The sequence below is a fragment of the Centroberyx affinis genome, unplaced genomic scaffold (assembly GCF_046629955.1).
Source record: "Centroberyx affinis isolate AG114_WGS23_722 - 3 ecotype Tasmania unplaced genomic scaffold, CSIRO-AGI_Caff_v1 ptg002373l_1, whole genome shotgun sequence".
NCBI lineage: Eukaryota > Metazoa > Chordata > Actinopteri > Beryciformes > Berycidae > Centroberyx > Centroberyx affinis.
The window spans coordinates 170,072-231,019 of NW_027280630.1; the positions used below are offsets into that span (position 1 = coordinate 170,072).

At 42.2% G+C, this 60,948-nt stretch overlaps 5 protein-coding genes across 7 annotated transcripts in view; 3 read left to right on the forward strand and 2 right to left on the reverse strand.

Moving 5' to 3' along the window:
• Window positions 1–13,706, forward strand: part of agbl4 (AGBL carboxypeptidase 4) — a gene marked incomplete at its 5' end in the record, with an annotated part of 154,662 nt that extends 140,956 nt beyond the window's left edge. The window contains 4 exons of the mRNA XM_071533506.1: window positions 641–793; window positions 5,248–5,410; window positions 13,318–13,411; window positions 13,598–13,706. Of these exons, the coding sequence (XP_071389607.1) occupies window positions 641–793; window positions 5,248–5,410; window positions 13,318–13,411; window positions 13,598–13,706 (519 nt within the window). The remainder of the gene's footprint in view (window positions 1–640; window positions 794–5,247; window positions 5,411–13,317; window positions 13,412–13,597) is intronic.
• A 944-nt stretch (window positions 13,707–14,650) lies between these two features.
• spata6 (spermatogenesis associated 6) lies at window positions 14,651–30,315 on the forward strand. The gene is made up of 12 exons (XM_071533507.1): window positions 14,651–14,771; window positions 15,223–15,360; window positions 16,399–16,447; window positions 16,576–16,617; window positions 16,754–16,878; window positions 17,830–17,910; window positions 20,493–20,532; window positions 20,593–20,957; window positions 22,742–22,853; window positions 23,588–23,628; window positions 24,881–25,026; window positions 28,377–30,315. Exons 1-12 carry the CDS (start codon window positions 14,664–14,666, stop codon window positions 28,513–28,515), a joined length of 1,386 nt encoding a protein of 461 aa, XP_071389608.1. The 5' UTR covers window positions 14,651–14,663; the 3' UTR covers window positions 28,516–30,315.
• Window positions 30,316–37,154: 6,839 nt separating this feature from the next.
• On the reverse strand, window positions 37,155–44,657 carry dnttip2 (deoxynucleotidyltransferase, terminal, interacting protein 2). Its single transcript, XM_071533517.1, has 7 exons — window positions 44,547–44,657; window positions 41,180–43,587; window positions 40,626–40,764; window positions 40,294–40,389; window positions 39,943–40,107; window positions 39,597–39,706; window positions 37,155–39,281 (listed from the first exon to the last, which is right to left on the reverse strand). Exons 1-7 carry the CDS (start codon window positions 44,619–44,621, stop codon window positions 39,185–39,187), a joined length of 3,090 nt encoding a protein of 1,029 aa, XP_071389618.1. The 5' UTR covers window positions 44,622–44,657; the 3' UTR covers window positions 37,155–39,184.
• A 917-nt stretch (window positions 44,658–45,574) lies between these two features.
• Window positions 45,575–52,199, reverse strand: gclm (glutamate-cysteine ligase, modifier subunit). Of its 3 annotated transcripts, none has more exons than XM_071533531.1 (7): window positions 51,865–52,199; window positions 49,947–50,009; window positions 48,417–48,501; window positions 47,933–47,989; window positions 47,541–47,743; window positions 47,224–47,338; window positions 45,575–47,029 (listed from the first exon to the last, which is right to left on the reverse strand). In XM_071533531.1, exons 1-7 carry the CDS (start codon window positions 52,000–52,002, stop codon window positions 46,860–46,862), a joined length of 831 nt encoding a protein of 276 aa, XP_071389632.1. In that variant the 5' UTR covers window positions 52,003–52,199; the 3' UTR covers window positions 45,575–46,859. The 3 variants fall into 3 exon arrangements, with proteins under 3 accessions (XP_071389632.1, XP_071389631.1, XP_071389633.1); XM_071533530.1 differs by having other exon boundaries at window positions 49,944–50,009; XM_071533532.1 differs by lacking the exon at window positions 49,947–50,009.
• Window positions 52,200–53,425: 1,226 nt separating this feature from the next.
• On the forward strand, window positions 53,426–56,789 carry ccl25b (chemokine (C-C motif) ligand 25b). The gene is made up of 5 exons (XM_071533504.1): window positions 53,426–53,481; window positions 53,912–54,013; window positions 55,435–55,552; window positions 55,894–56,008; window positions 56,188–56,789. The coding sequence occupies exons 2-4, from the start codon at window positions 53,950–53,952 to the stop codon at window positions 56,006–56,008; spliced, it is 297 nt and encodes a 98-aa protein (XP_071389605.1). The 5' UTR covers window positions 53,426–53,481; window positions 53,912–53,949; the 3' UTR covers window positions 56,188–56,789.
• Window positions 56,790–60,948: the final 4,159 nt, after the last annotated feature.

The window sequence follows — 60,948 nt, forward strand, 5'->3', positions numbered from 1 at the left end:
TTCACCTAAAATAGTTTCAAAGAATTAAACATTAGCTGTATTGAGTAGATATTGCATTTTGAAAAATGTCCTCACATGTATAGTAAGACAAAGCTCTGTGTGTGTGTGTGTGTGTGTGTGTGTGTGTGTGTGTAGACAGAGCGAGATAAGAGCATCAGGCAAGAGAAACAGGTCTTATCAAGCCCATGTTACACGGTGTATACTGGAGAGAGAAGACATTACACACTCAATATAAAGTCAGTATTAACTTGATGAAGTACTATAGGGTATGTAATAAAATCTGTGACATCCACATCCATGTGTGTCCTTCCATACAGGACCTGACAGTCTGACTGAAGTTGGTGTGTGGGATTGTGGGTGGCTGCTTTCAGGTTGTGAGCCTGTTGTGAGTCGGCGGCGTCTAGAGAGTTGGTATTCGTCCCATGGGTGAAAGCCTCTCCCCAGCTCGGCCTCCTGGGAGCTGGAGCCAAGAGAGAGGCCTTCCCTTATTCCCAGAGGAGCAGCTCCATGTGCGGACGATTGTTCACACACACAGAGAAATATCCTACTTCCCCACTAACCTGCTGTATTTCATCTTCTCTCTGTGTCTCTGTGTCTCTTTCTCTCTCCCTCCCTCTCTCCCCCTCTTTCCCTCCATCAGAGGGTGAGTTTGGAGTTCTACATCGATGTCCATGCCCACTCCACCATGCTGAACGGCTTCATGTACGGCAATGTGTTCGAGGAGGAGGAGCGGGTCCAGAGACAGGCTGTCTTCCCCAGACTGCTGTGCCAAAACGCACCAGACTTCTCCTTTGTAAGTCACATGAACACACACACACACACACACACACACACACGCGCACACAAGTAGAGAGGCAGGCTTGTGAGCAGAATGTTGCCCGCTTGAATCCCCAGGCGGGCTAGGAAAAAAAAATGGAAAATGAGAAGCTGGAAAGTGAATGAGAAATAGTCCTTTCCCTCAGCAGCTCCTGCCGAGGTGCCCTTCAGCGAGCCACTTAAAGGACAATTCCAGCGTGATTTGAGTTTTTGCTCATTTTTTACATTTTCCATCCCTTTAATGTTAATTGTGACAGTTTTTACATGCATGCGCCATGATTAAAGATATTTTTGAATTCGTTTTAAATCAGCCATACCTCTCAGGCTCATTCACTCCAAATGGAAGAGAAAACAACTGGTGACTTCGGTCGATAGAGGTAATCCATCACTGTGCCAAGAGGCCACCAATCACATTTTGCAAGGTTGCATGAGATGCATCAGATAATATTAGGCTGTAAACTTTTACATTTTGAAATAAATTCTGTTAATATGAATGCATGCATTCAGGAATCCAGTCTCTGCTCGTAAACAAGAACAGACAAAGATACCGCTTCCGGGTCACTACATGTCCAATTTCTGCGTTTTCATGGCCACAATAAATTTTAATCCAACAGCTAATATTCTCTGTGGTTACGTTAGGGCCCGCCTTCTGTCAGTCACAACCCATTCAAGCCAACAGACAAACCAAAGGAAGACGCTCCACAGGCCATAGTCTGTAAAATTAATTAAATAGAAAATATAGCTAGATTCTGCACAATTACGGCTTAAAATTAGCACCCTCTTTATACTGGGAGTACGTAGTATTTAGACAGCATTTAAAATATTCAAAATTCAAAATATTTACGTTGAAAAACAATTAAGACGAGGGAGAAATAGAAAATATATCATAAAAGCACTGAAAATCAGTCTACAGTGATGTAAAACAGTAAAGAAATGCAGGAAATTAGCAAGAAATCCAATAACACTGCAATTTTCCTTTAACTGCCAACTGCTGCGCTGCTCAGAGGCAAACAGTGGAAGACTGCGGTTGTACTGGGAAGCTTCCAGTTGTGAATGTGTGTAACTGTGTGAACGCTGAAGCAGCGTGTTGCTGGAAAAGAGCAGGCGTGCCCAGTCGACTTTCCCAGAATAAATAGAAAAAAATAGCTAAACACACAGAGTACATGCATGCATTCATTAGCATATATACACTAAATATGCTCAGCTTAAACACATATTCACATAAATGACACATGTACCACACACACACACACACACACACACACACACACACAAGAGGGGCAGGGGGGAGCCAGAAGAAAGGAGGTTGTTCCAGCTGTTCACAAAGATTCTGACCAGAATATATAATGAGAGGAGAGAAGAGGGGAGGAGAGGAAATGAGGAGAGTAGGAAAGAGGAGAGGAAAAGAACAGAGTAGGAAAGAGGAGAGAAGAAAACAGCAGAAGAGAGTAAAAGAATGAAGAGTAGAAAAGAGGAGAGGGTAAGATAAGGTGAAACTTTAATAACAATAATAATAATAAAAAATAACCTTTATTTGTATAGCACTTTTCAAAAATTGCTTTACACAGAAATAAAACAATAAAAAAACAATACACACAATAAGCAATGCATAAGTTGAAGTAGTTTAAAAAAAGCAAAAGAACATAGCAGAAGAGAGTCACGTAAACATACGCAAGCAACTTAATTAATTTAAACACTAGAACATGTTAGGTAGAAATTAATGAATAAAAGTATGAAAAGGTGCAGTATGGATTACAGCTTTAAGTGTGCAAAATAGCAATAGTAACAGCAGAAGTACTATACAGTACCAAACAATATGAAATATGTGTGGTATGAAATAAGTTATAAAAATATCAATATGCAATTTATAACAAATGATAGGAAAAATGAGAATATGAATAAAGAGAATATGTGAAATTACAGCATATATACACACATATGATGTGACGAAATGTATTCACATTAACAAGTGTACAGAGGGTCAGAAAAAAGTGTCCAGAGAAATGTATCGATTCATATGAATGTGCATACATACTGTATGTACAGAAGAGAAATAATGCAAGCAAATGCTGTAGAGGTTAATACAGAGCATAGGGGTGCGAATAGTCAACCAGGATATTCTGTATGAACAGTGCAGACGCTCTGCTTCAGCACCCTCTCATTCGGCTGAAGCTGGACCATTTGGACAGGAAGCATTATATAGTCTGAAGGGGAGAGGGATGAGAAGAAAAAAAGTTGAAGAGAGGAGAGGAGTGTAAAGGAATGGAGGAGAGCAGGAGCACTTGGGGAGAAACATCTGGGGGTCCCGATCATCTGATGTGCTGCACCCCCACCCAGCCACAAACATGCACCTTTTTTATACATTATCCAACCTAGCCATTCCCTCCCAGCCTTCTGTCACTTCCGTTGACCTTCATCTCTCGGTGACGGTGACATTTCATAGCAGAGCCACTTACACACATCATAAAGAATAACCTTTATTGCCCATTGACACTCAACGCTAACCTGGATACAGAGACAAGGCAGGCAGGCGGACATCCAGCCACACATGTATGGAAATGTCACTGATTGTCAATGTCTATAGGTTATGCGTTATGCTGGATGGGTAAAATGCTATTGTAAGAGAGTTTGCGTGTTGTGTGTGTGTGTGTGTGTGTGTGTGTGTTGCTTGTGTGACAGCTGGCCCAGGGGTCAGCTCCCTCACTGTGCTTTTGTCCCTCTGCCCATTCAGCACAACCTAAAGCCCAGTACAGCAGCAGCGCAGCACAACACAATCACGCCCAACTCCCACCGGTGGCCGCCAAGTCTGCATTTCAGCAAGGCAACTCTCACTGCAGCAGAGTGGAGTGACATTGAATGGAAACTTTTCCACACTCTTCCCAAGACATCATCATATTTTTGTAGTATAGCTGACATGCTGAAACCAAAAATAGACAGGAAGGTTTTTTTTTTTCCAGCTGTAGCCATTTACAACCAATCTTTGTAATGACATTGTATCAAGTTAATCCATTCGAAAATAAGCTACCCTTCAGAATTTTTCCTGGCTTCTGTAGAGGCTTACCACCGCAAGCTACTGAGAAACAAATCTCTGGAAGTCCATGCATTTTCAATGATTTGGTCTGTAGCAGTCAGAACGCAGAGTTAGGTGAGTTCATCATGGGCTGGGCTTTGCGGAGGGGGATGAAGACTCTCTGAGATAATACTACAACCTTTTGGGGCAAAATTCAGGCTTTTGGAATTCATTATCAAGGCCGGAAGTCACATGAAAAGAAAAGATGTATATGTTATCTTGAATGACAACCAAGAGATCGCATTTTCTTTAAGGTGATCAGAAAAGGCGCTTCACTGGGCTCCTTTAATAAGCAGAGGAAACCATGAACAGCCTGAACAAGTATATAAATATATATATAATTTAGTAATAGCATATATTGTAGAAACACTATTTTGCAGTTATGCTCAAGCACTGTACTATACTAACAAGGAACTATGTTGTGTTTTTAGACAAACAAATCAAAAGTTGTGTTTCCATTCATATTATGATACTTTAATGATCCCCTAGCCCCGATTATGACCCGAATATGACCTGTATACCTTCACTTACAGAGGTCATGGACACCTTGACACCTAGAATTTCTTACAATAAGTTTACTCTTCAGACTTTAGCAGTAGGTGGACAAGGTTTCCTGATAGACATTTTCCAGCATAAGATGCTTTCTGAAATCCTTAAACCCTTTCATGATAGCTGGGTTGCCAGCTGACATATAGTAAATAATCTTGCCTTTGCATGACTTGTTTCTGTTTGCATATCACCGTGCTTCAAAGATGGCAGCGTGCTCTTCTTCTACACCACATTGTTGTACTTCACGCTCGAGTGCGGGCCCATTACTGCCACCTTTGACGTCTGGGGAAAAAACACTTGCTCTCGTCAGCGCCCAGGTGATGAAGTCCGAACAGACGCGCGGACACGACAGTCACTTTGTCACTCCACCAAAGGAGGCAGTAACGGGGCCACTGTGGCATAGAAGGAGATCACGCTGCCATTTTTGAAGTACAATTATATGCAATCTGGAACAAGTCATACAGACCATATGCCACCCAGGTTTAAGGATTGTAGAAAGCATTTTATGTTGGAACATTTTGGTGGGGAACCTTGCCCAGCTACTGCTAAAGTTTGAAAAATAAACTTGTAAGACTTTCTATTGCAGTATCCCTGATACATATAAGCGAATGTATATTCAGGTCATATTTGGGAATGATCCCCATAGGGAAATCCTCTTTTCTCTTGCTCCCCTCCACAGACTCTTCAACAGGCTGGATGCTTGCCGACAGAAGGGCTTGAACCCAAGTCCTCTGGCTGAAGTGGCGTCTCTTTGACCACCAGTCTACCCTGATGCCTCACATGTGGTTGTTTTTCTGTGTACTCCTCTATAGTCCAACACGTCCTTCAACCGGGACGTGGTGAAGGCCGGCACCGGCAGACGCTTCCTTGGCGGTCTCCTTGACGACACGTCCTACTGCTACACCCTGGAGGTGTCCTTCTACAGCTACATGACGGCTGGCAGCACCGCTCCTGTGCCCTACACTGAGGAGACATGTATCCTTCAACACCTGTGTGACCTGTGTGTGTGTGTGTGTGTGTGTGCGTGCGTGTGTGTGTGTGTGCGTGTGTGTGTGTGTGTGTGCGTGTGTGTGTCCAGGCAACAGATAAGGTTCAGTAATGAGTGTGGAGAACAGCAATAATGTTCCATTGTGTACCCAGTGTCTATCTGAGTCTCTCATTTTCTCCTGTCTCTTTTTTATTTCACACACATAGACACACACACACACACACACACACGTGCACACACACACACACATTCACACACACACGCACACACATGCTGTTCCTACAATAACTACCTCTCATTGAAGCTCCAGCCAAGTCACTGGCCTATCGATCTCCTAATCATTGGAGGAGTCATTATTTTAGCATTTGTGTGTGCGCGTGTGTGTGTGTGTGTGTGTGTGTGTGTGTTTCTGTGTGTGTGTGGAGATGTCTCAGGTCATGCATAGCCACTAGAGAGCCATGTTGCTCTTTTGTCGCTCCTTGTTCTGACAGATGCGCAGTGACAGAATAGGGATGTGATAGCTGCATCCATTGATTCCATTTACAAAGGAGAGAGGAGAAAGGGGCGTGTTGGCGCGTGCAGCTCTGTGTGCACACATGTGAGGCTTTTATTGCCATAAACAATGGAACAATGGAACAAAACGATTCTGTTGACTGCACACATGCACACATGCCCACACACACACACACACACGCACACACACGCACACAGTCCACACAGGAACTCAAGGTCACAGGTGCCTTAACAGAGCCAGATGGGGAGAAGTTTTCCTGCAGCTGACCTTCTCAGGGCTGAAGAGCTCCTGAGAGCTGGCCGATGCCGCTCTGATCCTACCGATAGAGTGAGTGAGGAGAGGGAGGAAGAGAGATTTCGAGAGACAGATAAGAACCCTACATATGAAAAGTACGTACTCCTGTGCACATATTCCTCAGGTTGAGGGGAGGGTGGTCACAGACGCAGCCCTAGTGCCCTCTAGTGCCGAGAGCCGGCACCGTCTGCCTTCCACAGATGTGGCTCGATGCATACTCACATTTAAAGTTAGTGACATTCAGTCCAAACCTACACATTGAGCACTGAAGGGAAATCTTCATGGTCATGTTTTAGAATACAGTGTTGATGGAAGTGATACAGACACAAACAAATGTGTATATGTATCTGCTGTGTATTCTGTGAACAATGAGACCTTTTGTCAGGAAAACACACATGCCAGGATAAAATTATTCCCTCTTTTTATTTTTCACTGTTAGACAAAATAAAAAAAGGACATAAACAAATTGATGTATATATTAGAGTGTGGTGTATGCTGTGCGTGTGTGTGTGTGAAAGGCAGAGAAGACAATCATAACCCATGTTGTCTTCTCTCCTCCACCCTCTCATCACTTCATTTATTCTCATAGAGACATGTCAAGTCTTCGCTTCTATACATCACAAGAGTTGTGCGGTGCAAATGTAAATGCAGGCATATGCATGCACACGGCATGCCCACCACATCTGCAAACAAATAGATAGCCTTACATTGAGGAGACAGCTGTCTGGCCGCTATGCTAAACAAACGACACATAACACATTCCGCCCAGTGTTTACGTTTGAGTTTGTGGCAGAGGGTTGAGAGGCGAGATAAGATTGGAGAAGTCAGGTTTCTCTCTTCTTCTGCGCTTTATGTGTGTGTGTGTGTGTGTGTGTGTGTGTGTGTGTCCGTATGACCAAGGGTTTGAGTCACAGTGTGTCTGTGTGCAGGGGAGACGTTTCTTCTGAAGGTGAAATCGGTACAGAACTCTGCTCTGGTGGGAGGACTTGCTTGACCTTCTTTTTGTTTTTGTGGAAAGTGTATGTGTGTGTGTGTATGTGTGTGTGTATATATGGGGGGGAGTGGGGGGAAGGGGGTGGGGTCCACAGGGTGGGCAGGCAGCATGGGGCTCCAGTGTAGAGTGGAGATTGGGGTCAGGCAGGTTGAAGGAACCGACCATGTCGCTTTTTACGCCCCAGTAGTCGGCTCGATGGAGCGTGCAAATCATCAACAGAGACCTTTAGCATCTCAACACCCCCACCTTTCCCACCTGACGCACACACACACACACCTACACACACACACATACACACACACAGCACCCTAAACTAATACATGACAAATAAATAATAACCTGGGCCCCTGAACCCCCCCCCCCCACACACACACACACACACACACACACAAACCTCCCCTACCCTCTCCTCTCTCCTGACTCTCCACTGCTGTGACTTCTAGCCACCAAAATTGAAATCTTAACCTTTCTCACAGCCTAGTCTTTTGTCACAGTGTGGAGGTGCTCAGAAAAGGGTGTAATGCAGTGTATGTGTGTGTGTGTGTGTGTGTGTGTGTTTTCTCTCCTGTCCCTTCCTTTCCATTCCTGTTCTACTGTCTCCTCTCCTCTCCTCTCCTCTCCTCTTCTCTCCTCTGCTTTCCTCTCCTCTCCTCTATTATGTCCTTTCCCCCTCTTTCATCTCATCACCCAGAACATAAAGGCTCATTATATCATCTAGTCAAGCTGAGAATCCTCTTCTCTGAAACAGCTGGAACAACCTCTATCCTGTCTGTGTCTTCTCTCTGTCCTCTAATCATTTAACACCTATGTGTGTGTGTGTGTGTGTGTGTGCGTGTGTGTGTGTGCATGTGTGTGTGTGTGTGTGTGTGTGTGTGTGTGTGTGTGTGTGCGCGTGTGTGCGTGCGTGTGTGTGTGTGTGTGTGTGTGTTCTGCACTTTTGTGTGCACATTCCCACTCCCACTTCTCTCAGACTGTGTGCTTACATATATAAAGTTTGCTGCAACAAAGTAAATTCAAGTCTCCATGACATCTCACCTCCAAGTTATTAAACATTCTGGGCTGCTATTTTTCTCCAGGTTGTTCTATTTTCATAGTCCAACTGCATCTTTTTGATGGGCCTTCCGGTCCAGATTGTGAAGTTAAAGCGCCATTATGGGTGAGAGGCTGAGAGTGGACTGGATCAAGGTTGAGAGAATCTGGGACCTTGTTCAAAACTCAGCTTGACGCTTTCCACTGCGTGTGTACGTGTTTGAGTTGATGTACGGGCAGTGTGTGTGTGTGTGTGTGTGTGTGTGTGTGTGTGTGTGTGCACACGTTTGTGTGTTGGGGAGACAGAGTAAGAGAGAGCACTCACTGTGACTTTGAAGACTTTTCACCCTACTCAAAAACTTCTTTGAAAGCCACTCAGTCTCTAACTTTTCCCTGTAGTCTTTGATTGGACGATCTCGCTCCGGTTTCCCTGCGTTTGCATGAAGGGTGGCCGTTCCCTTTTTCTTCTGTCACAAAAGTCTTACTCCAACAGAAGGCCAATCCCATTTTCTTCCCCATTTGATCCCTGCTTTCCTTCCGAGGTGGAGACTGCCAGAGACAGGCCTCTGAAGCCCGGGTCTCCCCATCAAAAGCTTTCACTCACATGGATCCATATCTAGTGTCAAGTCCAACACTATTGGATCAGCCAGCAGGCTCGTGTGATGTCAGCTAGTTGAGAGATGCATCGATACAGCATGGACTGATGCCTGATGCAACTGACTTTGACTTTAGTCATAAAAGACTTCTATGCGTACACACACACACACACACACACACACACACACACACACACACAGAGAGACACTCAAATACACACTTGCGGACATTTTCTCTTCATCTGTGTGATATGTGTCTGACAAGGCAGTGACACCCAGACACACCACGCCGTAACAGCGGGACTCCGTCAGGGGCGTGTGTGAGTACCAGAGCTGCCAATGGAACATAGTACGCATCACTGATCCTGACACCCAATGGACAGCCTGTGACAAGTATGCAAATGATTTAGCCTGGAGGCAAATATGCTCCACTACCACACATCATACACATCAAATCACACAGACATGCACAAATGGATAGGTGCGCACATGTGCACACACACACACACACAGACATACACACACACGCAAACACACAGTTGATTGCACAAATACTACAGCTACGCTCAGACAAACAGGTGTGCTCACATGAGTACTCACACAACGATGCACGAATACACATGCGTGCCTACAGGTGTGTTGTACTGGTAGTTATAATATCATATAATTAATATACGGTGATTATACTGTATGTCCATTAATATTTATGGAGAAGCTGAGAAACACTGACAAATACCCACTTGAATAATCCAATGCAAACCACATATCATTTGTGGTGTAAATCTTAACATCTATGTCATATTTTTTGTAACCTGTCTTGACTGTATTCATGCCACCTTTTATGTTTGGCTGTCTCTGCTGTCAACAGATTGTAAAATTATAAGAATGAATACCTTAAGGATTGATGACATTGTAATGATAATGGGAATTAAGAGAGACTGGTAGCTGTATCCCACAGTTACCCAGATGGGCTGTGTGTATTTATTCCTGTAGAGTCCGGTGTTGTGTGCCAGTACAACTGCTGCTCGAGTGCAGAATCATTCAGCCGGTCTGGTTTGGTACCAGCCATTAGAACAAGTTGTGTCCTTTTGTTTCATGGTGCTTGTCTTTCTTGAGCTTTTATTGTATATAGGCTACACAAAGTAAGGCCTCTCTTTAATGGCAAACTAGTACAATGTCTTGTAATGGAACAGAACTGTTTTCATCAGTTGTATCTATATTCTTTCTTTTCAGAGTAGCATAGCTCAGCATGGAGTCTGGTATTCCTGCTGAGTATATAGAGAGGTCACCCAGTTAGATAGAGCTAGCCTCTGCTGCCTCCTACATCTACTTTTTTTTTCTACAGAAGTTCCAGAGCTTGCCTCCTTGACAGTTCCTCCTGTCAGTGAATTGAATCAGCCTGTTTGTCCCTTTGGGCAAAAGGACGTGAGGTCTTTGAGTTTGGTGGCTCTCTATTGGGGACAAAAATGTCCCTTTCTGTATTGCTGTTGTTGACCAGCCTCTTAATTAGCATTGCTAATTAGCCCTCTACGTGTCACCGCAGTGACAGGGCCTGTCAGCGGGCCATATTGATGGCTCCGATGTCCCCTCGCTTGTCTCCTCGTTAACTCCCATCCGATCTGGACAACATTCTCCCCGTGTCTTGTCCGTTTTATCATTGGGGGCCTTGTTGTCTGTCTGTTCGTCACCTTGTCTGTCTGTCTGCCAGAACTGGGCACAAGGGACATGACGGTGAAAGCCGCTAAATGCCGTGTCGACAGTAAACAGCTGTGGTAAACAAATCATGATGTCCATTCCCCTGTTGTCTCGTTTGTCCCATCTCTCATCAGCCCCTATGCTGGCGTGCCCTTGAGCCGCGACAAAGACCTGCTATTGATTAGACAAGACCAGCGTGTGTACCGAGATGGTAACGAGCGCACCTCACACACCTCAGTGACGGGCAGACAGGCTGCTGACAGGCTGCAGCTAGCTCAGACAGTTCCCACGACCTCTCTGGAGCTGGATAATGATAAGTCAATGATAATGATAATGTTTTGAGATGCAGTGAAGTTGGTGGGACAGTGTAAAACATATTATCAGACTCTCAAAGTACCGGGCAATCTGGTGATTCAGAGCAGGCTGCCTATCCTCTCCCGGCAAGAGAGATGTGCACTGAAGCAGCTGATGTTTTTCAGCATCTTGCCACCGCCACCCACCACCGTAATCCAAGCTACGGCCCTCTGACTGTTCCCTGGCTCACACACACATCAGCCTTGTTCCAGGCCCTATGGTTTCCCCTGGCACCGGGCCAGAAAGCGCCGGGCAGGGCATCCTCTGTGTCTCCGACCGTTCGTCCCACGGATGAAGTTCTCCTTCAGAAGCCGCCCGTCCATCACAAAACTTCCTGTAATAGACGGTGAGTCGTGACAAGCCAAGCTGAGAGGCCATCTGCGCACGGTGGGGTCCGGGAGCTATTTCTGTCACCGAGCGTGCCTGGCCAAAGAGCTCAGGGCTGGCACCGTGCTCTGTTGATCAAAGAGAAAGAGGAAAACACCAAAAAACTTTTCCTGAGGTCAGAACGAAGATGCCAAGGGTAGGAGCGGGAGTGTGTGTGTGAGTTTGTGCATGTTTGTGAGTCAGTCAGTGTGGGCTAGCTCTTTAATAAAACTACTAGTAATACTGTATATCCTTCATTTAACCTAATGCAATTGTTAGGACTAACATTACGCGTGAATAGAAGCATAAAGACAACATACAGACCCACATAGCCTTATAGTTTGTTCATCTGTGGCTTCATCTTGGCCTAATCAATATTATCAGCAAACAGTCTAATGAAGCAGACTGTGCGGCCCATACACAAACACACACACGCACACACACACACACACACACTCAGAGCAACTCCGGCCCGATGCAGGAGTTGCAGACAAACAGCCAGATGGGGTGTAAACATAGACTCTGGAGTCGTGTGGAGAGAGTTGCCATCAGCCTGCTGGGTGAAGAATGAAGACCCAGAGAGACACTTGAACACACACGCAAAAACACACTCTCACAGGCCAAGGTGACAGACTGGCAACAGAGGGGCTTGCTCACATATTCACCGGCCTAACTTACAGGCAATACCCCTGTGTGTGTGTGTGTGTGTGTGTGTGTGTGTGTGTGTGTGTGTGTGTTGTTGTTGTTGTTGGGGTCGTGACAAACTACAGAGGCCGAAGTCTACACCCAGACAGCCCATTCCAACCAAGGATGGATGGTTTAAAAGTTAACGGCTTTGGACAATAGCTTTTCACCTTTATAGCAACCAGGATTTATGTGGCGCAGGTCATTTTTTGATCATCGGAAGAAATTGGAAAAAAATAAAAAACGACTGAATCACCGTCTTGTTTTCGTTTTTTTTCTCCCTCTGTAGGCCAGTTGTTTCAATCACAGCTCTGTGACAGACAGACAGTCCAGCGGGTGACAGGCTGTATCTGAGTATCAACAAGGTAATGACAGGGGAAAGTGACAGATTATGTCTCTGTGTTGCTCCATCATTGGCTTTAGCCTGGTGAAGAATGGCGCTAGCTTCTCTAAACATCAATGCCCCGGAACAAGGAAACCACTATGTTTTTTTGTGATGGAATAGGGATGGATGGATGTTTAGGTGGGAGGATAGATGGATGGCAGATGGATACAGATGGGTGTTTGTCATTCGACTCGTGCCTCAGCGACTGGATGAATTTCACTTCTACTTAGTGACATTGTTCCTCTTTATCTGTATTTGCTAAATCCTCACTCACGGTGATTGGGAACATTGTTGGTATTCTGTGGTTCTCCACTTCTTGATTATCTGAACCAGATTGTCATCATTACTTGCCCTGGTGGCCTAATGATCGCAGGCATAGCAACAGCACTCATAGAGGCTCAACTCTTGTATGAAAGTGGTGGAGTTATTGATATTGCCCCTAATGTAGTGAGGGGGGATTGGGCGAGGGGATGATGTGTGCATTCACCTGTGAATTTAAATAAGGCCTCAGCAGTAAGTAATTGCTACTGTGTGATTCATGCCAGCATCATGCATTTGGCTGACGAGACTGAAACGCAGTTGATTTAGCCTCACTTAGTGCAGAACACAGTGCGTTGTACCTTGAGGATTTACACTGCCCATTTCTCCAGCCGCTGGTTCCCAGTTATTTACTGCACCTCGCCGGGTGTGTCGGCAATGACAGGGCGGATATCTTAAGGCCTTTTTGTATCAGTTCATTTCATACGTGTCCGGCATCCAGGTGGAGATTTAGAGGTTTGTATGTGTCATGCGAATATACATCACAGATATTGAAAATTCTAAATCTCTTAACTGTCTCTGAAGTGTAAACGCTCATTCTAGCTCTCAGACAAGTGTTGGATGCTTTAGTTTGCTTTGCTATATTTTTTTGACTCAGTCCAGGAGACGTTATCGTCCTGTAGCTCATCCAGACAAGACAATGAGCTTTAACTGCCCGTCCTCAGACATGAAGCTGGGCAGGAACGTGGCTCGAACCTTCCTGGATTACTACAAACTCAACAACCTCATCAAGGACAACAGACCAACTCACATTCAAAGGTAAAGAGTCAAGGAATCATTGACAAATGACGCTATGAATAAATATTACATTATATTAAGCCCAAGTGTGATATCTTTTCAGTTTGATAAAGAATGTAATTTTCTTTCTTTTCTCTTGTCGTTTGCAGGAGATTGTGTTACTGTTTGATCCTCTAAATAATAATGTTTGTGTGTTTCTGTCACCAGTTCTGAGGTGTCGTCCCAGACAGGCAGCGGTAACGCAAAGGGCAACGGGGCCGACAGAGAGACGGCGGACAGGGAGAGGGAGAAGAAGAGCCACGGCGTCAGACACTAGACATACAGGACAGACAGACAGACAGAAACATGTATAAAATGCAGAGCGCCGTAACAGGAGGATCCTTCACACTTCATTGCCTTTAGAAGCCCCACATCTCCCCGGCTATAAAGACTTATTTTCACATTTCACAGACTTATAACAGAGGAATGACTGGTACTCACAGGACTATAATCCGACCAAGTTGGTCCAATGTTATTGTTTGGTGGCAATAAAATGTATAAAATTGAATGTCAAGGGCAGGCAGAGTCACTAACCATCTAAGCTCCGTTTGAGGCCTTCGTTCAATGGCTCTTTTTTTGTTTTACCGAGATGTGCTTCTTCAGTCCTACAGTAGCCTGCATACTGCCTTGTACTTAGATGGAGATTGACTTGTTTATATAGTTGTAAATAAATGCATGCGTCTCGGCTGTTATTAACTTATTTCATGACTCTGTTGGTATTATTCTATCTGTTGGTATTATGCTATTATTTGCTATTAATATTAACATTATATTGAACCTGTCTCTCTTATAGCAATAATTGAGATTGAAGCTTAAATATGGCTTATATAAAAGAAACTTGTATAAAGAACATTTTGATACAGTGTGTCCAGGTGTTATCACTGTTAGTTTACATTTGTAGCTCCATTTATTTTATTTATTGAGAGAATACGCTGTTTGAATGAATATGTGAATGTTGTAACTGAGAATGGCTTTGTGGATTTCAGGGCAGTTTGACACAACGTGGGATGAAATAAAGTGCTGAATCGTCTATCAATGTTCTGCTTTATTCTGAAGTGTGTGTGTGTGTGTGTGTGTGTGTGTGTGTGTGCGTGCGTGCGTGCGAGAGAGGGAGGAGAGTGCGGGGCGAGCAGCAGGGGGCTTCCGCGTTTTGATTGGCTACTTCCTGGTCACATGACTCGACATCCGCTCTGTCTGATTGTCTTCCTGTTTGCTATGACAACGAAGTTTGAAGATGGGAGGAATGGCTCCTGTGGAGAAGAAGAAGAAGAAGAAGACGCTTTCCTGCTCTAGAGTGCCTCAGAAATCTCTGAAATGTACCGTACACTTGGACATACAGGCTGTAAGTGCGTCATTACGCTGCTGTTTACTCTGATACAGAAAATTGAGAAATTAATCTGTTGGTTCGCTAGCAAGCTTGCATCTTCCTCCCCAAAACTTTAGCTAACTTTACCCGTATAGCAAACCTTTCCTAACTTAACCGTTATCCCTAATTATGTGGTTTTTTTTATTGGTTTCTAGTAATATATCTACACCAGTGCATGCAGAAATCCTACATTCAATGTTGGATAGCTAACTACTTACCAGAAATGCGTTTTGCTAAACATCCTGGAATAAGCATATATTGAGCTTTCTGCACTAATTCAGCGAGAGTATTTACGCGTACCCTTATAAAATGATGAAATACAGAAAGAGAAGAGAAAATGTAGCCCGAAAATCCCAAAGAGCTTATAAAATATTCCACCTACAAACAACAAAAACAAAGAAACAATCACACTAGTGTCTGTGTGCAGATCACCTGTCCAGGAGTGCTGCTGGCCCAGCAGCAGGACGTCTACCTCTCTGTGTGCATCATGGGTCAGTACAGGAAGACTCGCTGCGTGCCTCCTGCCTTCCCCCTGCTCTTCCACCACAAAATGGTCTTTGCCAAGGTGAGAATAACAACCGTGTATCACAGAATTATGTGCCGCCTCCCTGACCGTCACCCTGTGGTCCTTTTGTTCACATTTAACAAGCAAGATGGTGGGAGAGTAAAGAGCATATTTTTTTGCCCACTAGATGCATATCACACTTTGTCTTAACAAGGAGTTGCCTTCCCCTCACACCCCAGTCCTCAAGTTGCCTCCTGCCAACACCTATTCTTCCTACTAAGAGATTAATATTCAAGAAGTCCCCATCCCTGTGTCTCTTTTCTCTTTATTTCTGTCTATTGGAACACCTATGCATAAGTTTATGCCTTATATACCGGCATACTTGTTCACACATTTATACGCAGGAGCTGCCCTGTATAACCACAGTCTTCTACTATTGCCACTGAGAAACTCCATGAGAGCAACTGGGTGTTTGTGCCACTCAAGCGTACTTTATCAGTAGTAGCTGTAGCTGGATGGGTCAATACGATTCGTAATGCGATATGGGGTTCACGATTTGACGCAACTATTATATGATGTAATAAATAAAAGTTAAATTACAACAAAGTATGACTGTGCAGAATTACATTTATTTCTGAGCCATAAATCTTTCTAGCAATGGCATTGACTTGCTAGCATATAAACAACAATTTAAAAATGCCATTAGAAAGTGCAAATAATATAATTTCAGTGGAGAGCTTGTGAAATTGTGATGGGCAAGCAGTCTCATTTGTGATTACTACAGCAGAATAAAATATAGATAATATTGCAAATCATTTTTCTGCCCCGCAATACGTATTGTCATATTTTTGTAATGCGATATATTGAATTTTCATATATAGTCCCATCCTTAATCGCTGTGGAGGGAGGGGAGAATTCTACTAATTCCATCGGTCCAAGTCCGAGGGTTCAAACCAGCAACCTTCCTGGTAGAAAGGGACTTCCTTTCCCTGAGTAATGTAACACACACAGAGAATGGAGGAATCAGAAACCAGCCTGTGTGTCTCATCTTGTTATACGCATTGATTTGCTTTGTCTGTACTCTGTCTGCTTTACCAGACTTTCCCAGGCGTGGTTGACCCTGCTGACGTGGCTGACCTGCTAGATGGTAAATGGCCTCCTGGGATTTGCTTCCTCATCACTTAGCCCTGAATCATTTGCTATGTAAGCTTATAGGCTATTAGTTGTGATACTGATCATTAGCTCACAGTGTATTTGTGCTTTCGCCCCTCTTAGCTGACACCACATCTTTTGAGCTGATTCAGCTGGTGCCTCCAGGTATGCTTTCTGATGATGCCATATGGGCATGTTCTGCTCCTACTTTATCCAGTCTAACCATTGCAAAAATAGGATCTCAACTTTGTTTGTGTGTGTCTGTGTGTGTCTCCCTGGGCATGTCTGTTTGCGGTTTCAGAGGGTGAGATCCTAGCCACGGTGGAGGAGAGCACCAGAGATTTCCTGTACCCCGGACCCAGACTGAGCTCCCGAGACGGAGCTCCAGAGAGAGAGATACTGATGAAGAGGTCCTCCTCCTTCCCTGTAGGCTCCTACTGTTCTTTTCTTTACTTGTTTTCCATTTCTTCTTCTCTCCTCCTCCTCCTCCTCCCAGTTCCAGGTGTTACAAACTTCATTCATGCCAGCAGGGGTGGCTGGGCTGCTGACTGAGCAAATGCAAAAAAGCACATTCTTGTATTAGCTGAAGGGGAGTGTTTCTGTCAGATGACGAGTTTCACTGATTTCTTCAATTATCTAACCCGCTCTACCGGGAGAGCTGTGCTCACCATGTGATCTAGCTTGATTGACACCAATATTACAATCGTCGTTCAAACCCTGCAGTCGACTGTAGCTTCCTCTAAAAGTGACTCCCTTCCCAATCTCACCAGCTCTCGTGCTGTACATGACAGGCAGGTACACCGCTCAGATAACCAATTCAATGCATTCTCTTGACTTAGACAAAGCAAACAATTTCCTTGAGGAAAGATAGTATTTTCTTTAAAGAGGGAATCTTTTCCAGCTCTGTTATACAGAGAGAAGAAAAAAAAAACGAAACTGAGAAGTTCCTCCCCTTTCATTCCCTCCTCCTCATCTTGCCTTTCTCCCTTTTCCTCCTCTCCTTCAGTCATCTCTCTCTCACTCTACCTCTTCCCTCTCTCGTTCATTCTTCTACATCCTCTCCTTGTCCGCTGAAGTGCACATAGCAGACATATCATTTAAATGTCTTTGAACACTGTTCCCCTCTCTCTGTTTGCTTTTTATGTGTTTGTGTTCGAGGTCTACATAGCAATTTAGATGTCTCTCTCCAAATTGCCATATTATTTAAACATCACTCGAGCCTTTCTCTTTCCTCCAATTTGTTTTTCTCAAGCGTGGCGTAGATTGTAGAATCGTGGTTGTAAATGGATCTTCCAAAGCAACGTTGTTATCTGTGCTTTTGTCTCCATCTCCCTGTTAAAGGTGTTGTGTTTGTTCCTATTGTCCCTCTCCCTCTAGGGAATCTGTCCCAAAGTGGAGTTTGCTACCACATCTGTCATTGAGGAGAGTGATGGGAAAGACAGCCGGCTCACCTCACCTGTAAGTGTGTCCGCACATTACATCTCACAAGCCTGCATACACACACACACACACACACACACACACACACACACACACACACACACACACAGAGATAGTCTTCCTGTTTTTCCACATTTGCGATTCATTTGTTTTCTCTTGTTTTTTATCTGCATTTATGCCCTTTCTTGCTGAGTTCTTTTTGAATTCATTTCACTTGACACATGTTCACAGCCTTTCAGAAGCATCGGAGCTTGCTCAAAGTTTAAAATGTTAATAGACATCAAAGTGTCCCTCGAGAGTCAAATACACAGTGTAATTATCTGCCTGCCTGCCTGTTCAGAATGAGGCTGAATTTGATCACATCAGAGCCAAACACTCAGCGTTACTGTGAAAGTGACCATAGCTAGAACAGTGAAGATTCATTTCCAGACCGCTCTAATGAGTAGCATCACTCTCTATCAGTTTTGTCTGTTTCCACCATATAGACCTACCTTCTATTGTTGCCATGGCTACTGCATCTATCTATCCATCCCTGTAGTGTTTCAAGGGTATCTGTTCTCTCCTTGTGAATGTAATTACGGGGAGACAGATCTGTGATGCTGATAGCCGGGCTCCTCTCACTGCTCCCGCTAGCTGGGATTTTATACAATTTTTGTCACAGAACCAGTCAGTAAGTCAGTTTTTCACATTCACTGCCACTATCCAGGCCTGGCTCAGGCTTACCTGCACCTCTCCTCCACTGAGTCATATTGGATTTAAAGGGTAACTGGTGCTCAAGCTCAGCTGCATATGATCACCATTTTACCTTTTAAAGAATGTGGATTTCTTGTATTCTGTCTCTCTCTCTCTGCCTCTCTCTTTCCTTTCATGGCGGCTCCAGGATTTGTTTTATGAGGTGTTCCCGTCTGTTCTCTGCAGGGTAATCCACTCAGTGATGGCCTTGTGTGTGTGCGTGTGTGCGTGTGTGTGTGTGTTGTGCTCGGCAGACGGACAGCAGGAGAGCAGGGTAGTCTTCCATTTTCAGACCAAAAAGGAATTTTGGTTAAAAAAAAAAAGAAAGAGGGAAAACCCTTCACAGAGAGTACTGTTAGTAGCATATGATCCATCACACAGTGGTCGGCGTGTTGTGCCAAAAACAGTACCATATATTTTCCAGGTGCAGTAACCTAAGCAAAGCTATTTGGTTAAATGGGATGTCATTGACAGCGAGGCAGATTGTCAATGTGTTCTCCTGGCCCCTTAGGGGGATGTCTGGATCAGAGCACCGCTGTGGCTGTCAGACAGTACAATTTCTCCATTCTCCCCTCCTAATGGCTCCTCAGCATAGGCATTTCCCTGACAGCCTGCCTGCCCAGCCGACAAACCATGTCCTGTTTTAATAGAGATTTGGAATGATAGCAACTGCCACGAAACCTCTATAACTGTAGTGGTGAATATACATTCGGCAAAGTAGTAAAGTGTTGCTCTCTTCTTCTGTCCTGTTTTCTCACCCTCTAATCTCTCTCTTTATATCTTATCCCTATTTCCCCACACAGCTGTCTATTGTGTTTCCACTGTTGTCAGTCCTGCTTTTTTCCCAATCCATGCGCGTTTCCCTCTATGTAAAAGATCAGCACGGTCGACTTGGCACAGAAGCGTTCTTTGTAGTGTTTTTACTCCAACATTATTTGCATGTACGCGTTTTAGACAAGGTTGGTTTTTCTTGTTTAATAAGCTACATGTAGCTCAGACTTTGTCTCAAGGACAGGCCACTTTATCACACAATACCAACAGTGGCAAGAGTAAGTAATCACATAAGACAAGCCCTCACCACGCAGTTGCAGACAGGAAAAGTGACTGACTCTCAGTGGCTCTCCACCAGCAAAGAACAGATGGAAGAGGTGAAGGAAATAGGGGGAGGGGGGGCTTACTTTGCTTAATTCCATTAAATCAGACCACTCTGAAATGGCAACCTCAATCAGGATTTATTTATCATTCTGTTTCTCTTAAAAAATGAGTTTTAATGTTCCGTGATGTCCCTAATTAGCATTTAGATTATCTTTGTTTTACAGCCAGGTAATGCCTCTTTATCATATTAGACTGGAGATGGCCATCAAACGCAATTAACATTTTTTCTTAACTTATTTATCCCCGGTCGACATTGCCCGCAGGAAGTGGGATATTGCATCTGAGAATGATGTTAGCGGCCATTAGAGTTATTGAAGTCATTCTGCAGAGGTGGTCTCCATGGCAGTGCAGAATGAGAGAGCTGTTGTTGTTGTAACACTTAAGCTGAATGATTTGGCTAATGGTTTAATGGTTTCGTCCAGGGAGAACAAGTCTGTATAGACACTGAGAGCAATTGGCTTAATAGCTAAAATGGCTGATGCATCTGTAAAGGAATAACTTTGCAGTCTGCAGAGAAATCTAGATGCTGCTGAGATAAAAGGTTTGCATTGCATCCCTTTGTGCCTCAAAACAGAGAATTACCACAACATCTGATGCATAACTAGTCTGACATATCAAAACAACATATCAACCTTGCTCTCTCTCTCTCTCTCTCTCTCTCTTTCTCTCTCGCTCTCTCTCTCTCCCCCTCCCTCCCTCTCTCCACCCCCCAGCCTTGCTGTCTCTCTCCAGTGAGGCCATCTCTATCCCCGTCTGGACGGAGTTCAACCAAACCGTCTTCATCGCCCAAACCACTATGTCAGTCTCCATCCAGCCGGCAGTGTTCCATGGGGGTTGATGGGAACTGTAGTCCCGTGAAAAGTGGGAAAGAAAAGCAAAACACTGAGGCTAGAATTACAAACTCTGCATGGCCATCATCGTCCAGACCCTCTCCTTCTTCATCCCCATCTGGCCATAGTTCCCAGAGACACAGGCAGGGAAGACAACAGACAGGTCCTGGGTGTTCTGCAGACTCTGGCTACCAGCAGCCCACAGTCGCCTCCAGGACACGCGCCCTGTCGCCTTACACCCACCGCAGGATGTGCCAGCTTTCAGAGGACGCCAGGCAGAGGCTCAGCCATCTCCAGCTGGGGCCTCACCGCTTCAGGAAAGAGACGGAGAGCCAGCCGCCCTTCTTGGTTGGTAATATAAGATAGATTTCTCCAAGTTGAAGTTTCTCCCCAGAATAGTGATATGATGGTATGACTTGTGCCAACAATACACCTGTCCAACAGACAGGTTGCGTTAAATTGCTGGCCTCCTGAATCGATGTCATTCATTCCTTGTGGGCCCATGCCACTGGCAAGAGGGCATGTTGGTGCTTGATGATTTGCACCATAGATACTTAGCACAGCTTCCGTACAGCAAACTAATTAGTGGTGCTTCCAGTCTCTTTTTATGCTATTAGTTATTCACTCTCAGCTTTTTACAGGGCGTTGACAAAAATACAAAATAGCTGTTATGGTTCACAGATGATCAAAAATAAATGGTTTGGATGGAATCTAAAAGAGTGGGTGAGTGGGTGGGTGTATCCGCTGACATATTTTTCCAACTTCAGTCCATCCATTTTTCAGTGTGGATCCTTTACATTCAAAACAATGCCGTGCCTGCCTCCCTTTTATCATGTTGTAGTCTCTATGTTACAAGCTTGAATATAACTTTATTTTGAGGGCATAGTAAAAGAACAATGTTCCTTTTTTCACAGGAAGCTTTAATGGTGTTTAATGTCACTGTAGTTTTTCCCTCTACATCACTCATGAATGTAATATGGCTTATCATCCTCACAGTGGGGCTCTGGTACCCTTTAGTAGCAGCGAGTCCAGCATTTAGCCCGATACACACTTGTTTATTAACACTTTAATTATGGGCGTATCACAGCTATGAGAGATTTGCATATAAAAAGGAGTGCTTTTCTGATCGCAGAGCCTGGGGGAATATAGATGGAGAACAGCACGGCCTCTCGTTCTCTGCCCCTCCCTCCCGCTTCACTCTTCTTTTCTCTCTGATTTTTCATTCACATCAAATGTAATCCTGAGGTTTGAATATCAAAATCCACCAGGATACTGTTATTAAAAGAAACGATTAGGGATTGAGTTGTTTGTTGTTTTTGTGATACACATGAATGGCATTTACTAGAATACAGCGGGTGTTTTGTTAAAGAGCAGAGCATGCTTTTCCACTCTGGTTTTCCTGGGGGAATCCCCTGGCTACAATTAACCCTGGTAATTAAGAGTCAAGCTGCAATTAACAAATAGATACCTAATGAAGTAGCTCGGCCCGCGCTGAATGCATTATCAGCGCACGTTTGAGAGCCTCAACTCTTGGTTTGTGTGTGGAGGGAAGCTATAGCCAAGTAGTATGTTGTTTGAGACGGTCGTTAGCAGTTATCCTCCCATAAAAGTTTTATCTTGTTTTTCCTTCAGCCTCATTGTGATCCTCTTGCTGGAGTGATTAGGGCTGCAGTGAAGGACAAATAGAGGCATATCAGAGAGATGACGAGTGTGTCCTAGCTTTCTGGGTAACTTCTCCATTATCTTGCCACAGACTGGTAGAAGTGACTGAATGTGATGAATGTCTGCTGTTGCTACTTTCATTTAGCAAAATAAGACCAACAAAAGCTCTATTTGTTTTCTTGATTGGGTATTTTTTGTTAGATTGTTCGATTGATTGATGTGCGTTTGGGTTTCAAAGTGGGGAAAAAAACTGTGCTCGCGCAGTTAGAAAAACTATTTTGGTGTGTAGCACTGATGAAACTGTTGGAAAAATTCAAAGTTGCACACTGATGAAAGTCAGAGTGCCGGTGCGACCATGCTGTGCAGGTGTTTTACTGCATTGATAAAATAATTCAAACTAGAAAAGTCTGTTGAGTTACCGACATTGTTCAGCGGATGATTTTTCTTCTTTGTTATGTGTGTTACACTAGGTCTCTCATTGCAGTAGTGTCTCCGTGATGGAAACTCCTTCCTCTCAGCAGTTCTCCTCTCCCAAATCCGGCAGCATGCGTCGCTCTGCCAGCTTTACAGCTGATCTCACAGGTAAGCCTCATCACTCACATGCACACACCAACGCACACTCGCTCACTCACTTAAGGCCATGGTATACTTGCTGTAGAAATGACTTTTTGGCAGGCTCGTATCGACAAAAGGACGGGTTGCTGAAAAAACGAAGTGCCACATTGGCTTCGGACTCCTTTTCCGGTCCATTGCCTTCGTTTACATCTCCGTGCTAACATCATGCGGTCAACTCGTCAAAATGAATTGTTTCGGATGTTGGCAGGATGTTGGCAGGATGTTGACACTTATGACCAATCAGACAGCCTCTAAATCCTCATTCCCCCAGCTGCATGTTCAAAGCAGACGCTGATGTTCTGATGTTCTCTGAGTTTGTTTGTTTGAGTTTGTCACTGCTGTTTCTAGTTTCCCTAGGTTACAGTTACTACTTTAATCTTCATGCACCCACACTGGGTTTTGAGTGTAAATAAACAAACAATACGAAGCCGCAGCAAGTATACACACATTTGTATATGGCACCGTGTTCAACTGTGCTTCTATGTAGGGCAAGTTTGACTTTGTTGTTAGTATAGCGCTGCCTTTACGCAGTACAACCTACAGATACTGAAACAAAATGCAGTTTCTTTCACATCTGTTTATGTTCGAGGAGTAAACAATATTTCATATTTCAAAGGAAGTAGTGCAGAAGTTTTGCAGTTCACAAACTCCTCCCAGTGTTCCTGTCCCTGTAACACTCTTCTACCTTCTTGTCATCCTAGATTCCTCTCTCCTGGGGAGCTACAGACCAAGAACAGCCAGAGTAAGTCTAATTATATTATCTGAAACCAATGAATCTAGCCAGCTAGTATTTGGATGCAACAGCACATCCATAACTTGGTGATAACATAAGCTTAAAAATGTTAACTGTGTGTATGCTCTTTATACTGGAAAATCCTTAACTGTGTGTATGCTCTTTATACTGGAAAATCCTTATTTTATAATACATGGCATTTACACATACTCTAAATCTATGCTCTCAACCAGAGCTGCCAAATGGTATTTGCAAACAATTGTTAGTGTTTCTTTAGTCTGCTTGGAGTGTCAGATGGATTTGACAGTTACGGGTTAAATGTACTTTTCTGTGATTGACAACTTACTTAACTTGGTCTTATTGTCCTGATACAAGATCCCACCAAACACCACCACTCTGGTAATCCCAGGAGGTTGAAACAAATGCTAAGACTTATGTGCAAATTCCATGTTACAGTGGTGAAAAAAGTACTCAAATCTTTTTTGCTCAAGTAAAAATAGCAATACCATAATGGAAAAATACGTAAATAATAAGTAAAAGTATAGAAGTATTAGCAGTAAAATGTACTTAAGTATCAAAAGTAAAAGTACTCATTCTGAAGAATGTACTTTCAGAATGTTAAATTATTGATGCATTAACCTGTAAGAAGTATTTTAATGTTGCAGGTCTAACTACTCCATATACTTTTGGGGAATTTAAACTGTAACAATGCAAAACTGTCTTCTCTGTCTTAATACTGATATTTATTTTTATTATGGTCATTTTACTTATTATCATCACTTTTGTACCATTTGCTTTATATTTTTAATATTTTATTCTCTTTATCCCTTTGCTGTAAAGTGTCTTTGAGTACCATGTAAAGCGCTCTAGAAATAAAATGTATTATTATTATTTATTATTATATTTTATGAGCTTATCGTATGTTTTGCATGTAAAGCCTTATTCTGTAAAGTAACTAGTAACCACAGCCATCAGATAAATGTAGTGGAGTAAAAAGTACAATATTTCCATCTGAAATATAGTGGAGTAAAAGTATTAAGTCTCACAAAATGGAAATACTCAAATAAAGTGCAAGTACCTCAAAATTGTTCTTAAGTACAGTACTTGAGTAAATGTATTTTGTTACTTTATTACATTTTACTCTGGTCTGCTGTGGACTGGGTGTCCTTGGTGACTGTAGTGTTCTCATCAGTACTGCTTTCAGTCCACCCGACTCAACCCCTGTTGACCTTAAACCCTGCTGCCCTCTGACCTCTTCCAGTTGGGGTCAGGTTCTCCAGAGCTGTTGTCCAGGCATGAAGCCCAGATCAGGACACCTGTGAGAGGCGCTGTCTCAGCTCAGTCCGCCCTCGGTGCATCAAGCTCCAGAAGCCCTCTGATTCTCAGCAACTCTTCCCTCAGAGAACGGTAACGTACACAGTTACAGTCTCTGCTTAATGCAACCATCTTCTTTCAAACTTAAGGTTTGAATATCCTTAAAAGTAAAATAAGGCCTTAAATGTTTTTGAAGATGAATGGGTGGCCTTGGAAGTGCTTGATTTCTTTAATTAAAATTCATCAATATGCCTCAGATCTCTGGACTGCTCTGCGCTGTGATATAGCAGCAGGTATAAAATACAAGATTTCACCGTGATTTCTTCACTTGATAAGATCATTAGTACTGTAAAGCATTAAGCCTCTATGATGTCTAATTTTGACCAATGTTATGTCTTACCGCAAAACATGCCAATTTTGAGTAATTTAGAAGTTTTCCATTTAAAAGTCCTTGAATTTGACATCCAAGTGAGTGTGGGAACCTGAACCTTTCTTTGTTCCCCTCCTAAATTTCCAAAAAAAACAGTCCATAATTGAAAAAAAAAAAAAAAAATTAAGTAAAAAAAATAATAATAATGGGAAGAGGACAATGTGAAAGCAGCCCAAAGGAGCCCTGCCGTCGCTGTGGTTTATTAGCTTTAGTATCAGTCAAGTTGAGTTTTTTTGTGTGAACAGGATTTTCCAGACAAGGATTTTTTCACATGGTTGTTAAGCTTGATTCAATCTCAACAGTTTTTACTGGAGGATGAACACACTGTAAGGGACTAGCCTGAAGGTTAGAGAAAAGGGGCTTGAGGCCAAAAAGCAACCAGTTTGACTGGGAAAATCTGAATGAGTGACTCTTCCATCCCAACCTCCTAACCCTGAACAAGGCAAGGCACTTAACCCCCAATCACCTCAGCCTTGAGTCAGGCACTTGACCCCCAGCTGCGCCAATGGAGCCGCTCAGTGGCCAATAGGAAACTATCATTGTACTGTGTGAAGGTCAACGAAACCTTATCTGATCCCCCTCTATCTCCAAAGCTTTCCTATCTCTCTCTACTTCGAACTATCGAATACAGGCAAAAATGGCAAAAAAAAATCTATTTAAAAAAAAAAGCACCAGGATAAATGATGAAGAAACAGTGTATGTAATGGTTGTTAATTGGAGGTCTTTTTTTTCTGATGTTCTTTCTTTCTTTTTTGATGTTCTCTCTCTTGTCCTATATAAATAAATTCTCCTGTTTTTAGGAGAAGTTGGATAATAAGGGTCAACAGTTAATAGAGTGCTTGTTAATAACTTTGTGCTTCAACTTGCGGTCTCCTCAAAATATCTCCAGATGTTCATCAGTGATGATCTCTGAGGATCAGCATTGCAAGCTGGCTTCTCTGGCCACAAAGCCAGCCGATTCTCTCTACACTCAGGCCTAAGCATGAGAAAACAAAATACTTTTTTGTGGAATTTGCTTTGAATTTGTCCTGATCCGTCTGTGTAAATAATTTGTGTTTGCTCAAAAGATCTTCAAAGGATTGGTGTGGTAAAAAAAAGCGCCCCTGTATGAGTTTCCAATTATATAGTATTGACAAATATGGCTCTCTCATGAGATGTTAGCCATACACTGGCACTGGTTTGTGTGTGTGTGTGTTTGTGTGTGTGCGCACGCGTGCATGTACTCATACGCCTCTAATCTTTAATTTTGATCACAGTCGACAGGCAGGATGAATTCCCCTCCACCTCTCAAATTACGGGAGCTGATGTCTTGTCATGTTTGTTCATTACTTAGAAAGGAGGGAGAGAGAAGGGAAAACAAAGAGGAAAATGGTATTGATTTGTGTTTCAGCCTGAGCCCTGATGCATTTGACCCGACGCACGCTTTAATACATTCTGAGAGACCTTGTCATCGATCGCGGCAGCTGTGAGTTGCACACACCGATGGGACCGATGTTCCGTTTTGTTTGTTTGTTCTACCCTCCCTTCCCTTCCCCTCTTCTCAGTCCATAAGTAAACATTAAAATCAATAGACAATTTTAAACTGGAAAGTAAATTGTAGGAAATGAATGATACTTCTCTCTCAATTGAAAACGCGACAGGAGTTGCAGGGTGGGAGATTAGAGCGGGCGTCTGTAGATTCCCTCCGACAGGGAGAGGGGCACGTCTTACCGCAAATCTTTGATGGAAAAAGCAAATGACAGATGCCAATGGCAACTTTTGCCCCCTACGCCCTGAAGTCTCAGTCTATTCATGTCTCTGGATGATTTGTCCTTGATGACTTTTTGAAGCAGGAAGTGAATTTATCTGATTACAGATGAAAAGCTTCCATCCCCACACTGCAAGCCAAGCCGGGGCATCAGTCAGTCAGTCATCATCCCTCCACTCCCAACAAATAGATGTGGATGAGAGGCAATACTGGAATTTATTACTGTTTACTTCTGTCTGTCTTTCATTGCCATTTTTTATTTCATAAGTGCCTGTGGCCATCTCGCAGACAGAATACATTTATATTGTATTGATGAAGGACGTTTATGCCTCTGGTTTGAACGCATAGTTGGTTCTATCAATGGTGAAATTACTTTTTCTTTTTTTTTTTTTTAGTTTGCACACAGGGTCGAATATAAGGGAGCCAAAATCAAAATCAATTTTTTTGTTGTAGGAAGCATTGTCATTTATGTTACAAACTGTGCTCCTTTTTTATAACACAGTATACATAAAGTGTGTGTCAAGTCAATGTACTTTCAGCTTTGCTCCGGCTCTCCCACCTTTCCTTAGGGTGCAGCACAGACTAGTGGACAAAAAGAATACCGCTGAGTATCACTGAAGCTAGAGCAGGGACTGTATCTAAATTATTAATCATTATTAAATTATGAATGTCAAAACCCTTTTCGCTTTATCTTAACCCAACTTGATTCAGGTGTCTGGGACTCAGAATATGTTTTTTGAGTCTATAGTCTCTTCTATATTCCTTCAACAGCCCTCAGGTCTTCTACTGGTTTGTTAGAAGTACAAAACCCCACTCAAAAGAAGATTGGGGATGCAGCCTTTTTTAACTCTGCTCCTAAACTGTTGAACACCCTGATGAAGAATATTAGAGAGGCTCTGTAAGCATTTTCAAACTGCTAAAAACATATCTTTTCAGCTTAGTTTTAATTAGCCTTCATTTTAACTGTTTAATTTGATTGTGTTATTTTTATGCAATTCACTTTGTCTATTTATTTGCATATTCTTATCTTTCTATTTTTACTTTTTTGTTACTTGATTTGATTATTTTAATGCAATGCATTTTGCTTGTTCTTTTATATATTTATCAGTTTGCCTTCTATTGATGTAAAGCACTTTGAGCTGCATATTGTGTATGAAATGTGCTATACAAATAAAGGTTATTTTTATTTATTCATGTATTTATTTATTTAGTTTTATTTTTACAGGTTTTGTAATGTGCTGTCTCCTTGTGGTGTGTTTTCCTCAGGTTCCAGACCAGTCAGCCCAGTCCCTCCCACTGGGAGCAGATCCACAGCAGAGTCCAGAAGATTTTGCAGACCCACAGAACCAACCGCAAACACCAAGTGACCCTTGACCTCTGCCCTCCTGTTCTGACTGGAAACTGACCAAAGTAAAAACAAGTTACAAGGCAAGGGCGCTTCTGGGGTTAAACCAGTCACTCTGACAATGCGTAGTTCAAGTTCAAGGATAAAAGTAAACATTCCACAAGCGTGCACTAAAAAAAAATAGATTTTTACCTGCCGTATGTTCTGTCTGTAGGAGTGGATACACACACACACACACATACCAACTTAACCTCAAGATTTTATCACTCAGTGTGTCGAACCATCTCTCCTCTCACCCGTGTATGTTGATTCATCCCTCTTTCATGCTCATTTAGTTCCCAGACCTTCCCAAGTACCTGCTGGGCTGCGTTTGTCTTCGTTACACAGTGAAAAGGCAGGAAATTGGCAGGGGTTACGTTCAAAAGCGTAGCAGCACCACCTCCCTCCCACCCATCAGCTGGGCTGTTTTTAAACGCCCTGATGGTGAAACCAAAGGGAAACGTGTCTAATTACTCTAAAGCTGTGTGAAATTGGCTGGGGAATAAAGAAACGACACTGTGTGCGTGCGTGTGTGTGTGTGTGTGTGTGTGTGTGTGTGTGTGTGTGGGAAGGAGACATGGTGGATGTAAGCTGCAGCTGTTAAGGGCTCATCTCTCCAACACAAAGACAGGCGAGAAGGTAGCCGAGAGCCACTGTCGGGAGCCAGCAGCTACAAGAGACTTAAGAAGAGATTCAAAAGAAAGAGAGGGAGAAAAAATACTTTAATCCTGAATGAAAGAGCAGGAGAGACTGAGAGGAATTTAGCCTTAACATGAATTAAGTCCATCATTCAGCCCCATAGGGTTACACTGAAATGTCTTGAATACAGAAAATCAAAATTGTATTCAGAGTGTGTTCGTCTATGCATGTGTGTACGTACACATGAAAAACAAGCACCTTTGTACAGAGGTTTTCAGCTATTTATAATGAAAACAGTTCATGAACAGCCATAGTGAATCAATTATGTCTTTTACCATTGCTAATAGAAGGAAATGCAGTCAGTAATGAGTTCTCTTTAAAGACAACTAAACCTTGTTATCACAGATTTCTGTAAAACATATGGTGTTGTAGGAAATCATAGCTCAAAGATTATATTATTTAATAAGGTAAATTATAAGTTATTAGACATATCCCAAATAGACAATTATTCGTCCAGCGAACCAATTTCTATAAAGGGACGGATAATAACACAAGGGAAAAGCCCTCTCAGTTGGCCAAACACAAGAGGTTAAGTTGTTTTTATGGTTCTAACTATTATTGTTATGATTATTATTATTACTACTACAGAATATTTAATATACAAACACATTTATTTCTACCTATTATCTACAACTACAACTAAACAACACTACAGAGAACAAACACACAAGGGAAAACGCAACACAGTCTACAGGAGGGCAAGGGAAAATGTCAACAAAGCAGTATAACATTAGGGAAGTTATAGGATGAAAATGATATTAGATTATTAATAGACTGAGATGACTAGGCCTGTAGTGATCGTTCCCTGAGAAGCAGAAAGTTGAGTAAATAGTTCAAAATAACGGGACTTTGGAGGCTATGCCAATTGATAAACGGACCTCTACAGCACCAGGAGGCTACGCAAAGTGAATGGACTGCTGTGATACTTGCTTGTGTCCTGGAGTCTGCTGCGGCCTGACGTTGCTGGACTTGTTGATGGTGAGAGAGTCTTCTGGAGTCAAGTTGGACGGACTGGACCGGCTGAGTGGAGAAACTCTTGATCAGGCGAACTTGAAACAAGCTCAACTCAAAGAACTATTCTCTGGGAACGATCTTATAAGGAATATTGTGTCCTTGCCTTTGGACGGCGTTTAGCCAATCAGATTGGGCAGTGGTGCCATGGTGGGGGGGGGGGGGGGGTCCCGACCTACTTATCACCGTGACCAATGCAGTTTCGGTCCGGGTAATTACACACTTGAAATCCTATGATTCCTTATTATTCTCACCAAAATTGCACACTCAGTCATAGTACATTTCTGGTGGCAGATTTGAAAAGTTAAGATCAACAGAAATAAGTTGATACCAAACTTGGGACCTGTAGCGTCCAGATTGGTGAAGTAACAGTGTTTTGTTCATTAACTTAATAATTCATAACCTTATGAGCTTACAAATAGGACAAGGTGCTGACTATCACATCCACAGAGTAAGACAACAGAAAATAATCATGTTCCTGTATGGAAAGGAAGTTAAGAATGTTCTATTTCAGTTCATATAGTTTGTTTCAATGACGGGATTCCTGAGGGTCCCGCGGTCCCGCAGAGTGTGCATGTCCGAGTCATGTGTTATGGCAGTTGTTTATTGCCAGTGGTGAGTGTCTGGTGACCAACTGTCTTTAGTCATGCCGGGATGGCTGATCGCCTTCGCTGATCAGCTCTCAGTTGATTGGAGTTCCGGTGTTGTTGACTTTTAGCGGACCTGGAGAGGTGGAAGGTCCTGGTGTCATGGACTGGTCAGCAGAGCCGTAAATGAATAAATGTCCCTGGCCCTTTTGGGTGAACGCAGGGTCAGTTGCCTTTTATGAGACCTTGCGCATTTAGCACTTGACATGAGGTGTTGTTGTAACCGGCACCTTGCCCAGGTGCGGATGCGGTCTCTCCGGGGAGGAAGGGGGTGTGTATTTGTCGCGGCAGGCGGCCTCCGTGCCACTTCAGGAATGTGGGTGTCTTCCTGAGGGAGTTGCTTGCTCCTACAGTGTGATACTCAAAACATTTCAAAGTGTTCGATGCTGCTTCTCCTCACAGCAGGTAGTGGGTGTAGTAACCCTGCCCTTTGCATCTGCTCCATCATCCCCTCTGCTCTCCTCCTCCAGTCAGCCTCTTTTCTTTTCCACTCCTCCTCTCTTCTCAACCACTCCTCCTCCCTCCTAATCGAATGTTTCCACTTTTCTCCCATCGTGAGGTGACTTCTGCCTTTTATTGTCATCGCCTCCAGCTTCCTGGTCGGCTCTGCTTCTCTGGAAACATCATCCCAGTCCGGGCAGTCGAGGGCTTGATATCTGTACTCGCACCTCTCCATGAGCCACTCCAGAGGTTCTCCCTCACACTCCATGTACTCCTGAAAGGTTTTCTCTCCCAGCCAGAAACCCCAGGAAAACACAACCAATGTGTCCTGGCAGACATTCTTGCGAAGAAGCTTCATGTGTTCCTCCACCGCTTCCTTGTGTTCCTCAGAGAAGGTCTCTGCCAGGGGAAAGGCGAGGAGAAAGGCATGTGGGCCAGGAGAGCAGAGATTCAGGCTATCCAGAATGTCTTCCTTGAACTTCTCTGATGGGGTTGTGGTCGACCAGTCTGGAACCTGTACCAAATCCAGTGTGTATCATCCAGTGTGTATAATCCGGTGTAGCAATCAATTTAGTTTATTCATTCCCAGACTTTTCACAAGCTAAAACGGAGGGGGAACTTGGGTCCAAAATATGTGTATAGTTTATCCAGGCAGACATCTGGTTGGAAAATCAAAAGGGGATTTAGTAAATTTGTAAACTAGGGCCCAACAATACCAAGCTGGATCTAATTCAGTAATTGGAAAGCAAAATTACCATTAATGGTCAATATAGTCATGTTGTGATAACATTAAAAGCGGATGGCTGCCTTTTTTGCACCCAGCTTCATCACTGCTTTAACGTGTAGCGAATAAATAATCTTTTTTTCATCAATCACTTTTATCATAATCTGTGTCCGAAATATATTACTACAATATCTGTGTGCATGTGCCAATAATGTATTAGGCCAGTGGGCTATATAATGTGAGAGCAAGGGCCAGTGTTGGACATCTCTGGTTTCAGATAAGCATGTGAATGGATATTTTAATGCGTCTGCTTCTAGCTCAAAATACATCAAATTAAAGAATATTGACCAAAGTACTGGTGTGGTTTCTATCTAACTGGCCCTACTTTATACAGTCAACGTCTGTGTCAGCCAGAGATCGGACTAACTGCACCACTGCTGAGAGTTATATTAACACTTTTTTTTTTTTTTTTTACATACATCTTCATTTGCTGTTTCCATATCCTGAATTTGTTATTCTCTGCCCTAATTTGAATTGTGGCTTGTAAACTTTAGCTTCTGTACCTAGAACACTAACATTTCTGCTTTAAGACTACACACACTGTAATATTACATATTTATTTATTTATTTATTTATTTATTTATTTATTTTTCTTGAAATTGTGAGAATCAATAAAATCAGGCTCAAAATTTTTTTTCTTCTTACCTTACAATGTAGAGGTGAAGAAAGGAAAATGTCCCCAGAGTGACAGAGAGCAAAAGTGAAAAAGTTTTGGCTGCAGCTTGTAAGAGTGAGCAATGAGGGAGTGGTTTTATGACTGCAAAACTCCCAACTGGTTTTACCTGCATACTGTTGGAAAAAGATGTTGACCTCCTCCACTCCTCCACTCCACATTCACCTCAAATAATTTTGGGATTTGACAGCTCTTTGTCTAATATCAGGATGAACCTGTCTCAGATACATCCTTGGCATCTGTGATTGGAAATGTATCATCTATCTCACACAAGTGTCTGATGTATGATGGAAAAAAACTTGGCCATCATCCTTGATCTTGCGACACCACATAATGTTCTAATCACTAATAAATATCACGCTTGACTTGAAACAACAAAACACCGGAGACTGCAAACCTGACTTGACATATGACTGCACGGGGACTAAGTTTTTACATGCCTAATTACCTTATGATGACATCAATATTCCTGCACCAAGCACTATAATAATATGGTACTATTACAACACAACCGGTATACACTGGTAAACACTTTGTCGCACGTTTGCCCCACCCGTGCTGCTCTACATGTGCAATATATATTTATAGACTCATTCTGGTTAGGCCTGCCACTGTACCTTTACTATCAACTCATTTGTATAAACGTATATATATATATATTAAGTATTATTATATTCAGATCATATGTAAATTCAGTAGAAGCTCAGAAAGTCACTGGGGAAAATGAAATGTTTTGTGTATACTGGCCGAAAGCTTTTTCAAAATATGAAACGGGCACACACAACTTTCTGAAAAATCTGTGTTTGTAGTTCAATTTGAAGTCCATGTTTATAATTGCTAATGTATCTATGAGGAAATCCCATCACACATTAGTGTATTTAGTTTGGTTGTTACATTTCAACACACCCTATGTTAATAACATACTCTAGATTCTACTATTGTGGGTGTGTTCGGTGAAATTTTAATGTGTGCACAGTATGTATTTCTGTTTTAGTATTAATTCCAATGTTTGTTTTTTTCAATTCTCTTATCTGAGATGTTTCTCACTCAACTACAGTCTAAGATGTCTGCCCATGTGGACAACAGGACCTTCTGGATCAATCAGGCAGGTAAGCTATGCAAGAACATAGAGAGGAAGGTCTCCAGCACTAACACCTCCTGGCTATACTGGATGTATGGTGTGCTCAATGGGCACTGACATCATGATTTAGTATTTTCTGGGTGCAAATCTAAATCTCTTCAACTACACGTGGGTTTCATAATCTCTAATGTTCTCGAAGTCCGGAAGCAGGCAAGCAGGTACCTGAAAATGTTAAATCTCCTTCATGAACACGATCCTGTCTGGAGCAATAATCACATTATGTCTGTTCACAGGTCACACTCCTTCAAAGACCTTAAAGAAGTATATAATGTCAAAGGAAGCTCTTATTTCCTTATTTGAGGCTCAGGCTTATTTCACTCAGCTGAACAGATGATGAAATATATGCTGAAAACAGTAGACTTATCAAAAACCTGGGCTGTGGCTTCTCATAAATAGCCATACAACTTCTGAATTGATTCACATAATGCTATAAAACTTTGTGGAAAGGTTGGTCATGGCAAGGAAGAAGTGATTCACTTTTCAAGACCAACTGGCCAAAAGGGGGTTGGCAACAACAACATGGGGGCAGTGGAGCGCTCACTTTTGGACATAACCACCCTGCCAATTTTTCCAAAACCTGATGGTGCAGTGGTAGAACGGCAGCACTGATGGCCGCTGAACAAATATAGAGCTGATTGGCCATGTGGTGTGATGATAATCAGCTAAAATGCTTAAAAGTGGCTAGAATTTGAACAGGCATACCTCATGTCCTATTTCAGGTCCAGTCATGAAAATGTTTTCATCTCCTGATGAGAAACATGTTGTGTGTGGAACTTTTGGTGAAAATATGACACGTGGACTTGGCATACCTTTTTACCAATTACATAGCATTGGTGGAGATATGCGCTCTACTGAGTGCCTTCTAGTTTGTGTTTTGAAGCTTTCATATACTGTAAATGGAAATTAGATCTTTATTCCAAATTATGCCTCTATAACCAGAGTAGAAAATAGCTTCCATACACATACATATAATTCATTTTTGGAATTGCTGGAATCCTTCTTTCTGCCTTTTGTGTTTTGCAACTTTGATATAAATAGAATCCAGATTTGTGTTCCAAATAACAGTATGGCCCCCATAACCAGTAGAAAATAGCTGGGATACACATACACACAAGATCCAGCAGATGGTGCTATTTTTTCCAGAACTGGGAGTGCACTACATGAGCAATGCTCTGTCTTGACTCTGCCTATCAGACATCTCGCCCCACCCAGTACCCGTCCCATTCTGTGGGCTACAGGAGGGATACATGAAGCGGTGCAGTTATCTAATGTTCATTTACAGCCAATCAGAGTTAAGCATTCATACGGGCCATGATATCAGTAATGCAAACCACCAAGTAAATTAAATCGAGGAGCCCCTCATATTCATTTCTGAATTGATATTGCCTGTAAAAATAGATAGTTTGAATGTGTTTTTAAAGTCTCAGCATGAAATCGGTCTTGCTGAGAATAATGTTGTCAAAACTGAATGTATGTACACTAAAATTGGCATTTATTGATTGAACAAATGGCATTGAGATTGGTTTGAAAAGGCTGAGATATATCAGAAAGGAAAAAGCCTTTCTGTTTATTTGATCTTTATCATCTATTGCAAACCACTTACTGGATTTTTTTTTTTCGATCCTCTATAAACTCTCATCCACAAATAAATGTCAGGAATAATATTCAAAGAAAGGATTGCTTATACTTATGACCACTACATTCATTCCAACCTGGTAGAAACCTTTGATATGAGTTTGGTAAGTTTCTGCAGCTACACTTCATGTCATATTTTGTGTAAGTGTATTTTGGCTTGCACTGTGTCCTTGAGGAGAGAGTTCTTCCCAAGTTGTCTTTGAAAGAACAAATATCTCATGAAAACAAGCACAGTGAAGCGTCCTTACAGTCTGAGATGGCCTGTGTGCTTCATGTGGCACGGCTGATCAATAAAGATGCACAGCTCCTCATTTTCCTGTGTTTCAACAATGTAGTGTAGATCAGTGGTTCCCAACCCAGTCCTCAAGGACCCCCTGTCCTGCAAGTTTTTATTCCATCTTTACTCTTGCACACCTGATCCCAATGGGGCCTACACACTTTCATGCTGCTCTGTTCAGGTAGATCTGTCTCTACCAATCAGCATTAAGACCTTAACTGGATCAGGTGCGCAAGAGTAGAGCTGGAACCAATACTTGCAGGAAAAGGGGTCCTTGAGGACTGGGTTGGGAAACACTGGTGTAGATTATAGCGCTGTGTGGACGTGATGCGTAGCTCTCGCAGTGGATCTTAGGGCTTCCCATTCACCAACTGAGTTTGCAAGAGCAGTTGCAGGGCACAATAAATCAGGAGATAAAATGGTTTGGGGTTAGGGCTGGGTTTTTGAAAGTGGATGTTGAAATTCTAACACAACAGTGAGCATAAACTGTGCAGGAACCCCACATAGCGATCCAAGTGTTTTAAACTATCAATACATTGCAAGATCTTCTGCTGAGAATCTATTGAATGTCTTTGAAGTTTAATGTGTGTGTTGACAAAGTTTATCTCTGCCTCGTCTCCTTTAGCTGTGCTGTGATCACCACTGTCCCAGCTGGCGTCAGCCAAACCTTCGGGTGTAATGGGATGAAAGGTCATTATGTCAATATTGTGATTCCAATGAGGATACAGTACAGTACAGCACAGCGAAGTGGCAGTTTATGGGGAAGCTTGTTCCATGAGGTAGGTTCTACTCTACATCGCCTAATATTGTTGTAACAATACAATGAATGGATTACAATTCTGATGAATGAATTATTCACACTTTTTGTAATAACAAAATTGGCACGAGGTGGAAAATTAGCTCGGCCATCACTGTGTTGATGGAGGAATACAGTGGCTGAATGGATGGGAATCGTGACAGCATTTTATTATAAACTGCACCCTAACACTGGATCTCCTAATTAAAGTCACCATCACCAATAGACAAGACTGCTGTCATGAAAGACAGCTCAGATCCACAGTAGAGAGTCCCTGCAAAATAATAGAAACAATCCTGTGTAATAAGTCTCAGGAATCTACCAGACATTTTATTGGCAGTGGTCTTTTGAATCTTGTTGTGTACATGCCAGTAATGCACCCCATATCTGCACCGTTCCCACATGTTGGGTGTTGGTATCTTCTTTGCCACCTTATACTCAGTTTCGCAGTAATTTGTATCTAGTTACCTTCAGCAAGGGTTTAATTCCAATCAAAAATTGCAATTTATCTCAAATTAACTTTTAATGAAGAAAGACAGAATTTCTCCTAGATCCCGCAATATTTCATACTAATTAGTTGTGGTTTTGTACACCAAAGTGTGGTAAAAATGTAATAGGTTCTCCCTAACCCAAGAACAAAGCAGGTAAAGAAAAGTAAGTTCAGATAGAAATATATAATAACATCATAAATAATTCTGCATGATTCCCATGAAGAAGTCCACTTGTTGAACCTTGTTACTATCACCAATACCTAATTAGGTCTACTGTAAGAAATGTATAGCATTATCCACCTTCCTCTCTGAGATCAATAATGCTGTTACAAATCAGAACTTTATAGGTCTGAATGTGCCTTGCCTTACAAAACAGATTCCTCAGTTTCTCTAGAGGAGCTGAAATCAGCAGCTGATGCTATGCAGAGAAATGCATCTCCTGGTCTGGATGGCTTTCCACCAGAGCCGTTTGTAGCTGTGTGGATCCTCTTTGCACCAGGTTTCATAAATTCAGTAAATGATTCTCTCAAGCCAAGTTACTTTAATTGTGAGAAAAAAACTACCCTGATTTCACTTCTTAAACAGAAACCCTTTGATTGCACTATCAACTGAACTAAAGTTACTTGCCAACGTTGTAGCCAAGACAGTACAAGGCATTGCATCGTTTTTGGTCTATATAGACCAGACTGCTGCTGTTGCTTGCAGACTTGGTGCCATCTAATCAAGACCGTTCATGTGCAGTACTGTTGCTAGATGCTGAGAAAGCCTTGCTTCTGGTGTTATTTGATTTTAAGGCATTTTGGTTATGACAGTTTATCAATATGTTTAGGCCTATAGAAGCAACAATATTCCTGTGTTTTCTACACACTGGGGAATAAGGCAGTGATGGTAAAACCACTCTGTGTAAAGACAGCTTCACACTGAAAGTGTCAGTCCAATAGATAGACATTTTCCATACTTCATTTCTGTAATTTGAGGATAGTCAAGAAAAAGGTGAAAAGCAGTGAAAGGGTCATGCACTCCACACAAACTCAGCAAGTAATGTTGATTCTTGCTTTTCTAGATTACGCCTGGTTATGAGAAAGACTGAGGAGCTGTAGTTCAGATTGCTGTGAACAGCAGAGAATGAAACCTAAATGACCTTCTGACTATAATTTAGCTTTGTAATGTAGTGTCATACAATTAAGAGCCTTTGGCAGATCTGATTCGTCCAGTTGTCTAAATATTGTCATTGTTTACATTGACTCTTCAGTCATTTGAAGAGATATTAGCATTCTGTCCATTCTCACAACTAATACCTGAAGTACATTAAATTAAACTATTAACGGCAATACACTGAAATATTTTATTTAAACTCTGCTGATCCAAATAATAGGACACACATCAGTTCACCTTTAGTTCTCAATGGTTTGGTTTACTGAGAACAGAGGAAGTAGAATTGACAGCACAAATATTTGCTCCTCATAAAATGAGAACTATAATCTGGCATGTACTGAATGACCTGTGTCATCATGACCTGTTAATTTGTGTGCACGCTACATTTACACTGGTTTCTTGTTGGACAAAAATGTAAATGACACGCATCATATTCCCAGTCATCCTGTTCAAGCTCACTCAGTCAAGCATATTTTTCCAAAATCCTTTAAAGCACAAGCAATGTTTCAGTTTGTGACTAATAATCAATATCGGACCATTTTAAGAACCAAAAAATTGGTGCTAGTCTAAAAAGATCTTTCAATCCGTGTTTGATTTTGACGTTGCAAAACATTTGGAAAATACAATACCATTTGATTAAAAAAGCAAATATAACCATGTACACCATATTTACTGATAAATGTACAAAGCAATACAATTACTTTTCATGTTTACTGAATCAACTTTACTTCCTCTAATCTGTTTTATATTGTAAACTTCTCTTCATCCATCAACAAATACTTAAATTGTCTCAACATAAAGTCCATCTCAGGAGTTGAAAGGTCTTGGATGAGCTGAAAAGTCCCAAAACATGATTCATGCTCCCGTCTTCAACTGCAGCTCAACCTTTGCTGAAGTATCTATGAAAACGTTCTCCAAACCAGTTTTCCAAGTCTTGGGATTACTTCTTATGGAATTTATTCTTTTTCTTGTTCCTCTTGCCAGCTCCCTGTGCAGCTCTGTCTGTCATGATCTGCTGGTATTTCTTTTTGTTGTTGCTGGTAAGAGAAGGGATAGAAATAAACAGTATTAGTTAAATGTGTGTTTGCTTTAAGGTCTTGCAAAAGCCTTTTCTTTTGATCATTAAACGTTTTTTCTCCTTGAATAAAGTGAACCTGGATATACAAGACCAGTCCAAGTCTTCCCTTTATTATACCTTACGTTTCATATTTGTTTTGTTGCTCAGCACTTTGAAGCTTTTAGAACAGTGCTTTTAGTAATTAATAATGTTGGAGGGAATACTATCTGTAGAGATTAGCAATAAAAATGCAGTGTGTTGGTGTATCTGACTCTAGAGGAGGCAGGTAACATACTGCCTGAACTCTGCGTCAGCCAGCAGCTCCTCCACCATGGTTCTCTTCCTCTCCTTCTTGGGAATACGGGAATGATAGAAGTCGGCTGGGTTGTCCACCACTGTACCAACCTGTAACACACACACACACACAGTCAAACAAAATTAACTACAATATATAGTATGGTGTTGATCTTTTAAAAGCCAAATTCCTGTGATTATTGCAAACCTTGATATGAGTTTTATGCAGTGAAATGCAATGATTAATCCAAATTGCAAACCCTCACAATATGTGCAAGGAACTGTTCATATTTAAAAAAAAAAAAAAAAAAAAAAAAAAAAAACTGCATATTTGAGTAGTTACTGACCTGAAAGTACTTAGGAAATCCATCTCTGTCATTCTTCTTGTAGAACCTCTTCGAATCCATGGAGCCTCTCATTTTCAGGACTTTGAGGTCTCCTCTCAGCTCAGGAGTCAGCTCAGGGGCCTTCATGTTAAACCAGCCTTCTCCTGTCGTTTTCTTCCTCTCCGCCTGGGGAAGACATGGATGGTGAATAAAAAAGCATTGTAGAAGCATGTAACTGAGCCTCAGAAGCACAGAATAGGACTAAAAAGAACCATGAAGCAGATTTTTGCAGCGAGCGTATGTATGAGCAACAATCATATTTTTGGTGGTATCCGAACAAGTAGCATCTATAAACCTAAGCACCCAACTTACTTGGCGTTTCAGTTTCAAGGCTTGTTTGGATTCACTGTATGGAGGCACTGCGTCCTTCTTTTCAAAGTCTGGACCGATCACACTCTTCTTCATCACCTGTGGGCAGGCAGAAAAACTTAAATGGAACGCTGCAAAGCACCACACCAACACTCCCGCTCCTCAGAGATAAAGAGCCAAAGTCAAAAAGGATTTGAGAAAAAAAGAAAACGCATGAATAACACCATCTCGAGTGTTATTGAATTTACCCATCCTTGCATAACTCTAAAATTCATTACTCATTCTGCATCACAGATCACCTTCAAAAGGGGAAAAAATCGATCAAAGTTATTTACCTCATCTTGGATCTTCTGTTCCTTCAGTTTTTTCAGGGAACTGGAGACAGGTTTTGATTTGCTGCCATCAAAATTGATGTATAAACCCCCAAGCTCCTTCACTCTGAGGCCCGGGTCAATACGGCTGGACAACTCTTTCCTGAAACAAATTGGCACAGAGAAAATTCCTCAGGAGACGCAGTTGTGTCTCATTTCTCACCTCCACGTTCCATACGATAGGAATATAAAATGTAATGATAAAGATGTGTGTGAAGAGTGTGGCCGTACTGTCTGTACGTGCTCGGCAATTCAATATTCAAGTAATACAGATTTATTACCCCGAAGGAAAAGAAAAATCAATGTTTACATTCCTCTGAATTAGGAAAGCTGCCACAATGAGAGCTCAGTAGGAGAATAATCCCTACTGCTTTCAGAGACCGGTCTTCACTGAAGTGATTTGATCTACAGACTTAATAATCTAGGCCTATTAGGAAGTGTACTGTTCATATTAATGTGCATGGGTGTATGTCTAATCTAGCGTGCCAATCTGAAGTTTTCACCTCGCATATACTTACAACTGAGGATTTTTACTGGAGAAGAGGATTTGTGCATCTTCGTCATCGTCATCTCCCGCTTCGTCCACAAACTCTTCCTCGTCTTGCTCCTCCTGCTCTGCCTCCTCCCCCTTTGTGCCCGCCCCCTTCTCACTTGGACCCGCCTGGTAGTACTGTTCGTCAGCCTCTTGCCCGGGCCGCGTGTCAATCATAAACAGTCCATCGACCGATGCAGCGGCTGCTTCGGGCTTCTTGGAAGGTCCTGCTCTCTCTTCTTCCATGCGCTCCAAATCTTCCTCTTCCTCCTCTCCAGAACCTTCCCTCTCCTCCTCCTCCTCTTCTTCTTCTACATATTCATCCTCATCTTCATCCTCGCTGCTCTCCAGCAGACTGATCGTTCCTGTGTTCTGGCTGACAATGACTGAGGCTTCAGGTTGCTGTTCAGAACAAGACTCCACTTTTACCTTCTGCTCCTTGCTAGATGTTACCTGAATGGACTCGACTTGGTTGGGCTCTGCGGGGGAGGGGGGCACCTCACTTGAGCCAACCACCTGCTGAGCATCTCCATGTGATGCACTAACCTCCATCTCCTCCTCCTCCTCCTCCTCCTCCTCCCCACCTGGCAGTGTTTCCACAGTAGCATCCCCATCCACAGGCTTATCTTCCAGTCTCTCTGTTTGTGACGGGTGGGTGTCCACATCACTTATTTCCATGGCTTTGTCTTTCTCTTCAGTCTCCTCTGTGACTTCAGAAGTAACAGCCCTTCCACATACTGTTACTGCAACTGACTGGCAAGAGGGGAGCTCCAATGGCTGTGATGATGGGACCGTTTCCTGCATCAGTGCCACTTCTGAGGCGGCTCCATCCTCACTCTCAGCAGACGGCTCCCTCTGCTGGTCTCTGGCTGTCATTGCTGGCTCACCAACAGCTTGGGCTTCTTCAGTGCGACAAGGACTATCTGAAACTGTTACCGACTGACTGAGAGAGAGCTGGGAATCTGCTGGGGTATCCATCTCGTCATCTTCCACAGTGATGACAATCACTTCCTTTGCAGTCTCTTTTGTGTCTGTAGACTCCTGGGCAGTGGTGGTAGATGGTAGTGTACTAGCAGATTCATCCATTTCCACATCAGCAGTCACAGATAGGGTCACACTGCCTCGGCGTCCAACTTCTATCACTCCGGCTTCCTCTGGTGAAACGTCATTTGATGCAGTCACACCTTCTTCTTCTTCCTCTAAGGTTAGGGTCATATCTTCCTCCAACAGGGTGCATTCTGGGTCAGCAATCACTGTACTTTCTAACCTAGAGCCGTTTAATACACCCGCCTCCTCCTCTGCTGCCTCCGACACAGTGACCTTAGCAGCTCTGTCCTGGGCTCTAGGGGTGCTAGCTCTCTCTAGAACAACACTAAGAGCCTTGGCTGAGAGCCTGGTGGACGGAGCAGCCCGACTGCTGGTCCCAGAGCCTGTGCGGCTGCTGCAAGGTGTCCCTCTACCACGCATGGAGCAGGGGCTACCCAGAGGAGAATGCACGTCGGTCAGATCAGAGTCCGAGTCCACGGCTTTGGGACCTGTGGACCTGGCCTTTCCCCGGCTACGAGTGGTCCTCTGCGGCGTCACACTGGGCCCGGACTCAAACCCATCAGATTCGCAGGACTGGGGCTCGCTAACAACTACAGAAGCCGCTGCCTTCCCTCTTGCGGCCCTGGTCCGTCGACCAACTGGGTCTGGCGACTGAGAGCCTTCCGAGACCTCGTCCAGGTGCATGGGGATGGGCCGGATTCGCCGACTCGATCTAGTAGCTCTGCCGGTGATGGACGCGGAAACGTCAGCGCCCGAGACGCTGGACATGCAGCTGTCAGCATCTGAGAGCTCCGAGTCTTCAGTTTGCCGCTTGGCTGATGACCTGGTGCGAGCGCTTTTTCTCTGACTCCTGGTGACTCTTTGGGAGTCCAACACCACAGAGCCGCAGGACTCGACCTCGGCCGGATGCGAACTTTCTGGAATCGCCTTCTTCCTCGTGCTCCGGCGAGCGCTCCGGCCCCCTTTCGATGCAGACACCGCTGAAGAGCACGATTCCACCTCAGATACCTCTTCCTCTTGTCGACTTGCTGGACGGGGCTGTCTCCTCTTCCCCCGGGTGCGTGGGGTCCGAGGTTCGATGTCGGACACGGCGGAGCAGCAGGACTCCAGGTCTGACACGTCGGCTTCATGGGTGGAGCCCACGGGGGTCGAGGGCTGCTCTGGACTGTGGAGTCTGGATGCTCTGCTGCATCTTTTCATTGAGCACGTCTGGCTCTGGGGAGATACTGGGGGTCCGCCCTCGCAGTCATCAGGCTGGCTGCTGGTCTCCTCTTCCTGGGCATGCTGAGAAGGACTGTCCGCTTGCTTAGCAGTCCTCCTGGTTCTTCGACCAGTGGATGGAGTGGCCTGGGTGGCAGATAAGACAAAGTCAATAATATGGCCAGCTACACAGCAAGCTGGATTGGGACTGGCATCACACTGTATAGGTGCCGGTCCTGCCAGTCCAGAGTCTTTCCATTACAAAAAAATGTGGTTTAAAAATTTTCCGGCACTTTGACAACGTGCAGTAAATCATATTGTTTTAAAGTATTTGCAATAAAGTATAAAATCTCACCTTTGTGCAGCTTGTCCTAGTTGTTTTCATATGGATGTCTTAAAAATGGCTGCCACTCTTCTTCTACTCCTCTTCCCTGTGCTGCGAAACCCCCAACAGGACTAACGTTTTACAGCTCACAGGGAGGAGGCGTAGAAGAAGAGTTTTCTACTTGAAAGCTTGTCAGATTGGCAAAATGCGGTCTGGAAACCTTTCCTGCACGTTGTCAAAGTGGAAACATTTTAAAACACGAGGTTTTTTTAATGGAAGGACTCAGGACTGCCTGCCAGTCCCAACGGGGATAGTTCTCGAGAAGCACTGCTATAAGCAAAGCAGTAATACAGCACATAGAAACGGTTTCTGGGGCCGCAAACAGAATAAAGTTTATTTAGTATTTCCTGTGTGCGGCCCTTGCTACAACCAGCCCCTCAATAGTTCCACCTACTCAGGAATTAGTTTGTGATTCAAAATATTAATAATTAAGTGAGAAATCAACGAAATGGGTATCCAGTCTTAACATCAGGCCATCCACCTATTCAGCATTTTGTTCCGCCGTTTACTTTTCCATTCGTCATCAAAACACCAAACTGTTTACAAACTCAAATCAAGTGATCGGTCCAGCAGCCACCGACTCTCAGTGGACTGCCACGTGAGAGTGACCAGCTGAACAGACAGTCTCATCAGCGCGCGACAGGCTCTGCTCGCCGCTAACTAATACTTTATACGAGCTGTGTACATCTAGACATGGGAACGGTCTCATTCGCATACTTACTTGCACAGCAGAGGATTGATCGGAGTTTGTTTTAGTCGGGGAGTACACGCGCACTCCTCTCCTGGTGGCCACCATCTTGCATGCTGCTGCTGGTCGCTCCCTCACTTCCGGACGGTGCGACTGGTTTACTGAAGCTAGACTCGACCAAACGATACACGCACAGGAGACAGGCCAAATAGACGATTGCAGACAGTGTGGAGCACATTCAGCGTGTAGCCGACAGTATATCATTTGTGTGTAAACGAGCTTTAATAACAATAACTACTGATTGCCATTGCTCATTGATCACATAACTTAGTTAAGAAAATTGGCATTCAGATATTCCTGTTATGATTGTTGTTATAACCAACACTTAGCAAGATCACATATAATGTGCATTTGCCTATCCAGTGCCTTCAGTGTTTTGGGTTTTGATATTGGGTTCAGAATTTGATATCATTTGTACACAATGGTAGCAGAAGATATTGGAGCTAAAAATCCTTAGTTACTCTGAAAAATCAATGCATTCCAAACTGTTTCACAATATAATTTAATGAAATATAACCTTTCAATCAAATAACAAACATAAGTTAGGCCCATAATTATCAGAACAAAATATGCAGTCAACATGCTCATAACTAAGATGAGAGCTAAACAGAAAAGCACACTTCAGATTTGGACTCCTTAAATTCAAATTATCACAAACAATGTCCTGACAGAATCAATTCACCAGTTTTTATCTTTTCAATGGACCTCATTGCTAATTCAGGGCCAATATGGGCCATGTAGTTGGCTCAAAGTTTGGGGTAGCCCATCTAGATTTGACTAAACACCTAAAATTAGAAGAGCAGCCAATAACAGTCTGAGACAACTTGGAAGATCGTCCTTTTACTCCTCCATCAATTTAGTTTTTTTTATGCCAGTGACATCAAAACCTTAATGAGCGCACTATCAAACAATCAGCTACTCTTTACACAAGAAGGCCACGTTTATACTATATTTTTAAACATCTCTTTACAGGTTACTTAACAGAGTCGACAGTACAAATATGTGTTTTATCATTTTAATAAAGCCAATTCATGATATACAGATATATGTCAACATTAAATATATTATGTTTACAGTACAAGAGAGAACTCGTCTTCATAAGATTTACTGGACCCTGTCTGGAGATAAAAGCCATGATTCATAAATAAGAAATTGTATTCAAGCACTTCCTCAGCGTTAACAAGTTTTTACACTTCCTTGACTTGGAATTTCCAGTGCTATAACATGCAAATAAAGGATATCAGCCTGCTATGAATATCAATCTCAAAATATTGCTGTACTAGCTTCCCTCAAGTTAATCTCATGAGCATGGGGGAGGCACACATTTCATTGGCTGAAGCACAGGGCAGGTACTGAAAAAAGCATGGTAAAATGACAAATTCACATACATATTGTCTGCTTTTGTAACCAATTAAGTCTATTTAAAACAGGATCATAAAATAAACATCTCATGTGTAGTTGGATTTGAATTTTCTCTCCATTGAGGAATGCAAATGGTATTATTATACAGTAGGTAAGATCTAAGTTGCAAGAATAAAATCAGACTTTTCTCAGAAAGAACTTTATATCTAAACATCCATACTGTATATTGCTGGAAAGATTTTCATACTAGGTTCATTTGTTTTCCCTTTCAAAAGGTTTGGAATAATTCTGACTAGTGTACTAAAATATAAAAATGATGAATCTACCTTTTCCTTATGGTACCAATTCATACAATCTTTTCATTCAGACCCCATATTTAAAGCTTGATTTACAATGACACAGTTTAAACAAAGCAGATATGGAAGATATAGGAGGAGGAGCAGAGGAAGAGAGGCACTTCACATCAGGATATGGTTAAGAAACCACACTGGATAAAAGTTCAGCTACCTAGATCTCCATCATTAAAACAAAGCCTCCACTGTGGTGGTGAGTGGTTGGACTATGAATGCACTGGTTATGATGAGAGCCACATCTGAGAAACTCGGTACACAGGGTGAGATTTTCCTCCCCCATTCTCCCTGTCTCTCAGCAGTCTACTGCCACTGCCACTGGGCTGGACCTTGTGTGTTAATTTCTTATTTTCAATCTCATCGAGAGGATGGAAAGTGGAGAAATCATAAATGATCAAGACACAACCTCATCCTTTAGCAATTCCATTTATAAAACAATGGTTTCTAAGACCTATGTTGATTAGTGGCATCCATTATTCAAAGATTGTATTACTTTGCATGTTGTGTGTGCGTGTATGAATGAAAAGGAGGAAAATGGCTTCATCCCTGTGTCTTCTTCTGTAGCGGGGTTGTGCTAGGGACTAGCTTTCCTGGCATTGACAAGGTAGCCCTTAGCCTTGATGATGCCCCTGCTCTTGACAATGATGGAGTAGCGCAGGACCCACTCCAGCCTCCAGTCGGCAACCTGCAGGTCCTGTGTGCTCTCCTGGACGGCCTCCTGGAATGTGGCCGCAGACATCAGCTCTGCAAACAGAAACAGGAGAGGCCAGGATCAGCTTACAGCTCATGAAGAAGCATTCCACAAAAAGCAAACAGATACAAGTGAACACATATGAACGCACACACACACACACACACAAAGTCTGGACACATAGTTACACAGTATGCAAAGCACTTGTAAATGAGAGACTTTGACAGAAAATCAACTGGGTTTTCACCTTTGGGATCGTTGTGTGTAAGCAGCTGGATGTCAAACTCCTTGGCGAAGGCTGTGAGGTCAGGAGGCATCACGCAGCAGGAGGCCAGGTTCACCTGGTTACTGCTGGGCTTCACCTGGGCCAAGGGAGGGTAGGTGGTGAATGACTGGCTTTATTTGCTTCAACATACGAAATGGTCAGAGGTACAATGGCCACATTTTATCTTAGGAAAATATAATGCTGCTTATCTGCCTGCCAAACCTATTATCATGTGTCAACATCTCTGTGGAACTGAAAGATGACACAAAAAGAGGCATGCACACAAGAGTCCCACACACCTGAGCCCAGTTGTAGAGCTGCTCCAGTAGATCTTTGTCCAGGTCAGAGGTGCCAATGGCTGCAATCCGCTGGCTCCTGACCAGAGCCTCCAACCCCTCCCAGGCTGGCTGAAGGTGGGACAAAGTTTGGCTGTCGCCCTCCAGAGGTCCAGGTGGCGCTATGATTACAGAGTCTAGCTGGGACACTGCCAATGTCTGGCAGGCTGGGGATGAGAGATAAACAAATGAAATAAACAGGAAAAGTTTCACTCTTGCTTAGAGATCTTACAAAAATGCACTACATTGCACAGGCCATTTATGAAGTTAAAAAAAAGAGTTTCACATGAGTTGTGCATTGCCTTTAGAGACAGCCATTAAAATTTTGTTTTAGACTTAAGAGATGAAAAGCTCACCCATCTCCACTGCATCTCTGATAGAAGATTGATCAGACTCGCACAGGAACAGCTTGACTGCAAAAAAAGGAAACCATAAGCAAAGCAAGTCATCCCCCATGAATGATGCTCCCTTGGGTTAATCGGTGTAACTTTTGAACAAACTAACAGACAAAGACCAATCTATAGCCCCCCCCCCCCCCCCCCGTTTTCATCATGGGACACAACAGTAAAAACCCAAACCTAATTGTCTGCCAAACGGCTAAACAGTATTATATTGCAATAGGAAAATAGGATAGGTATTTCTTTTCAGTCAGTTGCAGCGAATACATGTACAGATAAGACAATATAAGACAAAATTAATCCAACTAACAGACCACAGAAATACAAACATAAATTACAAACATACAGGTATTGACTGATTGTAAAAAATAAAAAATAATAGGCCTAATAATAAAATAAAATAAAAAAAAATGTAATACAACTAATACTAAACTATACTAACCAGAAACCTTCAGCTCCTCCCTCTCTTCAGGTGTGATAGCATCTGTCGCCTGAGGAATGGAGCAGTCCAGTGTATCTGGGAGCTCCTACATGATGAGACAAGCACTCTGTTCAGAAACACGACAACTTATATCATGACTAGCATAGCAGGACATGGAATTTGTCTACTGTTGACCTCTAGGGTTCTACTGTGCTCTACTGTTTAGCCAGTATTCCTAATTCTGTCAGCAAAAATGTGACAAATACAACATGAAAAGAACCCAGAAGGCATGACTCAAGCATCACAATCTTGAGATTTCACTGCAAGAGATGTTTCCAATACACCTTGTATTTGTGAGTGTTTAAGATCCCTTCATCCCCTCTCTCCCAAACCTCCCCCATCCCAGTTTGAACCCAGTGGGCGTGGTGTTAGAAGATGAAGCAGATTAGCTGACCCCAGCAAAACAGCCATGGCCAGAGTAAAATAGGGATGTGTTCAGTGGGGCTGTTTGCTAGGTGTTGAATGTATGCTTGTGGAGCATGTTTAACCTGTATTCTACTATTCTCAGCACGTGTTAGTTTGGCAAAAAAGGCACAGCTGACTACCAGCACCTCCTGGAAATCATATCAAACTGAAATGGCTATTTAATGAATAACATGACCCCACCCACCCACCCCCACCCAGCAGGCAGACACACATTTGGAATGGCGCCTTTGGCAGCCAACACTGCATGAACATTCACTATGACAGCTCCCTTTGAGTAAGCCTACGGGCATCCTTTGATGTCACTCACTACAGTTATTTTGTTTTTGCAGGCACTGGAATCCTACTGCCTGATGGAGTAGTAGTGGGTTATTGTCCCACTCATCCACATACTATGTGGATGTATGCAAATGCTATCGTCCATTTTTCAGTATTGCTTAATACATGCATAACTTTAGTGCATTATGGATTACTTGTGACTTTAAAGATCCAGTGCAATGACAATTGCATTTCCCGATTTCATGGTATAATTTAACAAAAGACTTTATAATGTAAAGTTACCCAAATTATTATAGCTGTCAGCACTGTGGAAATTTGACTAACGCCCTTTGAAAAGCTCTCCCTCTGGTTGTCAACAGAATCAAACATATTAAGAATTCCAATCTACTTCCTGGTGTAAATGATGTCAGCCAGCGACTTGTCAAACTAGCCAAAATCTCTGTGCCTCCACTGTTGCCAGGTGCCGAAGTTCCAACACTGGATATTTGTTCCCCAAAGAAATATTGGCATGCAGTGGAAGTATAATCATAGGGAAGGTTAGGCTCTCACTCAGTCCTACAAGCTTTGTACCATCTAACCATCAAAGCTGATGCTCGTTGTGTTAGAAATCAACAAACCTTTCCTGACTTGAGTTGAAATCATTGCACTGGATCTAAAGGACTCAGCCCCAACAATTGGACACAAGGTAAAAGAGACTGGTTAGGGTGAACTACTATACATAGACATAGCCCATGTGATCCATATAGCACTACTTTGGAAACAACTAGAAAATTGTGGATGTCTCACCACCTCGGAAGGTGGTTGTATCGTGGAAAACCAGTCAGTCAGCGTGGCTCGAATGCAGTCTTGAAGCTGAAATATATCAGACAAAAAAACATGATTGTAAATCAACAAAAATATGGCAAATTCCCTACCATCAATATCATTTGACACCAACTTTGAAACCCTCATATAAAGACTAAATTGTGGGGATAAATGGAGCAATGACTGATGGATGACAAGATATTACTATTGATAACATTTTGTTGTGATAAATTATTAGATATCAGGCCACCAAACGCACACAGCTTATTGGGAACATTGGTCGTGAATGCTCTACTACTGTGATATATATAATTTTTTATCTCATCCAAACAAATTTCTCAATGACAACAAATCCAAGAGTGTTCTTTTTGGTCCCCCCAGTTCTCTAAGTATGATATGCAGTTAACTGGGGCACTTAGCCTCAGTTCTTTGCTTCCAATTTAACCTTGGACAAACAGGTTAAAAGGCTTGTGCAGTCATGTTTTCTGCAGCCGAGAATTGTTTCAGAAATCAAACTACTGTTATCCCAAGTGATTAAGAGAGGGTCATTCAAGGATTTGTTTCTTCCCACTTAGATTACTGTAATTCTCTTTACTCCTGCCTCACTCAGAAGTCCCTCTCATTCCTGCAGCTTATCCAGAATTCTGCCACAAGGGGGTTCAGTCTGGTGCCAAACGAAGAGATCCTAGACCACCCCAATTTTAACCTCCCTGCTCTTGTTGCCTGTTGGCTTTACGATTAATTTAAAGATTTTACTAAATACTTCTACAGCACGAGATGCTTAGCCCCTAGCCACATTATTCACAATTTAACTCTCAAAGTGCCAGGCAGCACCCTGATGTCTCCTATCTGACAAATTTATTATCACAAATTTGTATACAATCTCTTGTTTGTCTCTTGCTGTGTAATGTCTTTTGATCTTTGCAAGCGCTTTTGAAACTTTTGCTACACAAAAGTTTGTTATTATTATGGCAATTGTTTATTGATCTTTACTCTTCATTATAATGCAAAAAACTACAAGATCAACATCGGACTCACTTGAGTGCCACACTTTGCCATACCCAACACACAGCCACACACTAGAGGCAGTCTCGCCTGCTGCAGTCCATCCATTTTTAATATGTGACAGCTAAAGGAAAATTATCGTTCTGAATGGACTGCCTGTGTCATACTTTGTTATAGTGGTTATTCTTGCCGCAAGTGCTGCAACCACGTTATTTCACAAGCAATGAATGGTGTAGCCTGAGGTGTAGAAGACAATATATTTTTCTGTTCTCTTAAGTCAGTCTCCCATTCATTGTCAGCAGAGCAGCTCCAGGCGTTGTCGTCACCTGGTTTCACTTCCCAGCAGTCCTATTGGTCCTGTTGCCTAGCCTGCATTAGCTGTACCAAATAACCAAACAACAACAATGGACCTTTATGGGAAACTGAGACCTCCAAGACCTGTTGTGTGTAATCAGCCGACAATTGTATTCCACACCAGGCATGGTTATCTTCTGTAAACCATTCACCTTAAGCAAGAGCATAAAGTTATATTACCTGCCCTAGTTCAAAGAAGTAGAACAAATAGCATTACACTAAATGGTTTTCCACTTTAGCCTAAACTGACCCAGTCCTGTATGTATGAACCTCGACAGGTGCAATCTGAAATATTGCCATCTACATTTTCCCCCTGTCTATCCTCTCCCTCTGGACTGATTATGTAATGTTATTCCTGCAAGACTGATGATCAATAATCACGTAATGGTAGCTAAATATTTAGCTAGGTAGCTAGCGTAACCTGCTAACTTTAAGCTATGCTAACGTTAATGGGCTACACTGTCAGTTCTAGCACAAAACATCTACCCTGGTCAGCCAGCTGACACACAGGTTGCTAGCTTTTACTTTGACTGGGTTGTCTTACCTCTTCGCTGGGTGAGGATGGACACTTCTTTTTTAGACGACTGCGGTTTACTAAATTCCCTGTGTGGAGCTTCAGAGTCTTAGCATGGTTTAACAGCGTCTTTGCATTGACGTTAACGCTGGTGTTTTGAGACTCCATGTGGTTTTCTAACCGGGTAAGTTAGCTAACAAGTTGCTAAACTGGATCATCCAACGAGCGCGACAGCAAGAGCCTGCACTTTACCCCGTCCCTGCTCTAGCCGCTGTATGAAGTGACTAGCAAACGAAACGACCGAAAACACTCACTGCAGCCAGGCTACTGCTAAAAAATGAAGTAGTCAGAATGACTTGCGCCCAATGTTTATGGACTGGAAAGGCTGGGTAGTAGCTGTTATGGACGTAAGCCGCTAAACCCCGCCCACCTGGAAGTGTCCGTGAGTAGCGCGTGAAACCTGGTCGGGCTCAGTGGAAGGGGTTTGGACAGGAATGGATTCATGGAGTGGACTTCTGATGGCAGGGAAGGGAAAGTCTGGTTCCCAGCACTAGATGGGGGTGTAGTATTTTTTATTTTCTCATGTCGTGTCCCCGTGGAGCCAGACAAGGGATAACAGACATTTTAGAACTTATGACTGGTAGTGTATTACGTATATGTATAATATATTAATACATAAGCATTCATGTATCCTATTTTCATATTCTGTTTTCATTCTTTACATGCCTCAGCTGTTATTTTTTCACCTCTTAACATGTTACAGTGCTGAAATTGTTGGTTGCATATGTTTGTATTACCCACATTTGCCCCCATTTATCTCCATTTATTTTATCTTCTTTTCTCTTCTTGTTTTCTTTTCTTTTCTTATCTGCTTTTCTCTTCTTGTCTTCTTTTCTTATCTTATCTTATCTTATCTTATCTTCTTTTCTTGTCTTATTTTCTTTCCTTTCCTTGTATTGTCTTTTCTTGTCTTTTCTTTTCTTTTCTTATAGCACTTCATCATTCTGCAGACTGATTCGGGAAGTGATTACCAAATTAGGCGATCAGAAACAGAATCACAGTACAATAAATAAACAGGACTTGTCTTGGTTACAGTGTTGCAGAAACAGAAAGCAAATTGACTGCACATTGCACACTGATACAGATGGTATCCGGACAACGGGACGTTCGGTGCAAAGGGACCGTGCAAGACACAATATGGACAGTGGACTAATTCAGTTGGCCTACAATATGGTTGCACGTGCAGAGGGAAGTGTAATGGATGATCAGTAGTGTAGTGGTTCAATGCATCATGAGGAAATTATACTTAATAGAAAGAGATGCATAAAATAAATCAACCAAACTGAATGTTTTCAGACATCTGCACAGCTTTAGCATCAAGTATCTCAAGTATCTGCACTCACTCATAGTAAGAAATCATAGCTTGTCAGTCATCATCACTGGCTTGGACTGAGCCAAGAAAAACATAGGCTTTTGGGATGTACTGATGAAATTGCACAGCTTCCCAGCAATTGTGAAACTTGCATCTGTGACATGTAAAAGGAGGAGTGGTAAAGGACAGGGGGGGGCATGTGCCCTATAAGAGCACACTGCAAGCAAGACTACACAGAAGGTTTTACTCCCACAACGTCTTGTGAAATACTGAATGTGAGTAGATACGCTTCTCTGCATGTTCGTGAGATAATGCCATCAATGTTTTGTCTTGTGCGTTTGTGACCTTGATTTTGCAAACATTTTGTTAAGCGTTCCAACATTTTCAGGGAAATTAGATATCATAGATTTCTCCAGAGAGGGATTTCAGCTATCATTGACCAAAAACACTCTTGGTTTCCATAGAACGCCAACTTTGGCCCATTGCTAAAGCCAACACATCATTGTGTGTCACTGAGATGAAACAGCTGCACACAGCTGGAGGTCTAAAAAGGGGGGAGCTTGGGGGGGGGGGGGGGCGGTTGTGATGGGAAAATCTAGTATCAGCTGTAAAAATTAACGAGACAGAGGGGGCGGGAGACTCTGATTTCAATTTTCTGTTTTGTTCTGTTCTGTGATATAATCTGCTTCTTTTCTTTCTGTGCAGTCGACCACACAGCAACAGCAGCAGCAACAGCAACAGCCATGAAGTTCCAACTCCTGTTCTTCTTTCTGCTCCTCACCTGCATGTACCTGAGTCTGGCTCAAGGTAAGCAGAACAGATCAGACATACAGCTGGTGCACACAACAACCGTTATATTGTAATAATATATAGGTAAATGTTTGCTTGCACTGTTTTAAGCCTTGGTTTAATGAACGGGTCGTCCTATTTTTATTGCTGCCTGTGTTCCTTTGACCATCTGCATTTTGGTCTGCCTCTTTGCATCTTATTACTGATTTTACCTTTGTATTTGTTGCGCTTACTGCCACTGCTCTAATCTGCTCTGAAGTACCTTTTAGCTGGTAGTGTATTGCATCACCTGAATTCTTTATGCTCTTTTATTTATTTCATTTATATTGTTTGTTTTTAATCATGTGAAGCACTTTGTGACCTCTCGTCTGAAAAGTGCTGCATAAATAGTTTTACTTACTTATTTACTACTAATAATAAAAACGTAAAAAGACACTATATTAAACTATATATTATTATAGTATTATTGTACTATTATTATATTAACTATATTATGCAAGTACCCTTTTTTTAAGCATTTTTCAATGATAAGCTAATATATTTGCTGATGGAACTGCAATGGGTGGAATTGAATACTATATGAACATGCAGTATATGTATTTTGTTTTGTACCACATTTGCAGAAATAATAAAAAGTCTAATTTTGTCTTTAGTTGTATTTCATCATACGCATTCCTTTAATGTTGACACTAAAACTGCTCTTTCAATCAAGTAAATTGTCTGCTCAAAACCATTTACCACAGAGCTTCATACCGAGGTGTAATCTGTCCAGGCTTGTTTTTTCTTTTGGATCAAAACATAGCTGTTCTCATTCTGATATGGTCATCTTCTTACGGTGCTTGGAAAATGGAAAAAATGCACACTCACCTTTGTTTGATTACGTCATTTAAAGTCACCTTTTTTCCACAGATGTTTTCTCACTGGCAATATACATCACTAACATGTTTGAGAAATAATTATCAGTGGGAGTTGCGGAGATGCTGTTTGCACATGCAGTAAAACCGACTGTTTCCTCTTATTATACTCAGACTTTATTGATCCTGTGGGTAAGATTAACTGATATATCAATAAAGTCTGTGAAATAGGGGGTTCTGGTTCCTGCCTGTGCATCCAACACCTCCACAGCTGATTTTCACATTTTGGGAGATCACTGCAATTTACAGCCTAATCAGTTGCCTCTTTCTGTTTTGCTTGGTACAAGAACTGTAATTTATAACATGAGATATTACTGTAATGATAGTGATAGACCTATTCCATTTTTTTCTCTAACTATTGACCTGAAAGTCCAATAAAGTACAAATAAGTAGTAATATCAGGGACTGGATAGTGCTCACTTTGCTTGTCTAAACACAGTGTGCAAGTTGATTGTTTTATTTGTCCCCAAGAGGGACATTTGGTTTTGGTTTTTCATAACCAAACTCTCTCTGTGATTTTCCCAGGCTCGTATGGCAATTGCTGCCTGGGTGTTGCAGCGGGGATGAAAAAGAATGTGAAGAGGAACGTGGAGAGTTACAGGATGCAGGAAACAGATGGTGATTGCAACAGAAGAGCTGTTGTGTGAGTGTGAAACATTATTTCCTTCACTTTGTCAACATTTTAGCTCACTTTTGGCCTTTCACAAATATTTTGTTTTCCTCCAAACAACAGCTGCATTGTTTAATCTGGCACTGTGTTACTGCCCAGTGGAAAACTAAATTACCTTTTTACAGAGGAGTGAAAAAACTTCTTGAAAGGTTGAGAATTGATCCAAACTCGAGCTTGGCGCAGCATTTTTTAAATGTGTTATCTAATGTGTAATCTGCTGTTATAATTATCAGTGTTAACTGTTCAGAATCACATGCTGCTAATATTGATGATGAAGTATCCATTACAATAAATAATAATATTGATATGGGTAGGTTTCTGATGAAGAAGAGGCCTGAACATCCAAAACAACGGACTATCTGTGCCGATCCATACCAACCGTGGGTGCAGGCCCTGATGAGGGACGTGGCGAGGCGAATGGCCAATTAGGTAGAAAGTTACACACACACACACACACACACACACACACACACAATCACATACTTTAATGCCTTACTGACAAGCGCAATGCTCATGTGATCACGAAGATTCCTAAGGACTTGGATGCTTCATAACACATCATAATGCTTCATAATATGCTAATGATCATAAACGTTTTGTTTTCACAGAGCGCTGAAAGGAGAGAAACGAGAGAAGAGCGGGACAGAGGAGAGTCTCTGCTTCATCTCCCCATTAGCCATCACATTTCACCTCCACCCACATGGACTAGATCATGTTTCAGTGGATTAGATATTTCCTGTAGCTGACAGAGAATGTAAATCATGTACATAGTGAACCATAACACTTGCATACCATGTCGTAAATGTTCTTTTTAGGCCTGTATGTTGCAGGCAGTAGAGCAATATATCATTTATGTGAGCCATGATACTATTCACTGCCGAATGAGATGTAGCTTATAGTCTGCTAGGAATGAGCCTCTGTTTTGCAAAGTATTGAATTGTGTGTGTGTGTGTGTGTGTGTGTGTGTGTGTGTGTGTGTGTGTGTGTGTGTGTGTGTACGTACATGCATTTGCATGGTTGGCAGCAGGTGGGTGCGTGTGCAATGTGAATTCTGTACGTTTTTTGATCTTGGAAGAGTGACAACTAGATGGAGGCTTTGGGGAAAAGCTGAGAATTTTTTATAAGACAGATTTCCATATTTTTGTATCATCACTACTAAATGTACCTTATATATTCCAATATCCAATAAAAAAGGAGCAGTATGAACAAATATTCTGAGTTGCATAATTATTCAAATCAGGGGAATGTTCAACAAGCATCAAGCTACAAAACTTTTTACACTCCACTACACATTCCAAGCAAAGACAGTAAATAACCTGCCCACTGTATAATTAGTTATTATCCACACTTTAACCGCACTGTTTGATTTACGACTAAACAGGTAATATGATAAAGAACGCCAAGTGGAGCTGTTGACAGCTGCCCAGATCATAGCTATAGTATTTGATCATTGTAATCCTTCTTTTTCACACCATAAAGCACAAAGCAATTAGTTATTTACCAGACCTGCACAGTACATCCTTTGTTTGGTTTAGATTTGTTAATACGACAGTTGTTGCAGCTGTTGACTGAAACCCTGAGGCTTTTCCGCCACTTCTCACCTCTGTCTTATTCATCGAAAGTTTTCACACGACTCGATTGAAGAGTGACTCCACCTGCAGTTGCTCTCTTACATACTTGAAAACTGATACACTTGTTGGGTTCGTTGAGCGAGAATTAATCACAATCATAAACATGTTAGATCTCGCTCCGACTGCATTCTCTTTGACATTTTTGCGTTCAGAACAAGAAGTTTCCCCTCCATTTGTTCCCTTTCTCCTGAACACTACTCATATACAGGAGCTTTCAGCATCACCAGCTACTGTTCATGCTATACTGAAACAAGACAAAATACAGCAAGACTGGTCCTGTATAGCTGAGTAGAGGAGCCAAAGTTAGGGGTTCAGTTCAGGAATCAAACAAGTTAAAAATGTGTTTCTGTAGGACACCTTGGGTAAAAGTGTGGACGCTTTAATCCAAAACACCTTACAGAGCCACGAGTCCACCATGAGCCAAGATATACAATAAAATGCAGAATCAAAACAAGTCCCAGTTTAATTGACAGACCATAACAGCCACATGACAGTATGTGTTGCTATCCATCAAGTGTTCTCATTACAACATTTGGTATCACTTTACCTGACATTTGTAAACTATTCACCGTGACTGTACGAAAGAAAATAATCTTCTTTTAATGGTTGCAATTTTGGTTTTCTCCTTAAAACAGCTTCCTAATCTTCTTTATTTGAAAAGGAAATTGTCTATATAAAGCAATGTGGTTAATGGTTCTCATCCATCTCGACAAAGGCATATTTTATGACCAGAACACCATGTAGATTTGTCATTCATCCAGAACTCAAGACTTCTCTAGCTCTGCCAAATGCACTTAAAGACAAATATCAACTTGTTTTTTCAGCCCAGATACCTTGCAAGGGAGCGAGTAAAGGGAGGCAATGATGAAGAAAGGCCATGATTTCTATGAATGTGAAAGGGAGAATTTTGCTGTGATGGGAATGTGAAGCAATGATTGAGATTTAGTTTCGTTTTTAAAAACCACGAGTTTTTTCTGTCGCAATAACTGCCATTTTATGCATTCCTGCTCAAGTCCAAACCAAATGTCCTGCAGATATTAAAACTGTCACAATTCAAAACCTTGAAGTAAAGCAGAAATCAACCTTGTAATCTTGCAGTCATCAAGCCACTCTTAAAAAAGAACCATCTAGACACATCACTAATGAACAATTATAGGCCCATATCAAACCTCCCGTTTTTAAGTAAAATCATTGAAAAAGCCGTTTTTCAACAGCTGAACAACTTCTTGGCACTAAACAACTGTTTTGATGTCTTCCAGTCAGGATTTCGACCACACCACAGCACTGAGACTGGTATTCTGTGACATCCACTTAAACACAGACGGTGGCAGAATTTCAGTCTTAGTATTACTGGATCTCAGTGCTGCATTCGACACGGTCGACCACAACATGTTCCCCAAGGCTCTATTCTGGGGCCTCTTCTATTCAACATCTACATGCTTCCACTGGCTCAGATTATGGAAATCAACAAAATATGTTACCATAATTATGCAGACGACACACAAATTTACATAACCATATCACCAGGGGACTATAATCCCATACAAGCGCTGAGTAATTGCATTGAACAAATCAATGACTGGATGTGCCAGAATTTTCTTCAAATAAACAAAGATAAAACTGTAATTGTATATAAAAAAGTAATTGTTTTTGGAGCCAAGGAAGAACGATTAAAAGTCAGCGCACAGCTTCAATCGGTAATGTTAAAAACCACAAACCAAGCCAGAAATCTTGGTGTAGTCATGGACTCAAATCTGAATTTCAACAGCCACATTAAGACAATTACTAAGTCAGCCTACTATCACCTTAAGAATATATCAAGGATTAAAGGACTTATGTCTCAGCAGGATTTGGAAAAACTTGTCCATGCATTTTTCTTCAGTAGACTGGACTACTGTAACGGAGTCTTTACAGGTCTCCCTAAAAAATCGATCAGACAGCTGCAGCTGATTCAGAACGCTGCTGCTCGGATCCTCACTAAGACCAAGAAAGTGGATCACATCACTCCAGTTCTGAGGTCTTTACACTGGCTTCCTGTCTGTCAAAGAATTGATTTCAAAATACTACTGTTGGTTTATAAAGCACTGAATGGTCTAGGGCCAAAATACATTTCTGACCTTCTGCTACGTTATGAACCGTCCAGACCTCTCAGGTCGTCTGGGACAGGTCTGCTTTCTGTCCCCAGAGTCAAAACTAAATGGAGAAGCAGCGTTCAGTTTTTATGCTCCACATATCTGGAACAAACTCCCAGAAAACTGCAGGTCTGTTGCAACTCTCAGTTCTTTTAAATCAAGGCTGAAGACTTTTCTGTTTGCCGCTGCCTTTTATTAAATCAAATAACTATTCATCTCTCACACTGCACTGTAACCTTTATTCTTGTATTTTACACCTGTCTTATTCTATTTTAGCTTATTTTTTGTTTTTATTCTCTTAGCTCTTTAATGATTTTATATGAATTGTATCCTTTTCATTTTGTCTCAATGCTTTTAATGTTTTATGTAAAGCACTTTGAATTGCCTTGTTACAGAAATGTGCTATAAAAATAAACTTACCTTGCCTTGCCTTGCCTTGTAATTAACTAGGTAGAGTTAAGGATTGTTAAGTTTCTCTTAACTTTCTCTCTGCATTTTGGTATTCGCCGAAGGCATAATTCTTTTTTCTTTTATGAACAAGTTCTGATTGAAACATCATGGTTGGCTGCCCAGCTGTGTGATTCATCACTTTGGAACAGCAGAAGATGACAGTAATCGTCTAACCCGAAGCATCACCTCAAGGTAAATTATTCACTCTGGTCTCCTACACATCATTTTTTTCTGGTGAATAAGTTCTTTGCTGCTGTTATCTTCCCTCCCAATCTCCATTCACTTTGACACAACCACTAATGGGAGCTGCGAGATAAGGGTTTCTAATGTTTTTTTGCAGAGTTTTATAGTTACATGGAGCAAAATTCATTGCATCCTTAATCAGTTTAAAGGATGAGCCTGCGGTTGGAATATTCCTCATTGTAAACGGAAACAACACCAGCGATTTACACAGCAGAGAGATATTGAGCAAGAATAGGATTTATAAATCAACAGCTTCAAGTCAAGACTTCTCTTCGGCACTATAGGTAATTTGATAGCCTCCCTCTCACTGTTCCTGCCCACATAGTAGGCCCACGCACAGTCTTGTTTGAACAGGGAACAGGCATGGCTGGGGGTTTAGCACATTATTGCAAAATCTACATCTTATCAAAGTGCCAATCACTGATCGAGAACGCAGCAGGTGCATGCAGGAACTGGCAGAAATTGGCGTGAAATGGCAAAGTGATGGTTATGGGCATAGAGTGACGTCTGGGATCACAGAGACCGTTTTGTCCTTGAGGGAAATTCATTGTTGTAAACGCAGAGTGAGATTTAAGGAGCATTACACAGAACCACTGTTATTATAGCCTAACTAACCCACACTTATGAACACTCATGAAATAAAGAACAAAGTGTCATGGCCTCAAAAGAACTCATGACTTGTTTCGTAACATCCGAGGTTTGTAAATGTACTATAAACTTCTCCAGATTCTGTGGAAAATGCTCTACAGAGCTTTAGCCTGAGATGACTGTTTCAATTTGGGTCACTGAATTCTTGCAAAACTGTTTGGTTCAACAGTCAGACAGATCCCCCCTTAATCTCTCCAAACATGGGGTGTCATGTTTCACTTCAACTGTCAAGGACATGCAGAGACCCCAAAATCCCCCCCGGCCC

Coding starts and splice junctions, on each gene's coding strand:
- spata6 (XM_071533507.1), top strand. CDS start 14,664: ATGGGAGGAATGGCTCCTGTGGAGAAGAAGAAGAAGAAGAAGACGCTT. Junction 16,618..16,753: donor GATTCAGCTGGTGCCTCCAG/GTATGCTTTCTG, acceptor TTGCGGTTTCAG/AGGGTGAGATCCTAGCCACG. Junction 17,911..20,492: donor ACAGCCGGCTCACCTCACCT/GTAAGTGTGTCC, acceptor TCCACCCCCCAG/CCTTGCTGTCTCTCTCCAGT.
- ccl25b (XM_071533504.1), top strand. CDS start 53,950: ATGAAGTTCCAACTCCTGTTCTTCTTTCTGCTCCTCACCTGCATGTAC. Junction 54,014..55,434: donor GTACCTGAGTCTGGCTCAAG/GTAAGCAGAACA, acceptor TGATTTTCCCAG/GCTCGTATGGCAATTGCTGC. Junction 55,553..55,893: donor TGCAACAGAAGAGCTGTTGT/GTGAGTGTGAAA, acceptor TGATATGGGTAG/GTTTCTGATGAAGAAGAGGC.
- gclm (XM_071533530.1), bottom strand. CDS start 52,002: ATGGAGTCTCAAAACACCAGCGTTAACGTCAATGCAAAGACGCTGTTA. Junction 47,990..48,416: donor GGAGGAGCTGAAGGTTTCTG/GTTAGTATAGTT, acceptor CTTTTTTTGCAG/TCAAGCTGTTCCTGTGCGAG. Junction 47,339..47,540: donor AGCTCTACAACTGGGCTCAG/GTGTGTGGGACT, acceptor CCCTTGGCCCAG/GTGAAGCCCAGCAGTAACCA.
- dnttip2 (XM_071533517.1), bottom strand. CDS start 44,621: ATGGTGGCCACCAGGAGAGGAGTGCGCGTGTACTCCCCGACTAAAACA. Junction 43,588..44,546: donor ATCAATCCTCTGCTGTGCAA/GTAAGTATGCGA, acceptor TCTGCCACCCAG/GCCACTCCATCCACTGGTCG. Junction 39,282..39,596: donor GCTGACGCAGAGTTCAGGCA/GTATGTTACCTG, acceptor TTCTCTTACCAG/CAACAACAAAAAGAAATACC.